We start from the raw sequence: 72,089 nt of genomic DNA on the forward strand, positions 1-72,089 counted from the left end.
CATAATACATGTAGATCCCCGCTCATCAATAATTGTTCGATGAACAGTTTTGTTGAGGGCTTTCACTTGAATAAGGAAAGCTAGTTGAGTTGGTAACTGAGGGTCATATACTTTGTGATTAAAGGATACAAGATTGGAATCCATTGGGTCAATCCCAGCTATTACTGATAACAGATCCTGCTTTTGGGAGAGGCAATTTTGCGGTACCTCAAGTGTCGACATAGCAGACGACAATTGAGCCAGGTCCTCTACTATATTATAATTTTGTGCTATTTTGGCACTAGGATTAAATGTCGATTTGTGTACTACTCCCTTTGGCGGCTTTATCATTGGTCCAGGAATGATGGGTGGCACAACTTCGATTAAAGTTGTTGTCGAACTACTAGGTTGCTCATTAGCCTTGTTATTCGACAGCTGTGGATTCTCGTAATCTTTATTCCTTGTCAAAGCATCATTTTGTTGTTTCAAAACTGACAACATAAGAACTTGGGATCGGGAAGCATTTTTATTAGCAACCAGTTTGGTTCCCAGGTTTGGAAACGGATCAGTCAATATCGTTGAGGTTTTTGAACTCTTAAAGAGTTTCTTAACTTCATCTTTATGTGGACAATCTCTCGTCCGATTATCCTCATCGCATATATGACACCCCACAGGGGGTTTCCTTTGCCAAGAAGGGTTTGTAGAAGGGTTTTTAGGAGATGACTCATCCTGCTTCTTTTTTCTCCCTTTCTTTTTCTTCTTGCCCCCTGGTTGCTTCAGTTGTATGCCTTTGTCGGTCGACACGACATTTACTTCCGAGGCAAGAAGTTCCTCATTTGCATTTTGACTAGAAATCGTATGGGCCTTTTTAAATGTAGCCTTTGTTGATTTCATGTCTGTTGTGCCAATCACGCCATCACCGACATGAGAGTCATTGTTTGATTTAGGAGGAGGAGGAACGGAAAATTCTGGTCTGGGAGCATCAGGGATTTTATCGTAGAGCATGCCAGATTGAGTATAAATCAAGTCTAAAAATTGCGCACGAGCAATAACTTGCTCTTCAGTGACAACTCCTCCCTTTGCCACATCTTCTGTAATAGAAGGTAATAATGACTTAATAAACCATTCAGCTAAAAGCTGATCAGGAACATACGTTTTTACCATTCTACGATGACGTCGCCACTCATGAATATGATTAGATATGTGAGTGGCTGTTGTCTGTTTGAAATTGGTAAGAAGCTCTGTTCCCGTTTCGTACCTTATGGGTAACTGAAAATGGGTTAAAAAGGTTGTGGCTAGGGTACTAAAGTTATCAAATGAAGCTCTAGGTAATTCTATATACCATTTTGCTTCCGGACCAGTTAATGTTCGCTGAAAAAAGCGAAGCCTAATCGAATCATCGTTGAGAGTGTTTGATGAACACCACAGATGAAAGGTCATCACATGATTCGACGGATCTTCACCCAGATTTCCATTAAATTTAGGAATATCTGACGAAAGTTTATGCGGAATCGCCGGCCACCAAGGGGCATAAGCAATTGGATCATTCGTCATCTGGTTTAGATCTGGTAATTCTAGAGTTGCTATAAAGGGCAACTGTTGATTCAGGTTAGGCGAAGCATACCCAGGATAAGATGGAATCGCCTGAGCAGTGGATCTTTGCATACCAACATAATGTATTTGATGCTGGAAACTTTGACAAGGTTGATGGGCATAACCATTATAATATGGTTGTTGATAACCGCTTTGGAAATGAGGTTGCCCATTACTTACAAAGACTTGTTGCTCAGGTCCTTGATATGATTGCTGGAATGGCAGTTGTTGAGATTGTATCAGCCATGGTTGTTGGACCATTTGCTGTTGCCTAATACTAGATGATTGACCAAGATGAGGAGTCATAGTACTTGTTTGAGCCTGAGTCGCTCCAGATAAGGAGGCACTAACCTGAGGTTGTGATTGAGTCGTTGAGACAAGAGGTTGTTGTATTGCAACCTCAGAAACTTGGGGTTGACATACAACAGGTAGCACTTGTACTTGCGACGCAGTCACCATAGTAGTTATAGTGGGAATATTCGACACAGGGTGGACTGGTTGCATTGAATATACAACCCTTGGTTGCTGAGGCAGTATTGGTACCCAACTGCTAGATGTAATTCCAGCTTGACCTAAACTTTGTTGTAAACTCCCACATGGTTGTTCTCCGGGAGGGAACAATGAAAAGGCATACTGCCCTCCATATGGTGGCAATCCAGTAGTTAAAGGGTATATTGGCCTTTGAAGACACATTGGATCGATTTGTTGAGTTTCAACATAAGAAATACTAGATGATAATCAGGATGAAGAAATAGGAACTGACCATGTCGTCGAAACAGTCCCTGATTGGACTCTGGCTTGTTGTTGATAACTTGTCGGGACAGATGGTATACCGGCGAACATCGTTGGAGTAGCAGCAGGAGGCTCTGTTGCTACTGCGTCGGATGACACAGTCCTGGATGTCGACGGTTGTTCAGACATATCTAGTCTATCCAAAAGATTTTCAAGCGATTTCAATTGACTTTCTTCCACGATTGTGGATTACTCGATCAACTAAAAATAAAGGGGAAGTATGTTTCCGAATAAGATGAATTTTAGATGCTTTGACACAACTTGTTTATTCAGTTTTTAAGAGTCAAGAAAAAATAAAAGATGACTCTAGTCGCCTTCGATTTTTAATGAGCCTGAAGTGACAACTGCTCAGATGGACCTTTTCCGTTGAGGAGTCTGAAAAGGAACGAAAGGGACTGCTCTGGAAATCTAGGTAGAGGGATTACCAAACCAATCGAAAAACTGCTGAATACGTTTTATGGTACGGCAGTCAATCTTCCCGAATGATGTGTTCAGTGCATTGCGATCGATAGAGCGGCAGACACGGCTTCCTATGCATAAAGGATTAAGCCTATTAGGGTATCCCAACATATACTCGACGGTACGTGGGAGCACAAGTCCGTACGGCAACTTATCATCTCAAAGTGGAGGAATCACCCAACCATTAGTGAGAACAACAGTTACCAGGCTTTACGACGCCGGAATAAGTCTCTAGCCTAGACTTCTAAATGTTGTGCGTTAAGTTCCAAAGCGTTGTTAGATTCATTGAATTTATTTGAAGTTGATCTTGTTTATGAAGTTTGCCTTTCAAGTTCACCGTGAGATTTAGATGTAATTCCTAAAATGCAATCTAAGATGATAAACAAACTTTTTATCCTCTTTGTGCAATGAAAATCCTAGCTACTAAGGAAAAGAAAGACAGAATCTTTTCACAAAGAGCAAAGAGCACACTCTAAATGCACTTTCCTAAATCAAGCCAATCAGACTATCTATATGCAAATGCACATGCATGTATTTGCTTTCGACTTTCTTAGTATATGAATGCTAAAAAGAAAGTTGACGCACAAATCCGAATTTCTTTTCAAGCGACAAATAGCAACAAGTTTCTTTTCGAAATCAAAAGTGGAGACGATCACAACACCTTACGATTTTGAAATGAATACTTGTTCGTGACACTAGAAAATTACAAATTCAGTCCAAAAACAATGGTAACAGGATAATCGACCATCAAAAGCAATCAAACTCTTTCCTATGATTGAAATCGACACTTGTGACAGTTTCAAATCAAAGGACGACAGTACGATTATGCTACTTTTGCAAAGGAGAACAGAAAATGACTTAACAAACACACAAAAACATCTACAGTTCTTTTGTGCAAAGGAGGCGGAATAACAGCAAGGAAAAGTGGTTTCAAACAAACATATACTGATCACAGGCAGCAAAATTCAAGAATAGAACTGGAAAGGATGAATCACAAAAACCAAAACTGCACAGAGCCTAGTCTGATCAGCGCACCTGTAACACAGAGAATTTGAAATGCAGTGCACCTTGCCCACTCGGGAAGTGCGCTGAAGTTCAGATTCTCCGAATAGTAACTGCACTGGGCCAGAAATGAGATTCTGTTTGGGTTCTGGGTCACAGTTTGCAGTTCAGTTCTTGGGTTTTGGCCGAGCAAAAAGCAATCAGTAATGCAACAATCAGGGGTAGATCTAAGCAGGATCTAAGAGCTATCACAAGGGCAATCAGATAGTTTGTCAATCAGTTGTTTAAATCATAAACAGATCCAGTAGATGGATTGAAGTAGCATTTATCTACTTTGCATTTGTTATGGCAAATGCAGTTCGAATGCTACCTGTAAGTTTATGAAACAGACAACAAAGAATGATAAACAAACAAACTAATTCTTCCCCAGTGGAGTCGCCATATTGTTACAAGGAAAAGTGTCTATATAGAACTGCTCTATCCCACTAAGGTGTGACAACTGCCTTAGAAACAAACAGAGAAAAGCTAATTTCGTTTTTACTTTATGAATTATAGATAAAGAGGAACAGAAAGACCAACCTCTGTCTTGCGCTAATCTCCTGATTTGATTCCCCTCTTCTTTGATAGTCTTTAGCTACCTACTCCCTTGCACGCCCAGCTTCACAAAGTACCTGTAAGATCACAGTAGCATATCACTATACAAAGACATGGATCTATAATCATAAACAATCTAGGATCAGATGTAAATTGACCATGCAAATGTAGCAAGCATCAATGACAGAAGAGCATGGAGGAAAACTTGAATAGCTTTTATTGATAAACAAGAAAGAGCCAAGAGGAGTTACAACCAGTTGTTCTGACGCAGCATCAATCTCCCAGCAAAGAAGCCCCTCTTCACCTCAAACAAAGCTTATATCACGCAATAATCTGATGTTTGTCTCAAGAAACCAACAACACTTCCTTACAATATGCAAAATTCCAGCCTTCTGGATCTCTGGGATGAGGGATCCATATATAGATATCTGTAATGGAGATGAGTCAGTTTATGGTTTGATTAGTGTCTTCCCTCTGATATTTCTTGCTTCCACTTGGAGATTGATGATCGCTTACTCATCCTTAGTCGAATTCAGTGAGGCAAGTGTCACAGGAGAAGTTTCTGGAAGCTTCCATTGCCTCTCCACCTCGCGGAATGACACTGCCATTTGTCATTTCTCACCCATCGCACCCCATAGAAGGGATTTTTGAAATGCAACACACCCTCACAATGTATTTAGGTGAGATGCAACGCACTTAGCCAGTGGAGCAGCTGAAATGATCCTGTTTTGACCAATTCTGAGCAATTTTTTTCATGGAGAACTTCTGGGAGAAGCTGTAATCTGTTGACCTTGTTCCTTTAGGGGCTAGAACAACACTTTTAGGGACTTAGGAGCCCTTGGTTTATGGACATTTCATGCTTGGGGTTGTAGTGCCCAAAAATGTCTATAACACTTAGCCTCCAGGGGTACACGGTTTGAATTTATCCAGACTCAAAGATGAAATAGTAACCAAGTTTGTATTAATGCATAAATCAAAATTAAAATATATCGGTTCTTAATGAGACTCGATGATCAAAGTTTTGATCTTAAAGGAAATTACATAAAACATAACCAACTCCCTCGAGCTAACAGTGCTGCCCCTTTTATAAGGGTGAAGGCGAAGATATCTAAGTGCAGAAATAGATAAAACAGTGATCCCTCAGGATTAAGGATCCTGAGGGATTCACCGAACCGTTAGTCCTCAGTCATCTCTTTCCTTTCCTGCACCAAGCTAATATCTCCACTTCCTTTCCACAGCTGATTCACTTTGATTTGCTTTGCCTTGTTTGCATACAGTCTCCCGTCAAAGGGACAACGGTTAACCCGTCCTTGTCCTTTCCTTTGGAACGGAAAATTCTTGTTTTTCCTCCTTCCTGCATAAGGAAATGACAATTGTCAGTGTTTTCGTCTTGCATATTAATCTCACATGTTTTATTACAATTCCTTATCATTTTCTGAGTTCATGATGCAAAAAGGTTTGTAAGTTCTAATGAAAAGATGTTGAAATAATTACCAAAAACATACCTTCTTTAGTACTCCACACACCTCCCTGCATACCCTTTTTCATGCCGTCATGAAAACATTGTAGTTGACGTGTAAGGCAGTGAGTGAGTAGGCTAGAGATGGAATCTCATGTGAAGGCCTACAGCCATGATGCATAACTAGGTGTTCAAAGAAATGGCCTGTCTGACCCTCAAGCATCTCATATAGGGCTTGGTACCCAGGTGCAGGGTACCAAATAATTGGACTCCGGAACCTATATCCTAACCAGGATGGCCCTGCCCTCAAAATGACTTCGCCATAGAGGTGCAAGCGGTTGGCGGCTAATTTAAAATTTTCATACTTAAATGGTTCCCTAAGCTGGATATTTGGATTAGAGATTTGATACCGAAATTTAGCCACATCAATGGCAGGGTCTTTGATAGAGAAAAAGTATTCTAATCCCTGTCGAATGATTGCCTCATGCATGGGTCCTAATGCTTCAATTACACCCGAAGTCTTCATGAGGTTTCTATGTTTTCTCCACAACTGTACTGGATTCCTAGGCTCATCCCTTATCCACAAATCTAACTCGTTTTCTTGCCTTTGGAAAGTGTTATAGGCTTTAAGCCATTTAGTTTGATTAACCCCAAATGAAATAAATGCCTGTAATTGGATATCCCCAACAAAAGGGCCAGGGTTCAGCTCGGTCTCCTGGTCTAATACAAGGTTATGTAAGTAAAACGCATACAATAGTCTCTGAACTTTTACCTCGTAGTGTTTACAGCAGTTTATAAAATCATCGAGGGTTTTAATTTGTATGGGAGCACCTGCTTTAACAGCCTTTATTTTCAATTGCAAATATTGTTCCACTAAAAACAAGGCATAATTCTTAGCAGGGGCTCTACATGCTAGAATGTCATTGTATAAGGAACATAAGGTATCCATCTGTTTGATAACTATATCTAATCTACGAGTTACCTTGGCAACTTTTTCTTCTTCCCTTCGCCACCCTTCAAAGGCTTGGCTTTCGAATAGATTGACGTTCCTAAGCTGTTGCTGTAGCTCTTCATACTTTTCTCGAGGGACCATTTGCTCTCTAAGCTGTTCTGCTGCTTGCTGAGCTTGCTTCAAACCCTTTCGTAGGGTTACCATTTTTGGATCTCTTTTCCATGCGGCAGTGGAGGCCGGGAGTTTTACCTAAATTTTCCTATTACGTTGTTTTGAGTTCATGACTCTGATCACTCCTGAAGGTGGTGTCTCCATCTGAATTTCCTTATCGCGGGTCAACATCTCATCCATTTCTATCTTAACGTGGATATCAGTCCATTGTTGTTCCTTCTCAATTGGAACAGCAGTCTGCTCCCCAGCATCATTTGGAACAGCAACCTGGTTTTCAACAGGGTTTTGAATAGCAGGATGGACTCTGGTCCTCTGCCCCTTTGTCTTGAGGGGTTTTGCTGGAGTGGTTACATTTTTCCTTCCCGAAGTCCTTTTTACCCTTTGCCTTGCTTTTAGAATCCTAATTTTCTGGTGGAGCTGGACTATTATATTCAGTAATCTCTGTTATTCCTTTAGCAATTCTTTAATTTCCAGAATTTCCTTAGAATGAACAGCAGGCTGTTCACTGTGGCCTGGACTGTGACTAACTTCCTGATTTTGTTCTTGGGGTCCTTCTTTGTTGTTCTGCTCTGGATGCTCTGAGGCAAGAACCCTAGCTGGTTCTGTTACTTCTTGGGTGACCTCCTTTTCTGCCCCCCCCCCCCCGCCTCTGGAGTTTCTTCTGGTATCATCTGGCTAGGAACGGGTTGTCCCTGTTCTGCATCTTCTGTCATGTTTTCATCATGAACGGGTAGATACTCTTCTTCGGCCTCCTTTGCATGTGATTCTTTAGGTGCATTCTCCTCTTGAGGTTTCTCTTTAGCATGGAGGTCTGATGGACTGGAAGGTTGGCCATATTCGCCCATATTGGCCAGAAATTTGGCCAATTCATCTTCCCCCAATGGGTCGTGCAATGGGCTACCTTCATGCTGTTCCGTTTCCTCCTCCTGCTCAAATTTCTCAGCTTCTTCTTCTTCTTCTTCTTTTTCCTGCACTCTTTTCTCATCGTCTTCCTCTTCTTCAAATTGCTCGACTTCTTCTTCTTTTTCCTACACTCCTTTCTCATCGTCTTCCTCTTCTGTTCATGGAGGTTTCTCATCTTCTATTTCTACTGGCTGGCTGGTGTTTCCTTGGGGCTTCTCCAACCTCCTTCGTAGCCGTGCTAGCCGGACCGATTTCGTGCGTTTTTCTAGGCGCTCAGGTGTACTGGTGGCATGTTTACGTTATAGGGATGGTGCGGTCAATCTTCCTTCTATTATGGCAATTAGCTCTTCCCAGCTGCTCTACTGCTGGGTAAGGCTACGACTGACTATTAACCGTATCAACCCATGATGACTAACAACTGATTCTACATGCTGTGCCTTTTTTATGCTCCGTGCAACATCATCCAGTAATGAATTCAAGGATGCAGGTAAATTTATAGAGCATTTTTGCTTTAGTACAACTAAGAGTTTGAGATGTCGTGGTCTTACCACATCTTTTCTTCCTTCATAGGTGATGTAGCTTTGAACGGTCTTCACCAATTCCACCCATGGTTCTCCTAATTCTGCTGGCAGAACCCCCTTTTCTCTAATTGTCAGGCTCTGGCCTTCGTCCTAGAAGGTTCCTATCATCTTCTGCAATCTCTCCTTCTTTAGCGTCCATACAGGCCCAGTGGATGGTAGTCCTGAGACCTCTGCAATTATGTCATAGGTGACTGCTATGCGTCTCCCCCTCACTGTGGAATGATCCTCTTGCAAGTTCTGCAAGAATTCAATTGCCACAGTCTCGTTAGACTCCTGCAAGCAGTTGAAATAAGTTAGCCACTCGGCTCTTTCCAGGATTTCCTATGCGGCATCAGAGACTGTTAACACCAATGGTTCTCTCTAAATCGATCTCCCTCGCATGTTTATGGTTTTGCTGTGAAATCTCAGAATTTTGACAAAGGAACAACAGCTGTTCACGTTGTTAGAAACACAGAGAGGGTAACGGACACGAGAATCGCTCAAAATCTAATGCTGCAGGATATACAGTGAAAATGGATTAGGAACAGCAAGTCATGCAAAGAATAAAAAAAATAGTATATCGTTAAGTCGTGCCATTCCCAAGTACGCAGTTTCCCGAATAGCGATCCGACACGTCATCCAAGGAATGATGAGGTTAACCTCCCCCCTCGCAATGTGATAGGCCATCCCGACCGTCAAATAAAGGAGCGGCGTGCCGGTCTGTTCTAAATTGGAGTCATAAAGAAACAGCGTATGGTAATATGCCATGTTTACACAGATAGCAGATAACCGAAATCGAGGCATCAAGTTGGATCACTTAATACGTAAGAGGCTGTTGTGATATGATGCGAGGCCGGGAGGATAGGACATCTACCGTACATTCCGAGTCTCATGCGGTCATTGTCAACTGCTCTGCCATGATTGGTGATAATAGATTTATATGTGTTGTATGGTTTGGAAAATAATATGCATACATCTTATGTTATTGACTACTAAAGCATAAGAAACAGAAGGGTGGTAATAACTACCTATTGGTGTAAAATAATGTGACTTCAATACCATTAACAGTGCTCTGCTGCCGACAGGTGTCCATAACCTTGGCAGAGTTGTTTATTTCACCCATGGAACCATGATCCTTTGTGTATGCTTAGGAAGTGTTGTGTGATGTCAAAATGTAGGCCATTATGCTAGCTTGTTGACCAATTAGCCATAATGCCATTCACGAGGAAGGAGCGAAAGGTGGGCAGGCCGGCTCATGATGAGACCTCCTGTTCCAAGGGTTCTTTATTTGATATACCTTTTGGACCATATCCCTGGTGTGGTGGCCATAGTGGGAATGCCACTTCTCTTTCTCCCTCATGATCATGGTAGGCTGGCTCTTGGTGAGACCCCCTATCCTGCATTTGACAACTTTATATAAACAAGTCAGTTTGCTATTTTTTCTCTCCTTTTTTTCTTTTTCATAAAGTACTATCCCTTTTATACATAAAGGATGGTTCAACACTCCTTAACAGTGGGAATGGTGGAAGAAGTCTTAAGATCTCAATAGGAAGATATAAACCCTTTTCTCTTATTCCTGAATAATAGTCAAAAAGGATTTAAAAAGAACCAACATGATAAAGATAACCAATCAGAGCAGAGTTAGTGAAGAAATGACAGCAAAAGATAAAGGGTAAGTGTGTCCTTCCCTCTGTCCTTTTACCAACTCAGAGCAATCTCTTATAAAAATAACGATTTTATAATTCACCTGATTTCAGTATGTTGTAATTTTGTATCCATTGCATCAGTGCATAGCTGTATTCCAAAAGACTTGAAAGAATAGGAACAGTGAGCATCCTCAATTTAAAACAGTAAGGGGAACAAGCATAAGTAAAAGGAATACGAGGATGTTGCTGCTTCAAATAGGAAGAGCAAAAGAATACAAGTGGTGTTCCTTTTAGAAAAAGGAATAGCAAAACACACAAATGTCGTTCCTTTGGAAAAGGAACAACAAAAATCGAAAATTTTGTTCCTTTGGAAAAGGAACAGCAAAAATAAAAACCGCTATTCCTTTGGAAAAGGAACAACAAAACACACAAATGTCGACTTGGATTTTGGGGTCGAATAACTTCATACCTCTTCGGATCATTGGATGAGGTCGAGCTCAAATGTTTCCCAAGCCACAGATAAGATTGAACCCATATGAGTAACAAAATGAACCTTTCATGGTATTCTTGACTTCTAATTTTGTAAAGGGAGCTTAGCGGATAATGGATTTCATATGTGGGATAAGGATAACCTTCAATGGCAAGCAAATATGTGGTTTACAGAGATTCCATCTGGAAGTTGTTCTTTGGCTTTTGGAATCTAGTGTCATATATATATATATAGACGTCCCATTGGATCATACGTTTTTCATCCCATCTAGAAATCAATCAGAAAAATCTTTTTACGGTATTTCTGGGAATAACATTTCTATATCCGTAAGTTAGATAGTCGGCTTTTGGGATCACGAAATTTGAACCCCATATTTTTGTAAGCCATTGATAAGGTTAAATATATCCTTGCTTCTTCCTTTAGTGGATACGCCCTATCTCAATTTGTAGTCTCAAATATGGGAGCTCCTTAATGAATTATACACAACACACAACTACCTGCATGTTAGGGTACTTCATAGTGGATATCAACTCTGCTATTGGAGATGTTCAATGAAGAAAGAAAATCTGAGAATATAGAAATTTCTCTAGGAAATCTATTAATACCATATATCTCCATGGTTAATGGTATAACAAACTGTAAAACAAGTTCTATGTGTGTTGTGCTATGAGTCAACAAAGATGAACTATATATAAGTTTGTTTGAATCCTCATTGCCAATGTGTATTAATCTGGAAGCTCCTGATCTGGAGTTTTCTTATCCAAAGATAATCTTTATCTTATGCTATGAAAATAAAATAATTTCTTCGATGTAAATAGGTTCTAGAGTTTGATTGGAATTCAGATTAACTCTATGCCGTGGCTATGCTATTGTTCCTTTTAGTGTAACAATTTCACAAAAAATTCACAGGTGAAGATAATTATTACCGCTATCACTGAGTTTAATATTAGTGTTAGTTGAAATGCTCATCAAAGTTTGAAAATTTTCAACTTCGCATTTATTAGACGAAATTCCTCTGATTCCACACACATAACACTTGTTGTAAGTTTAGAAGTGATGTCAAATACGAATGCCCTAAAAATAATTTTTTATGTAGCTTTTGATTTCCATATTTTCAATTTTGATAGTACTTCTTTTTAAAAAAATGTCCACTCAGCGAAAGGAGCACACAAGCTCTGATAAAAACTATTGATAACTTCAATATCATTTAATTCAAGATGATTTAAAGGCACAACTATGATTTTTTTTTATCACTCTATGTACTCACACATATAATTATCTCTCGATTGCAATGATTATACTGAGGCCTTCACCTTATCTTGATAACTAGTAGGGTTGGTTGAAGTCTCTTGCAACTTCTTTTAAGGTTGCCATGATATTACTTGATCTACTTATCATACATGATCCCTCAATAATTCCTCATGTTAATATTTGAATTCAATTTAACGAATCCTAAGTTCCTTTAAATTCAAGAAAATCAATATCATCTTCTCAGTTAAAACTTCACCTTTATCGATTATAAAATTTTTATAATTAAAACCCATCAATGAAAATGTTGCCGAGGTGGATTGGTCCATAGGCCTCAGTGTTTGAGCCTAAGCTCTCATACCAATTGTAATGAACCTGCTTATCTTACCTTGAGAATTAGCTACTAGGCTCCTTATTCCGAAAATTTCTCTTCTTTTGGTTCTTGCTAAGAGTACACTGAGTCTGTCGATATATAATATTTATTACTTATATAAGGTGGATATATGGTGTGGAATTTGTGCATCTTTAAGACATTATGTCAGTCAATCTTTTGTCATAGAGCAATCATTCTTTCATCATAGAGCATGCACTCAACAACACTCTTTGACAACCTCACACAAGCATTAATGAACATTAAATTGAACTTAAGGTAACTAGCATGGCCGCATGAATAGGAATCATGATCCTAATTCCACATGCATAGTCAAATGGTTTAGTGATATATCTGTTTATGTAACACGCAAAATCAGCTAGACTAGCCCCACAGGATACCATTCTTTTCACATCCATGGCTTAGAATACACTGAATCTTTGATTAGAACATTTAGGGTCACTGTCCCCTAATTGGTTTGCATGCACCCACATCTCATGCCATTATTTATATAATACCTTAATATATATATATATGGCCACCTCATGAAGTTAATTCCATAGAATCATTAATGAGATCATTCATATAAAAATCCTTTCATTATCAACTCAAACAAATGCTGCCACATTTCTTATGTACAATAGTCACAAATAAATTCTGGTCATAGGTAAAAATAGCTCCATGGCCAAAGTAATACAATTACCTATTAAGCCTCTTCTTTTGGAGGCAATAAAAGTCTCAAGCATGACTATTTACCTTAACAATGGATTAGATATACCAATACTACATAAGTTCTATACATTGATCCTTTGACAAGCTAAATTATAATTTCATTTTTATGCCAAAATTGTCACTTGCATCCATATAACATTATCTCATAAATGTCGTGACCACAAGTAAATCTACTCATCTATAACAGTCACATCTAATTCCTTCAATCATTCTCATTGCTATAAAATTCATACAATTTCTTTCATAAGCTAAATGAATTTAAAATAGAGAGGGAAGAAATCATCATAAAAAATATTCCACACCATGAATCCCACTAAAACATCTTTTGAAGGGAGGAGAACCACCACCCAGCCATGAATCACAACTGATTCCCCCCAAGCCAAAGATCTTGCCAAGGATCAACTATCCCCAATTGATCGATGCACTGGGTATTTATTACCCTCTTTCATGATTTAGTTACCATTAGCAATGTCCCTCTTTATGGATTTTTCCATTTGCCTAGGTCTTATCCAGAAAAGCTCGTCTCTATTTACCATGACGCTTTACCACATAAAAGCTTGTCTTTACCTCCCCCAAAGCTTTTATGTCCGATGGATATCCAATCCATTCAAGCTTATCTAGAATTCCATCTAGAACATTATCATGAAAGATTCATCTCTATCCCATTCCTCATGGGATCTGGCAAGCATCTCCTCTCTCTCAGTGCTCCACCCTCCAAGTGATTTATTTTTTTAATTTATTTAATAACACATTTTCTTTTCATATTACATTTAACCTATCTTTCCTCAGCTTAGGTTTAGAATAGTTTAACCCACAATGGAGGATATCAAACCTAGCTTTCCTCAGCTTAGGTTTACAAACATTTAACACACACAGGAGCATTTTACACCTAGCTTTAACTTAGCCTAGGTTTATGATAATGTAGTACACAAGGGAGGGGTGTTACAAACCAAAGAGAGAGAAAGAATAAATGAACTGACCATATCTTGTAATGTATTTACGGTAATTACCACTCATCAATCTCTCAAGAGAGAAGGGAATATCAAGAATAAAAAGGTAATAATGTTGATTGATTGGGTTAGTACCCATAATTTTATTCATTGTAGGATAGCCAAGGATTTGAATTGCTTCCTATATCCAGCACTAGAGTGTCAAGTGATGGTTGCAAATGGATGAATCATAAATATCTCTCGAAAGTGCCATAATATCAAGTTATCCATGTGAGAATATGTATTGAATAGTCGAATGACTTCCATAACAATGGGTGGTGTTGATGTTGTACTAGGAGTCCAATGGTTATAATATTTGGGTATGATAACATTTAATTTTCAAGAAATTTTCTTGAATTTTTTTCTGGAAGGAAAGGAAGTTAAATTAATGGGTATTGCAAGGAAGCGAGGAAATATAATCAGCTCTAATGGCATGACAAAGATTCTAAAGAAATAAAAACGAGGTGTAATTCCACGATTATGTTCACTAGAGGTTCAAACAACGAAATCATCTATTTCTATAGATCTCCAAAAAGTCTTGGACAATCATTCTAAGGTTCAAGCAATGGAATATCACATCGAGCATCAACAACAAGTTATCTAACTCTTAAAAGATACCCTCACTTTGACGCAAAATCAAATGAAACAATAGGCATATCAACATCACGGAGAAACAAGTTTTGATCTACGTGACTAGGTATTTTTATGGCTACAACCATACAAACAAATGTACCTAAAGCAAGCTAACAAGGATAAGAAATTATCACCAAAGTATTACGGTCCTTCCAAGCTGTTGAAAAATATAGGTACTATGGCATACAAATAGGAGTTTCCTGAATCTTCTCGAGTGCACCTAGTTCTCCATGTTTCATGCTTAAAGAAGGTTATAGGTGAGAAGCTCCCATTTCAAACAATATTTTTAGAACTTGATGAGGAAGGAAAAATCATAATGGAACCCGAAGATGTCATGGAAACGAGAACCCGACATCTACGAAATCAATTAATTTTAGAGTATCTCATAAAGTGGAAGAACTTACCCGCTAAATATTCCACATGGGAAGAGGATAGTTTTATACAGAAGCATCGAAAACTACTCAAGCATTGAGGAAAAGACTTTTTTTGAGCAAAAGGGCATGTTAAGTCCCTATACTACTAGTGTATCCCCTTATTGTTATTAGTGAAACCCCCTCATTCTATTGTTGTGCCCATGTAGTCCTCATATTGTTATTGATGTGCCCCATAAAAGCCAACTATTGTTATTGTTGTGCCCTTACAATATTATTGTTATGTCGCCTATGATTATATTTTGACCCCTTAGACTCCTATATATACAAAGGAGGTCTTATCTTTTGAATCATCCAAGAATTGTTCATTTTTGTAATGTAAAGGAGGTTTCTCCCTCGAAGAGGCTTATTTTAAAGTCATTGATCTAACTCTTCTTATATTTTGTGATTTGATTTCATAACATTCAAAATATTGCTTCTATGATCAAAAAGAAGGGAAACAAGGGCTCCAGGATCGCTATAGTTTTGTTTCCTTAATAAGTCAAGAAGATTGGAAAGGTGTCATATGTTAAAGAATTTAGAGCGGATGTGAGTAAGAGTCAGGAAGTCTAAAAGGAAGTTTTTTTCATATTCCTCCTTCTCAATACCACAAATCTGATAGATTCTATCGTGTGATGGAATCTTGGGAGTAGCCCATCACCCAGTTTCACTTCGAATCTCATGAGCATTACTTTGTATCCTAGCGATGTTTATTTTTTTCTTAGTGCTAGTCAACACAAAGATATAAATATGGTTATCGAGTGTGGGGTTGATCACCTCCTTATAGTATCTTAGATTCCTTTTAACCTCCACCTCCCTATCATTTGACAACTTGTCTTTAAAATTGGAGGTAACAATATATTTGACATTATCCTTGCTTCCCATGATCATCTCCTCCTTAATCCCCCAAAGGTTGAGCCAAGACCGGGCATCCTTATGTTACCCATGATTAAGGCGAAGGTGGGGGTTTTGAATAAAATTAGAAGCAATCTTTGGGAGCCTCTTAGATTTCATGTTGTAAAGCTTCTTCTTAAACATCATATATCTAAACATAGTCGTACTTTCAACTGGGGAGAGGCCAGATTTGATCAAGAGGATAGGATAGAGGGTATTTCACTTGATCTTGAGGTCGTATGTTATGAATTTCTTTTGAGTCATCTCAATCCTTCTACGCGACTCTTTGGATATATTGTAACCCCAAACTGCACATCTGTATAAGAAAATAGTGGTGATGAGAGTCTCAAAGAGGAACATCTTTTACTCCAAATGAAAATATCGACCAACTTACAATTGTTTTCAAGCTCATAATAAGATTTCCAAACCCTGTTAATCCTTTTCTCGATGTTATAATTCCAGTTGAGCTAACGAGGAATGTCAATACCCAAATATTTATAAGAAGAAATGTACTCTAAGTTATGTTTATCATAGACGAAACTACCATGGGTGATCTTTTTGGATTTGATGATCATGAATTTAGTCTTATCAGTAATGACTACCATACCCATCTTGGAGCAGTAGACATGAAGATTCTTAAGCTACTTTCTAGGTAATCATGGCCATTTTTACGAAGAACGATATCATCAACATCAAGAAGAAGAGTAATGATTATACCAGCAAGGATGGCGACCTCACAACCTGCAGTTCTAGACACTCCTCTAGCTTATTGATGTAAATGCCAAAAGGGGTAGCGGTAGGAGAAACCCTTGCTTAACCCTAATATTGCATTTAATATATTTAGACCACCCTTCATTGGTCTTAATCTTGGCAATGATAGTCTAATGGAGGTGGATCATATCAATCCTTAGTTTAGGAGGAGCCATTGTCTCTTCAAGTCACTCTGAGAGCTTATCTCGAGCAACAATGTCAAAATATTTTCTAAAGTCCACAAGACAACAGAAGATATCAGCTTTACTATTGTGATATTCCTCTGCAATGATCCTGAGAGTGATAGTGTGGTCGATAGTCGAGTGATGTATCCTAAAACTAGTTTCCTATTTGGCTCTTTTACCATGGTTTTCAAGCCAAAGGCTAAGGTTCTTTTCCAAAATGAGCCCATATAGATTAGCTAGGATGTGTCTGATCATAATGGTCTTGTAGTTAGAGGGAATATTTTTTCCCCATTTTTAAATATAGGCACAATAAAGTTTTACGCCCAAATATTAGGCAAGCCATGCTTAATCACCAAATTGAGAAGCTTATGGAGAGGAGGAATGAGAATAGATCTTCCCATTTTAAGGATATCATCTTCTTATCCTTCAATATCTTTATCTTACATATTATAAAGCTTATTAATCCTAGACTCAACATCTTCTAGAGAAAATATATCTTCCTTGATAGGATTGTTTAAGATGGTGCCCATGTTGTCCTTAAAATCATATAACTTCTTAAGATAGTTGTCCCAATTTTCTAAGGGGATAGAATGATTATCTTTAGTTTTATGAACATTCCACCAAAACATTTTGCGCACAAATTTAGAAAGGCCAAGAATATGCTCTTGTCTCTTATTGATATATTACTTATTCATCCTCTTGATGATAGCTTTTTATATACTTATATTCTAGAGCCCAATTATTTCATTAAGAGTGTCTCTAATAGCTTTCCTGGCAATTTTACAATCTTTTTCATACCAAGGGTTGGAAGTTCTATCATTTTTCTTATACAAAGTCTCATTAGGGAACTTTCTAATGCTAGTCAAAAGGGTAGTAGTAAAATGGTAATAAATTTGATCAATGTTATTATTACAAGTTAGGGAGCCTAAATCCCTTTCTAACTCCCTTAAGAAAAGGTCGACATTATTATTATCAAAGAAAATGTGTCATTTTCCTTCACTGATCTTCTGCATGTGGGTGGTACGCATAACAAGATTGAGCAATAAAGACAAAGGTGTGTGGTCAGATTCAGTATCATACCCGTTAAGTAGCTCAAATTTTGCAATATAGTTGAGGACATGGATATCAGAAATCGCATAATCCATGACGCTGCTACCCAAACCATGGAAACACATCATGTGACTAGAGAGCGGCCACTTGCTAATACCTTTATACATGATTAGGTCATGTGAACTAAAAATATTGAGGAGCTTGGTGCCGAATAAGTTTTCGATTATGTCTACGAAGTTTCTATTGAATCTACTAGCTAAGTTATCATCTTCATCAAATCACAAGGGGTCGGGATTGGAGTTTTTACTTAACATAATAGCTTGGTTAGTAGCAGTTCTAGCATTAAGGTCCTCAAGAAAAGGGATATTACCTTCATTAATTAGGTTTTAGATATCTTTTTCTAAGTTATTGAAAGGGAAATTATTATCCAAGTTATTTTTGTTATAGGATGTAGAGTTGATAGAATTCAAATTGTAGATTGCAAGAAATATCCTATTAGTGTTAAAATTAGAGATCTTGGTCTAAATGTACTGATTGAAGGGGTCAATTTTATGAAGTTAGATGTGAGAGGAAAAAATGTTCCTTATATAATAGACTATACCTCCAAAACTCCTCTGGTAGGATTTTTTATTCAAAGCTGACCAAAGAGTTAATCCATCAAGGTGAGGGACCCTAGATTCATCATGTTCCCAAGTCTCAACTAAAAGAATAAGATCAATATCACTCATGATCCAAGTTAGCATAGGACCTTTACACCACGGAAAGCCACGACAGTTCCAGAAGAGGATATGGAGTAATGTTAATCCCTATTTATCACTCTATATCACACCAAACCTCTATATCACACACTCTTATTTGTTCATTTCCATGCATTTTAAACTAGTTTTCCCTTGTGTTTCCATCTTTCTCCCTAACACGCATTGACAAAACTTAACAGTTGGCACATCTTGGCATGTCTCCGTGACACTTTAGCATTACTTAGCACTACCTAACATACCTTGTCACTACCTTGTTACCACACCTAGAACTCACTTACACTCCTTGTCACACACTTTTATTCATTCATTTCCATGCATTTGAAATTAGTGCTCTGTTATGTTTCCCCTACACTCCCAAACACTCCATGTCATGCATTGGCACACCCTGGAACCTGACACATCTTGGAATGTATCCCTCACCTCTAGCATGCCTTGGCACTCCCTCCTTAGCACACCTGGAACTCAATGACACTTCATGTCACAAACTCTTATTTATTCATTTCCATGCATTAATTTGACCTATTTCTCCTTTTTTTTTCATTCACAGTCCCTAACACTTCCTAGCATGTGTTGGCACACGTTGGAACTTCTCACATCTTGGTCATGCTTTTCCCTGACACTCTAACATGCCTCAGCACTACCTAGCATACTAGGTCACTCCCTCCTTAGCACACCTGGAAATCATTGGCACTCCTCATCACACACTCTTATTCATTCATTTCCATCCATTTTGACCTAGTTCTCCCTTGAGTTTCCCTAACAGTCACTAATTTTTTTAACATGCATTGGCACACCATGGAATTTGGTACACCTTGGCATGCTTCTCTAGGACTCTAGCATGCCTTGGCACTACCTATAATACCTTGTCACTGCCTCCTTAGTAAACCTATAACCCATTAACACTCCCTATCACACACTCTTATTCATTCATTTCCATGCATTTGAAAATAACACTCCCTTATGTTTCTGTGACACTCCATAGCACTCCCTGGAATGCATTGGCACACCCTAGCACCTAGCACATCTTGGCAAGTTTCTTTAGCCTCTAACATGCCCTAGTATTGCTAGCATACCTTGTCCCTCCCTCCTCATCACACATGGAAGTCATTGACACTTTGTGTCACAAACACTTATTCACTCATTTGCATCTCAAATCATCCCACTTAAAAAGTTACCAAGATGAGGCTCACATCCAACCATGGACATAAAACAACTAAGCAACATAGTTTACATCTTAACATGCCATAACATCTAACACATCTTAGAATCCTTTGGCACTATGTGGCACATGTACATAGCATGCCCTGCATTCCTTGCCATGCTTTGAAACTCCCTAGCAAACACTAGCACGCCTTGACATGACTTAGCACTCTAGCATTCCCTATCATTGCCTAGCATATAACCTTGTCACTCGCTCTTTAACACACCTAGAACTCACTAACACTCCCTATCACACACTCTTATTCATTCATTTCCATTCATTTTGAGCTTGTGCTCCCTTGATTTTTTGTGACACTTTCTAACACTCCCTAGCACACATTGGCACACCATGGCACCTCGTACATATTGGCATGTCACTGTCGCACTCTACCATTCCTTGGCACTACCTAACATAGCTTGTGACTCTCTCCTTAGCACACCTAGAACTCACTGAAACTCCCTATCACACACTCTTATTTGTCCATTTCCATGCATTTTGACATAGTGCTCCATTATGTTTCCCTAGCACTCCCTGGCACGTGTTGGCGACCCTAGCACCTAGCACATCTTGGCATGCCACCCTCGCCTCTAGCATTCCTTAGCACTACCTAGCATACCCATTCACTCACTCCTTAGCACACGTAGAACTCACTAACACTTCCTTTCATAAACTCTTATTCATTCATTTCCATGCATTTTCAATTAGTGCTCCCTTTTGTTTCCTTGGCACTCACAGCTAACACATCCTAGCAAGTGATGGCACACGCTGGCTCCTCACACATCTTGGTTTCATGTTTCCTTAACAATCTAGCATGCCTTAGCACTGCCTAACAGACCTTTTCACTCCCTCCTCAACACACCTAGAACTCATGCACACTCCATGTCACACTCTTATTCATTCATTTCCATGTTTTCTTACCTAGTGCTTGGTTTTGTTTCCATGGCACTCCCTAACACTCCTTAGCACACATTGGCACACCCTAGCACTTGGTGTGTCTAGGCACATTTCCCTACCACTCTAGCATGCCTTGAAACTGCCTAGCATTCCTTGCAACTCCCCACTTAACACACCTAGAGCTTGTTAAAACTCCCTATCAAACACTCTTATTCATTCATTTCTATGCATTTAAAACTCGTGATCCCTTGTGTTTCCTTGGAACTCCCTACTATGTGTTGGCACCACACCCTAACTCCTGGCATATCTTGGCATGCCTAACACATTTTTAAACTATCTAGAATGAGTTAGAACTTTTTGGCATTCCCTCACAGACCTTAGCACTCCCTATTTCTCATGCCCTCGTAGATAGACTTTCTTTTTTTACAACTTGGGAACCCAACCAAGTCATTGGAAAAATAGTGTTGTGCCCAGCCCAAAGTCTCCCTTTTCCTGAAACTACTTTGTTCATCCCTTTATCACAACTGTAGGCTTACCTCCTACAAGTTTTATTCTAAACTTCTCCTAACACACTTCATCCTTGGGACACCTGGAATTCAATGACATTCCCTTGTGCACACTCTTATTTGTCCATTTCCATGCATTTTGATCTAGTTCTCCTTGTGATACCTTTGAACTACTTAACTCTCCTTGGCATGCATTGACATTGTCTGGAATATGTTAGCACACCTTTTCATTCCTTGGAAAACCATGACACTCCTTTGCTATCACGCCCTCACAACCACCCTTACTTTTTTTGGGACTTAGTAACCCAATCAAGTCCTACCTCAACTACAAAAACTTAACCAAGTTATGGTTACTACAACTAGACTATGCCTTTTCCACCTATGAACTCCCTATAACTCATCTTAGGCTACTCATTTCTTACCTCAACTTATCCCACTTAACAAGTTACAAAGACAAGGCTCATGTCTAATTATGGTCGTAAAACAACTAAGAGACATAGTTTACATGATGACATGCGATAGCACATGGCATGCTTAACAATCCCTTGGCATTATGTGGCATGTGTTAGAATCATCTTCCTTCCTTGGTAGGCTTTAGCACCTCCTAGCACACCCTAGCACTCCCTCACATGATGTTGAACTCTAGTATGCCTGGACCTAGTGCTCCCTTGTATTTCCCTAGAACTCTGTGACATTGGTTGGCACACCCTAGAACCAAACACATATTGACATGCCATCTTGGCCTCTAGCATAACTTAGAACGTCCTAGCATACCTCATCACTTCCTCCTTAGCACAATTCGAACTCATTGACACTCCCTATCACACACTCTTATTCATTCATTTCCATGCATTTTGACCTAGTGCTCCCTTGTCTTTCCATAGCACTCCCTAACACTCCCTAGAAATTGAGACATCTTGGCACACCTTAGTAGTTGGAATGTCTAAGCAAGCCTAACATGCCTTTAAACGAGGGTATTTTTAAGGATTTAAATATTTTCCTATATTAAGTATTGTAGGTGACTATTTTGTTTTGAAATCTCATATGTATAGAATGTAGCCGAATATTCAATAAAAATATTTAATTTACTATTAAAATTGGTAATTTTTGGTGAATAGTATTCATTTAATCATATATATGTAAAAAGTAGGCAATTTTTTAACGAAATTGGTGAATATTTTTTTGACAAAATGTGCAAAAAATAGCCCATTTGAAAAATTTCACCCCTAAAATATTCCCTACTTTGAACTATCTAGCATGTGTTTGTACTACGTAACATTCCCTAGCACATCTTCGTACTCCCTACTTATCATACCCTCATAGATAGCCTTGTTTTTTCTATGACTTAGGAACCCAACCAATTCATTGTCAAAACATTATTGTGCGGAGCCCAAAGTCTCCCTTTCTCTCAAATTGCTCTACCTAGCTCGCTATTGCAACCACAGAATAACCTCTTGACATTTCTATTTTGAACTTGATGGAGTTCACATAAGCACTAATAGAAATTCTAGAAAAGGAAATTGATAGAGCTTTAAAAAAATTCCATGAAAAATCTAAAATATATTCATGAAATGGTCTCTACACTTGTCGACATATTGAAGTGCAACCATTCATTGGCTTGACATTGATCATGAAAACCTAGACTAAATAAAATCTATTATGTTGGAAAGGACATTTGTTTTAGCATGGAGGAAATGCATTTACTTTTTAAACATTTTTTTTAAAGCAAATTTCATATTTACATAACAAGTGGTCATTTATTTCCTCTAATTTCTAGGTTTGGGATGCAATAGTAATTGAACATTGAGGTCCTTGTGGGTCTCTTATTGAAGAATTTGCTCTAGCTATAACAAAAATTATAAGATGGTGCTTGGACTCTTTCAATGGTTATTTTGAGGGCATTTGTATCATAAAATTGGTTTTATTTGGTAGTCATCTAAGAAGTAAAAATAATATTTTGTATGCTTGAAATAATGAAGTCAAATGGTTATGGGTATTCTCTAGAAAAAGATAGTTGATATTAGTAGAAACCAGTAGTATTTTCTAGATTATTTCTTGTCACACAACTTGTCTTATCAAAACTACACAAAATCCTAGAACCATACATTTTAACATCCCTTTGTGCCATAGGGGAAAATTGGTAGCATATTCGTTTTCCAACTATTGTTAGGATGGCTCTAGTTGCCACCACCATCTCCTAATATAATGATCAATGTAGCACTAGGGTAGATTAATTTTTTTTTTGTATGAATGATATATTGTGGGGGGAAATCACACACAAGGTTTTATTTTCATTCCTATCATGGACACCTTCAAATATGCATTTCCATCCAAGAAAGGATTTATCTCAATTAGAACATCACCTTCAAGATGCACTCAAGAAATATACTTTACCCAACAATGTTATTAATTTTCTAATATCAAAATTGGTCTAGTCCTTCTATAATTGTAAGGTCTTTGGCTTGCAACACCACCTCCATCCCAAAATGAAATGTCAAGATTAGTATTGAGAGCTTAGTACCCCACTATGGCTAAGTATACCATATCCTCCTCTATACACTTAGGAATTAATTTAGTAGTATTTAACTACTTAAATTACTATCATGACTTACTCACAAATCCATCTCTTATGAGGTTGGAATTGTACATTAACATAGCCAAAAAAATTCCTAAAAGTAACATTTCTTTTCCATTTTTCCCAAGAGCCAATAAAATAAGTTTTTTTCCTCAAGCACCTCTTCCTAGTGCCACCTTCTACCTTTACCAACCCATTTCCAATAATATTTAGCATCCCTAAATAAGATTAGGTAAAACTTAGGGTGAGGGTTAAAAGAATTCAAGTCACTTTAAGGCATTTTGTAAGTTAAACCCTACCCCCTCAGTCATTAAACCCTAAATAACTCATCTACTATATTTCAAAGATTTTAGACAATTATTTCCCATTGTTGTATGTTGGATCTGTGATAGACTCAAGGTTAATGAAATGTTTCTAAATATGGCCTGTTGGTGTCAAATGTCCTAATGTATTCCATATTATAGGGGAAAGAATGTCTCACTTAAGACACACAATAATTCCCATTAATAAAGCACAACATTTAAAAAATTTAGTGGGGATCACATTCGTTATGATATTATTAGCATCCATTTAAAGTCTAATAGAAGCACTTTGGGCCTCATGAAGCTACATGGGAGATGTGAGATCAAATGTAGGTTATGTATCATTCCTTATTTGCTAGTTGAGTGAATGTTTTGGTATATGTCTTTGGTATATGTTTTTGGTACATGCTTTCGTGATGGTCGGTATATGTACCTATGTATATGGATGTAAATACCACCATAAGCTATGTTATATAGATCTAATAAGTTGTATGGGTGTCATGTCATTATGATGTTATACTTATTATGTTGTCATGTTGGTTTGGTTCTTAGCACAACAATCATTATAAATACTGCAACAAGCTAAGTTCTAAAGATCCATGGGCAGTATGTTTTTCTTACAATAGCCTTGTTGGTTGTAGGTGTTGTTGAACACCGAGGACAGTGTTCCCCCAAGGAGGAGGGCTTTGTAACAACCCTCATGAAAATTCCATGTAATAAAAGTTAATAAAGGAAAAATAATCATGGTTGATGGAAGACTTATTCCAAGTTTAATGTTGGGAAAAAGCATTGTGATGGGGAGGAGTGGTGATTAATTAATGGCTAAGGAAATTGGAAAAGGTAATGGCAAATGCTTTGGGAAGGAAAAGTGGAATTTTGGCACATTTATTTATAAAAAATAGTCGAAATTAGGAGAATAGGGAGGTGAAAGGTCACATGTTGCATGTGAGGAGGAAAATGAATGATAATAATGGAAAATGAAGAAAATAGAGGCCTCATTAATAAAAATTCTTTTGAGGAACAATTGACAGACTTTTGTGAGTTAAATTTTCGAGCTTTCTCTCTATTTTCTCTTCTCATACGCTTGGACACTTAGAGTTTTCTTGGAGAAATCTTGTAGGTGTGTGGCATACTTGGAATTGGTGCAAGAAGGCAAACGAAGAGTAGGAAATCATAAGATTCCATCGCGATCAGTAGCTACAATGAATTTTTCTTGCATGTACCCATTTTTATGTATCTTTTCCTCACTAGTTTTGGCATGCATGGCATATGCATGTGGTTTATAGGTCATTATTTGTCACGGTCATGGACAATTCCTTGGATTGACAGTGGATTTTCTGAGCCTTTCCATCTCCTAGATATCCATGGTTTTGTGGGCTCATTTCCTTATTTTTTGCGTTGGTTCTCATGTTTCCTTTAGCTTGGGTTGATTTACTAGTTCCTCGAAGCCCTAGTTGGACAAATTCTTTCAAAGTGTTGTAACATGTTGGGTTGAGTTACTAGCCGTGGAAGCCTTGCTTGGAAAAATGATCTAGAACTCCTTTGCGGGTTGAGTTACTAGTACTAGAAGCCTTGGTTGGACAAACACTCTCGAAGCTAAGAGTAAGTTGTGGATTGAGCTACTAGTTTTGGAAGCATGGGTTAGAACAAACACTCTCGAGCCCTAGAAGGCTTGGGTAGAGACCAATCTCGTGATGGTTTTTTGATGTTTGATCGTGAGGTGGAATCACTATTTGATGGGTTGAGGTGGTTTGGCCTTTGTAAGCCTCAATGTTTTTGATCGATTTATTTCATAATATCCCACATGCATGCTTGGAATTGGAATGGGGGTGACTCGGTGAAGAGAGATTTTGTGCACCCATGTCTACGGTGAGGTGGTTCGTGGAAGTCCCGAACCTTGTTAGCACATTAACATGAGGTTATTTCTTGTTGTTAATTCATGAGTTTATAATGGTTCATATCTAGATTATATGGTTGTTGTTTCCTTGGTATTTTTGTTGTTATTATCTTGGTTATGGACATGTATTATGGCAATGGCTATGTATGGATCCCATTATGTTTTTACTTATAAATGAATGAAAAATGTATCTATTGCCTAATGGATGAATGTCTAGCTAATGTGTTGAGGCATAAATGTTTTTTAGTGATTTTGAGATGAGTATGAGACCCCTATGCCATTTGTGTTGTTTAAACCTCTAGATTTCATAATTGTGACATGTTTGACGAAATTCCTTTCATGAAAACTAGGGATCGAGTCAATTCCATCCTCAAGTAATTGACTTTATATCATTGTTTTGTTGTTATCTTGCATTCCTATATGTGTCATTGAATTTTGGGCAGTGAACTCAGCTCTCAGCGTGAAAAATTGGCTCAAATATCGGCGACACATGCACAACAATGGGTAGAAAACTCCATAGATGCATTCATACCCATTTTCTCCAAGTGTCCAGAGTCTTGTAGGCACATGTTCTACCATATCAAGGGAGATTCAAATGGTTTAATGGTAAAAAACTCATTGGAATACAAGGTCTAGTTACTTGAGAGGTTGGGATAGTTCCTAGGGGTACTATTGTTGATGTTGAATGTGTGTATGGTGTCATTTCATCCGTTCGAGTTCCTTAAGCTGTCTTAGGAGTTCGAATTAAATTATAGTAAGATGTGGGAGGGGGGTGTTATAGGTTGTTTTTAAATTTAACTTTACGAGTTTAACCACTCACTCCCTATCCCTTAAGAGATCACTTTCTAAAAACAATCTTTACTCTCGATGACTCTAGCTGAAGGGAATATATCACTTCCATCCATAAACTAGTTTGAAAGAAATCATATTTAGAGATGCTTGATAACTTTTATTATATGTAAACTTTACCAATCATGCCATCTAGTGGGTAGGTACATTGCATACATACAAATCATATCTCTAAGGATTTGATTAGTTCTTTCAATCTATCCATCTCTTTGAGGATGTGAGGAAATACTAAAATTTAATTGAGTTTGTGTCCCTGTAAAAAGTTCCTTCTAAAAATTTGATGTGAAATTTGTATCTTTGTGAGAAATGATTACTTTTAGTACTCCATAGAGTTTGAATATTTCCCTCATGAATAATTTAGCTAAATTTCCATCTTTAACATACTTGGACAAGAATAAAATGGGTTTCTTTACTTATTTTGTGAACCCCAACCACGATAGAATCATGTTTCCTTATGGTTCTAGGTAACCCTATTATCAAATCTAAGGAAATAGCATCCCATTTTCATTCAAGGATAGGCAAATAATTTAATAGTATCTCATGGTGTTGTTGTTTTACCTTAACTTTTTGACACTCAAAACATTTAGTAAAGTACCTTGCTACATATGCCTTCATCCTTGGCCAATAAAATTCCTTTCTAAGTGTTGTTATAAGATTTTGGTAACCTGTGTAAGTGAAAAAGCCCTCTTATGATTCTCATCTAGAATCACTTGCTTCAGCCTCTACACATTTGAAATATAAAGTATACATTTAAATGTGAGCAAACCATAGTCATTTGGAGGATAGTCTGATTCTCCTTTTGGAGAATTTTCATTCAACAATTTTTTTTATATCTCTCTATATTCTGGATATTCTTAGGTTTTTGCATTAACATATTTAATGATATCCATTTTGATACTACTAGTATTAATTCTACAAATATAATTCATACTTCCACTAAGTGCATTTGATATTTTGTATGATATCCATTTTATATGTTTTATCTCAAAATAAAATTCATTAAAGAATGACATCTTCCTTTCTTGTCTTGCATTTAAATTTGGTTGACTAAAAAAATATTTCAGACTAATATTATTAGTTATTAACATGAATTTCTTAACTAAAAATAATGTCTTCACATTTTTGAAAGCATGAATTAATGTAGCTAACTCTAAGTCACAAGGGACATAGTTCTTTTCATGCTCCTTCAATTTTCTAGACTCAAAGGGAATAACATAATTGTTTTGCATTAACACTCCTAACCTCTCTAAATAAGCATTTGTACACACTACTTAGTCTTTATTGGGATCAAAAGTTTTAATTATGGGACCAACAATCAGCAAATATTTTAGTCAATCAAAACTCTCTTGAGTACATATAAATTTAACTTCGTTCTTTTGTGGGGATGTTACTCGATAAGCCAACTTATAAAAACCATTTATGAACCTATGATAATAACATGTGTTTTCCATAAATGATTGATTATTTTCCAAGTCCCTAGTAGCTAACCAATCAAGGACTTATTTGACCTTTTCAAGGACTTATTTGACTTTTTCAAGGTCTACTACAATTCTTTCTTTAGATATTACATGACCCAAAAAATGAATCTAATTTTGATAAAACTCACATTTATTAAATATTACATACAAATGATGCTCTCTAAGTGTATTTAGCACTATTCTTAATAATTGTTGATGTTGCCAGTGTTTTTGAATAAATTATAATATCATCAACTAAGATCTTTACAAATTGATCTAAGTACTTTGTTGAAAATACTATTCATTAAAGAAATAAATGTGGTTGGGGCATGTTGATGATGGAACTTTTAAGACTTCACCTTCAAAGCATAGAATCTCATTGGGTGAGTGAGATAATGGGATAATGCTCATTGTTTTATGTCTTGTTTCTAGTGGTTGTTTTACTATTTACAAATTTATTTATAGCAAATAAAATAAATAAACTAAAATCTAATGAATTAAAGGACATAATAGAAATGCAATATTTAAATTTTTTTGCAACAACAAAAAGAAAACATGTACATATGTACATTATATCATATAAAAATGTCACTAAAAATATGACATTGAAGGAAAGCAAATCTTGGACAATAGTAAAAAAGACAGTGTTTTGTAAGCCATAGGGTTACACAAACACATCAAATTTCTGTTGTAATAATTTATAAAAAGTTAATTTATTTAAAATAAGTACAAATTCTAAAAATATTCACACATATGGATAGCTTAGTAATGATTTATTTTTTTATTAAAAATATGATTACAACCTTTTGTCTAGCCAGTTCTTGGAGGTACCATTGGCTACAATTAGATTCTAAGTGTTTATGATGTTAAGGAATGTTACGGAAAAACACTTAGAAATCAATAATAAGATCAAACAAGAGCCATCATTGAGTACCAATAGTACAAGTCAATTGCAACTATGCCTACAAGGAGTTACAACTATAGCTCCATAGTCTCAACACACAAACTCCCTATTTACTATTCACATTTACACCTCATTCACAATTACAACTTGCTATGAGTAGCAGCTTTGAACAAAGTTGTATGAACATGACTTTGTGAGGTCTCCAAGAGGAGTAAGTTGGAAAGATGAAAGAGAAAGAAACTCCTAAACTCATTGAAACTCTTAGAAGTATAAGAGATTAGATAAGAAGTTGTAAAGGCAAAAAATGATAAGATTTTCATGGAACAAACAAGTAAATGCTATATTGTGGAAAATCCTATTAGAATTACAAGGACAAAGACAACATAAGGTTGGTGCTATCCATCCCTGCAAGAACAAGCCTAATAAAAACCCATGAGATATCCAAAATTGTAAATTGGATGATAAGAAATGAGAGGGAAGTTATGGAGGAGAATACATGCAAACTGAGGAATAAGATTGCTCATCTCTCCAGAAAGAATATAAAGTAGTCTTAGCCAATCATTGGACAGTGCAAAGAACAGGAGAAAGACTTACATGCAATAATAATTTAAGAAAGCAAGAGCCCCAACCTTTCATCTAGAGGTAAAGAAAGCATAAGATGTATAGGCTTGGATTTTGGGAACTAAAAATTACTTCAAGCTACATCTGTATGTCAAGAGAATGTGAGGGTGGTTTTTTTTAGTCTAAAAAGAAAGGATGATATATGGTGGGAGGATTTCAAGAATATAAAATGAATGAATGAGAGAGAGAGCTAGCATGGAGAATGTTTGAAAAGTACTTTCAAGGGAAGTACTTGTGTGAAAAATATTATGACACTAGAGGGAAGGAATTCTATAAACACAAACTTTGGTAGATGACACCTGAAGAGTACACCAACAAATTCTTGGAGCTGCTAAGGTATGTACCTTACATTAAGGATCAGAATACCAAGATCTAGAGGTATGTCTCCCCTTCACAACAAGGATATTGAGACAAAATAGAATAAGATGAATCCAATAGGGGGAGGTTGTTCTAAATACTAAACACTTTTATGAATAGTCTAAGCATAATATCTAAGTCTTGGCTAACTTAAATAAGAAAGGAAAAAGAGGAAGGTAGAGAACCTAACCATATAAGAAAGGAATAGAGGGCCGAAGGTTTAATAACTTCACCAAAAGTAAACAACATCAAAAATTCATAGTTAGTAGAAAGGAGCCTATTGGTGTTGGAGTGTGGAGAAAACCATTTGAGGAAAGATTTCCCCAAGCTACAGAAATTTGGTGCAAAGTTTCACAACATACAAGAGGCATCAACAATGAATTAGGTGGAAGTATTAATGATTGATCAAGGTTGGTCTTACCTCACACTAGAGTGAACTTTCTCCTCTAACATCTAGGAGACGATTAAAGAGAGGCTTACAGAAGATAAACATGACCAACATGTGAATAAGTGTTGGAAGGAAGAACCAGATGGGTATGTAAGTAGCGTTTGAGAAGTGAGAGAAAGGAGTATAATGAATAATGTGGTAACATAGAATCAAGCTGATGAAAGGAAACAATTGTAAATATATGAGCACATGTCTTTCTCAATTCTAGGGAGATGTCATTAGAGTTGTTAACATAAGTTTAGAAACATAGCTATAACAAAACTTAATAGTAAATGGTGTGATCTTTAGGTTTTTTTTTCATGAAAAGGGGGGTTTAAGATCATAAAGCAAAACAATGAGTGAAGACAAGCAATAATCCCATGAACACATGGATTAATAGTCAAAATGAGGGTTTGAGAATGAAGCCATTATTTATACCAGGGATTTCATAATTGCTGGGGAACCAAGAATATTTTGTGAAATTTATTTACATAATGCTCATAACCAGAATTTTTCATAAAATCCTAAGTAGAAATAGGGATTTGAGCTATTGAGAGCTAGGCAACTAATTTCATTTAGTTTCCAGTAAACTTGAAGAGCCATAAATGAGTACCAAAAATAAAATTCTACTATAACAAAGCTTGCAAGGAGGTACAACAATAGCTCCATTGTCCCAAAACACAAACTCACTATTTACCATTCACAATTATAGCTAACTTAGAATTACAACTTGTTATGATAGGAGGGCTGGGTAATGTAGTACTTTTATTAAATAAAAGCTTCCAAAATGAATCCAAATCCCAATATCTCCATAGTCCCGACACATAAACTCACTATTTATCATTAACAATTACAACAACTCACGATTTACCATTGACAATTAAAAATAATTCACAATTACAACTTGTTATGGTAGCAGACCCGGTAATGTAGTATTTTTACTATATAAAAGCTTCCAAAATAAACCCAAATCACAATTTTGAAATGCACAATTGCCATGCAAAAACCTTTAAAATGGCCTTTGATTTCTCAACCCAAACAACAATTTCCAACCCTCCATCATCAGCATTCATTACCTTTGGCTAAATTCCTTACTTCACTATTTTGCATTTAGAACTGAGAGTGAGGCCAAGCCACACCATACTCAACAAATTCAAAAATAACATGCCAGCATCAGATTAATCAAGTTTAAAAGGATAATTTATCATTATTATGGAGTGACTCTGAGTCATCCTGGCACCCATAAAAACAACTACTATTCAGACTTCAAAACTAATTAATTGTATTGAAAACTCACAACAAGTCTGCAGCAACAGATCCTGAATACCAGTCGTCACGGAATGGGTAATTTCTTCCAACAGACCAGATCCTGAATAATATGCGACACTGTCACTCACCCCAAGTGCTGCTGCTGGAACTTTCGAATACCTCGGTTTCTTTCTGCTTCCTCATAAGCAAAGGCGACTACCATTTGAACCACTCCAGAGAGTGGCAACGTAGGTGCCACATTTACGTCTTTCCACGCCTCTAAACTTCCCTTCCTTTTTAAGCTGCTTCCACTCCTCTGCCGACATCTTGACGCGGCTGCTCTTGGTAGACCTATTTTCTTGGTTTCACTCCTCTGCCGACATCTTGACGCGGCTGCTCTTGGTAGACCTATTTTCTTGCTTTCACTCCTCTGCCGACATCTTGACGCGGCTGCTCTTGGTAGACCTATTTTCTTGCTTTCACTCCTCTGCCGACATCTTGACGCGGCTGCTCTTGGTAGACCTATTTTCTTGCTTTCCTCTTAGCATAGTGGTAAAGCAACTTTGAACTTTTGATGCCAATTACACATACAGATACACATACAGATTTAGTTGATGAGTGAATTTTACACAATAAAAGTGTCTCAAAAAAAATATTTGAGGGTGCTGAAACTATATATGTAATAAAATAAAAAAATGTAAAAAGAGAAATTTAAACAACCCAAATCAAAATTTCACCACGTTTTTTTTTAGGGAATTATAGCTAAAAAAAATATTTACACTGAAATACAACTCCTAAGTTAAAGTTAATTATAATTATAGCTATCTTTTATAGTTAAGTGCTCATTCCATTCTATTTATCTTTATAGTTTATTGTCAGAATTATAACTTGTGGACAAAAAATATATTTTAAATAATTATTATTTATAATTTAATTGATAAAAATTATAAAATTTAATTATTAAAAAAATAATGTTTAATTCACCAAAATTTCTGAATGGGGTTTTTATGAGTAGAAATATTATAACCATGATCCACCACATTTTTTCAATTATGTGTTGTATAGTCAAAATGGTTATAATGATCCAATTTTATGTGAATTAAAGTTAGTAATCATACCTATTAAAATTTGATAATTTAACTTTTATATTATAAATTTGTTATTATTCATATATCAATAATAAAATCTATGGTCCTTTTAGGATAAGTTTTCTCCAAATATATGGTTAAATTCATGCAATTCTTTTTGTCTTTGAAAAAACAATAGTTTATAATTGACAATTTTTATTTTTTTTTCTTATGAATTACATCATTAGATAAATATTAACTATACTCTATTTTTATTTATACTAATGATTTTTTATGAAATATAATTATTTATTTTTAACCACTCTTGCTCTAACCACTTTAATAGGTTTCACTAACCACTCCACTATTTTGATGACAGTTTCAAAGGTACTTAAAAACCTTTATCACAATTACTTACTAACTTAAAGGTTTTACTAAACCTTTCTAGCAACTTTTTACTAACTATCCTTGTTTTGTTTCTTTCCAAATGTCATTTCTCCTTACTTAAAATCATGTTGTTTTATTGCATCTTTTTAATCTTGATTAATAAAATATGGGGTCTAAAAAGGAAAATTTAAATATTATGGTATATTAAAATCACAGAATTATTTCAAAAAAGACAACCTTAAAATCAAATATATCTATACAAGTACATAATTGTGGTTAGTTTTCATTAATCAACTTACTTAAGAACATGTATAACTTCCAAAAATTTAATTTAAATATAAAATAATCAAATATATCTATACAAATGCATAAATGTTATTAGTTTCCATTAATCAACTTAGAAACATGTACAATTTCTTAAATTTTATTTAAATGTAAAATGACAGAGTTTCATAAGTCAAACCATCCTTAAATTTTGATTTCATTTATTCTCATATTTCCAATAAAAATGTCCAGGTAAATGAAAGTTTTGATTTGTTTCCTAGACAAATTTTAAATTTCAATTTTGTTTCTTTCATATTTCCAATAAAAATCTCCAGATAAATGAGCCTGTGTTTTGTTAAAATAACTAAAATCAAATTTTAATTATTTCCTAAAAAGTTGGAACAATATTTTTTGTAGAAAAACCAGAAACAATAAACACTCTGAACATGGAGAATATTGACAAACATGAAGAATATTATATAAACTGCATACGAAAAAATATATAAAACTAAAAACAGTGGACAGCATAAACAACCTCTTAAATTTTATTTACCTCTGTAATCCCAATGAAATTTCAACCTAAATAAAATTGTGTTTAAATTTTATTTAAATCTCAAAGGAAATGAAATTGAGTTTTCTAAGTCAAAGCAGTTCCAATGACAATGAAAATTTCCACGTTGACCTCAAGTTTCAAGGCAGTTCCAATGACCTCTAATTTTAATTATTTTCATGACAGGCTGTAAACATTAATTTCTTAAAATTTCAATACTAAAGAGAATCTAACCGTAAATCTAAATTTTATATATTTCATATTTCATTTTAATTTTAATTTTCATGCCAGACGTTGGAACACTGATTTCTTTGAGAAATGTGACCCACTTGAACCTAGCACATTTTTTATTAAACTTAGCCTATTTTTGGTCAAATATGGTCTTTCCTGGTCCAATATAGTGGTTTGCCTCTTTATCTAATTTCTTCAGCTTATCTTGACCATGAACCACACCTGGTTCAAAACAAGTAGACAAATATATCATAATGTGATTTACCTGAAAATTTTTCTCAACATATATAAATATAATTCTCTATCACATTCCAATATATTATAACCTTTACATAATTAAAAAATCATATATATATATATATATATATATATATATATATATATATATATATATAATTCTTTATCACATTCCAAATATAGTATAACCTTTACACAATTAAAAATCTAAAAAGACGATCCCTAACATTGCATCTAATGTGTAACTATTCTATATCCTATAAACAAAATTTTAAAAATATTAAATTTCGAACTTTAAATTAAAATAATTTAAAAAAAAAAATCAAAATCAAAACTTCACTTAATGGCAAAAAATATCAACCATAAAATTTGTCTTGGGAGTACTTCTCCCTTCTCCCTTCTCTTTTCTCTTCTCAGAAATCCCACAACCGCCACCGAGGAATCCACATGAACAAAAACAATTGAAAAGGGCCTCACATTATATCAGTATGTGGTGATTACGACAGTTAGGTTTTTGTATTTTCATTATATATGGTTATTACTCTTATATTTTTATATATATATATATAATCAACCATGCATGTTAATATATTGTTTTCGTCCAGGCAAAATCAATAAATGATATTTTTTTATATATTTAAATTTTCATATTTACTCAATATACCGGTCAAAATTAATAAATAATATATATATATATATATATATATTTTATATTTAAGTTTTTATATTTACTAAATATTTTTGTCAAAATTAATAAATAATGTTATTTTTTTATATATTTAAATTTTCATATTTATTAAATATATTGTATATTTATAATGGTATTGGTTGATAGCCACATATACAAGAATTAATAAGATGTGAAATCTTATTATAACTATAAAGAATTTAAATTTATGAAACCTTCCCTATAACAGTGAAGATTGTGATCAAAACATTTTGCAAAATATACTTGTCAATGTTTATTAAAATTCATATGTCATTCAATTTATTATAAAGATTGTGATCAAAACTTTTTGCAAAATATACTTGTCAATGTTTATTAAAATTCATATGTCATTCAATTTATATAGCTGAACAATTTATTTTTAATTATGTTTAAAATTTATATAAATTAATCTCTATATATATATATAGATATCAAATTTTTATTTTAAATAAAATATGTTATATATATTCTCATAAATATGCTATACTTAATTTTAGTGATTAATATTTATATTTTAAATCTCATTTATTTTTTATCTATAAATAATTTTTATTTATATATGTATTTTAATAGATTTAGTTATAAATTTAATTAATGTGATTGAAGATTAATAATTATAATATATATTAAATTAAATAGATATAATTTCAAAAATATATTATATATAACTTTTAGTGATTAATGTTTATGTTTTTAATTTTATTAGCTCTTGTTCTATAAAAATATATCACCATTCAAATGTTTTTCTCAATCCTTTCAATCCTCTGGTGTTTGGGATCCCATTCTATAGTTTGTGTCTGGGATCTCATTTTATAGTTTAGACTCTTGTAAAGTTAGGGATAGTTTTAAACCTGCATTATAGTTTAGGAACACAAATACAGAAGCTATAAATTTTCATTTTTTTTAACACATATAACTAATTTTTATAAAATAGTTTCCAAAACAAATAATGTTTTTACACATTGATTATAAATATCACATTATCTTTTATAAAGTAGCTTTCATTAAAAAAAACAGCTCTAAACTCCTTGTTTTTATACATTTATACTGATGCATGATTGTACTTAGTTTTCAATGGAAAACATGCGCAACCTTTTAAATTTTATTTAAATATATAATCTAGCTGTTTCTTAAGTCAAGCCCACCAAAGATTCTACATATTTCCCATAAAAGCTAACCTTCATTTATTTTCATATTCCAATGAAAGTTGTGATTTGATGGCCACACAGGCCTTAATTCCTTGGGAAAGCTTGAAACGATAGACACCGTGATCGGTAGACTTAAACGAAACTTGTGTTTTGGTTTCCACCCAAACCCTAAATTTTAATTTCCTTGGGACGTATCTCGAAGTTTGATTACCAGAGTTACATTTACGTAGCTTATATTTTCATTTTTATATTTTACTAGACCAAAAAAATAGTTCACAACTTCAATAATAATATACATGGCTTATATTTGTAATTACATTTTGAATTTAAGTCAATATCTTCAATATTTATTATAATTTATTTATACATTAAATTGCAATTTTCAATGTTAAATTAAGATAAACAATAAAAATTTTGTCTTCCAATTTAAAGGGTGAAGATTTTAATAATAATTTTATGTCATTAAAATTTTGTTTTGGTGTTGGTTAATTTATTTTTCTGTTTGTTGAATTGTGTGTTTTTCTAGACTTCATGGGATAGCATTAGTCCTAAGCTCACTTGATTTTACCATGTCTCCTCCCCATAGCACATGAGATCTCCTTGCAACTCTCTCTTTGAGGTTTGACCCTAGGTCTGATTGCTAAAGAGGCACATCCTCAAAGGGTTGTGCTAGTGGAACTTGTCTCGTGTTGTTTAATTTATATAACTAAACAATTTATAGTTAATTAATTATTATTTATATTTATATTTATAATTTAATTCATCAAAATTTATTCCCTTGCCAACTAATCTAGACCCTTAATTAACAAATCGAAAAAATAATACTAGATCCTCATCCACCTTAAGTTCAAATAAGAAGCCTTAGGAAATTAAGTTTGATAGTCACTCTTGTATTTTAGAAATTCCTTGTCCTCATTTGTGTAGTGTATAGATTCATATATAATGGAATTTTAGTGAGTAATTCACATGTACACTAAATAGTCACTAGGGGCTTGGACAAATTGTGATGGGTGCATTGTTAAGGCACTTCTTGATGTTAGGTCACTAGTTCAATTCCCTCCCTTATTCATGTGTTATTCTATGACATGACCATGATGTAGCCTCACTAATACTACTTTTAATGCTTTTTTAACTTTTGATTGGTGATGTTGGTGTTATTAAATTTTATTATAAGAAATTTGACCAATTTTAGCTTACAAAATACAAAATTAAGTTATTTAAATATTTATAATATTGATGATGATGACGATTAACTTCCACTAAGACCAATTCTCTCTATTGGACCTCAAAAAAAATAATCTTATTGTGATTCTTCAATGTTATGTCCCTATACTACTAGTGTATTAGTGCAACCCAATTATTGTATTGTTGTTCCCATGTAGTCCCCATATTTTAATTATTGTGCCCCATAGAAGCTCAATATTATTATTTTTGTGCCCTTACAATATTATTGTTATATCCACTCTCATTATATTGTGACCCCTTAGAATCCTATATGAAGAAAGGAGGTCTTGTCATTTGTATCATCCAAGAATTGTTCATTTGTGTAATGTAAATGAGGTCTCCCCCTCGAGGAGGCATATTTTGAAGTCTTTGATCTATCTCTTCTTCTATTTTGTGAGCTTGTTGCTTAATATTTGGTATCAAAGCTTTTCATTCTAAGGTTTCGCCACTTCAAAGTGGTCATCGTGGAATTTTCACTATAATTTTTTTTTCTACGAAGCTTCAAAAGTTGAAATTAAAACCCATTTGAGTTGAAATCTCGATGAACATTGTGTCCTAATTTTATATCTTGTCTCGTTATATTTTCAGACATATGAACTCAGGAAGTTAGGGTTTTTGCAGGCTTCTCAATTCCATCTCAAAGAGGTGACCTTAGGAAAATCATCATAACTTCCTCTCTCATCATCAGATTCAAATTTCATAAAGGCTGAAAGAAAGAGGAGAGACTGTAGTTTTTTCGGTAGCTTTTTCCATGTCAAAGGTCGAAACAATGACACGTGGAACTTTGTACAAGTTCGATCTACGTAACGATTCTATAATAAGGCCATCGTGGAAGATTGGACATAACTTTTTCTTGAAGAATCCAATATCAATGAGACTTGTGGGGTTGGAAAGAAGACTCATAAGGCTACCATGGGAAAAGTTGTGACACCTTGGGAATTTGAAATTACCGAGATACAACAGATTCAATGTTGAGCTCCTAAAAGCAAGAAAAAATAATGACTCGAATCAAGAAAATAGAAATACCTAGTAAGAAAAATTGGAGGGATGATTTGAAGAATGTGATCGAAGCTATGATCAATAAGATAAATGATATAGAAGAAAAATTGAATGGAAACATGGAATATTTGAAGGAAGGTAGGACAAATTCGCTACAAGAAAGGTTTCCTAATGGCGAAAAGGTAGTAGAGGAAACTCATGATGAGAACAAAAGAAATGTTAATCATGATTTCATAGAACCTAATGTTAGATTGAAGACCCACCATATTCCAAATATCGATATGAGGAAGTTTGATGGCAATGATCCCATAGCATGTATACTACATATGGAGCAATATTTTGATCTACATAATGTGCAATTGTTACAAAAGTTACATATTACATCTTTATATTTAGAACCGAATCAATTTGTATGGTATAGAGGGATTTGTTCTCATAAACCACTTGTTACTTAGTCAATTTTGATGGAGGAAATGATAGCACATTATGAGGATATAAAGAGAAACACCTTCTTTAGCCAATTAATAAATATCAAACAAAAGGGTTGAATGGAAGAGCACATTGAGGAATTCCAAAAATTGAATATAAGGGTAAATGATATTCTAGAGAGTCATATGATTGAAGTCTTCATAGGGACTTTAAAGGATAACATCCACTATGAGGTTCACCTTTGGGAACGTGATTCATTGGAGAAGGCATTCAAGGTGGTGAGAAAAGTGGAAAGAAAAATTATGGCAACAAAGAAGTCTACCACTCATAACTCTAAACAAAGAATTGTTGTTTCTCCTAGACTTCCACAACCCACAAGGTTTACACCACAACAGTTGGAGGAAAAAAGAGCAAAATGACTTTGTTACAGTTGTGATAGAAAATACACTAAAGGTCATAAGTGCGGTCAGAAGAAAACATTTTACATAGATTATTAAGAGGAGGAAGAAAAGGAACAAGAAACATCAAAATAAGAGGATATACACCAAGAACCAACACCAGGGAAAGAAGAAATGAAGTTGACCATATCTTGTAATGTATTGATGGGAATTACCACTCCTCAAACTCTCAAGATAAAAGGGAATATCAAGAAGAAAAAGGTAATAGTGTTGATTAATTCGGGTAGTACCCATAATTTTATTCATTGTAAGAAAGCCAAGGAATTGAATTGCTTCCTATATCGAGCACTAGAGTGTCAAGTGACGGTTGCAAATGGATGAATCATAAATTTCCCTCGAAAGTGCCATAATATCAAGTTATCCATGGGAGAATATGTATTAAATAGTCCAATGCTTTCCATTCCAAAGGGTGGTGTTGATGTTGTACTAGGAGTCCAATGGTTATAATATTTGGGTATGATAGCATTTAATTTTCAAGAACTTTTATTGATTTTTTTTTGAAAGGAAAGGAAGTTGAATTAAGTGGTATTGGAGGGAAGACAGGAAAGATAATGGGCTTTAATGGCATGACAAATCTTCTAAAAAATAAAAACAGGGCGTAATAGCACAATTATGTTCATTAGAGGTTCAAACAATGAAATCATCTATTTCTACAGAACTCCAAAAATCTTGGAAAATCATTCTAAGGTTCAAGAAGTGGAATATCACATCGGGCATGAACAACAAGTTCTCTAACTCTTAAAGGATAACCTCACTTTGACACAGAATCGAATGAAACAATAAGAAGGTCAACATTGCAAAGAAACAAGTTTTGATCTATGCGACTAGGTATTTTTATGGCTACAACCATATAAACAAATGTTCCTAAAGCAAGATAAGAAGGATAATAAATTATCACCAAAGTATTATGGTCCTTGCAAGGTGTTCAAAAATCTAGGTACTATGGCATACAAATTGGAGTTTCGTGCATCTTCCCGAGTGCACCTAGTTCTCCATGTTTCATGCTTAAAGAAGGTTATAGGTGAGAAGGTCTGAGTTCAAACAATATTGTTGGAACTTGATGAGGAAGGAAAATTCATAATGGAACCTGAAGCGGTCATGGAAACGAGAACTCGACAACTATGAAATCAATAAATTTCAGAGTATCTCATCAAGTGGAATAACTTAATCACTAAATATTCCACATGGGAAGATGATAATTTTATACATAAGCATCCAGAACTACTCAAGCATTGAGGAAAAGACTTTTTTGGAGGAGAATCGCATGTCAGGTCCTTGTACTACTAGTGTAGCCCCTTATTGTTATTAGTGAAGCCCCCTTATTGTATTGTTGTGCCCATGTAGTCCTCATATTGTTATTATTGTGCCCAATAGAAGCCCACTATTGTTATTGTTGTGCCCTTACAATATTATTGTTATGTCAGCTTTGATTATATTGTGACCCCTTAGACTCCTATATATACAAAGGAGGTCTTCTCTTTTGAATCAGCCATGAATTGTTCATTTTTGTAATGTAAAGGAGGTTCCCCTTCGAAGAGACTTATTTTAAAGTCATTGATCTATCTCTTCTTATATTTTGTGAGTTGGTTTCATAACATTCAAAAATTATTTCTATGATCAAAAAGAAGGGAAATAAGGACTCCAATATCGCTATAGTTGGGTTGCCTTAATAAGTCAAGAATATTGGAAATGTGGCATACGTTAGGGAATTTAGAGCGTATGTGAGAGATGGGAAGTCTAAAATGAATTGTTTTTTATCTTCCACCTTCTTAGTATCACAAATCTAATGGATTCTATCGTTCGATGAAATCTTGAGAGTAGCCCATTTCTCGGCTTCACTTTGAATATCATGAGCATTACTTTGTATCCTAGCAATGTTCATTTTTTTCTTAGTGCTAGTCAACACATAGAGATAATTATGGTTATCAAGGGTGGGGTTGATCACCTCCTTATAGTATATTAGCTTCCTTTTAACCTTCACCTCCTTATCATTCGACAACTTGTCTTTAAAACTGGAGGTAATAGTATCTTTGACATTATCCTTGCTTCCCATGATGATCTCCTCCCTAATCCCCCAAAGGTTGAGCCAAGACTCAGCATCCTTATGTCACCCACACTTAAGGTGAAGGTGGGGGTTTTGACGAAAGTTAGAAGCAATTTTTGGGAACCACTTAGATTCCATGATGTAAAGCTTCTTCTTAAACATCACATATTTAAACATAGTCATACTTTCAATGGGAGAGAGGCTAGCTTTGATCAAGAGGATAAGATAAGGGGTATTTCCTTTTATCTTGAGGTTGTATGTTATAAATTTCTTTTGAGTCACTTTCTACGTGACCCTCTCGATATACTTCAGCCCCAAACTGCACATCTATAAAGAGAATAGGGGTGATGAGAGTCTCAAAGAGGAACCTTTTTTACTCCAAATGAAAATATCGACCAACTTACAATTGTTTTCAAGATCATAATAAGATTTTCAGCTTTCGATAATCCTTTTCTCAATGTTATAATTCCAGTTGAGTTGATGACGAATGTCAATACCCAAATATTTATAAGAAGAAATGTGCTCTAAGTTATGTTTATCATAGACAAAACTACCATGGGTTATCTTTTTGGATTCGATGATCATGAATTTTCTCTTATCGATATTGACTGCCATACCCATCTTGGAGTAGTAGAGATGAAGAGCCTTAAGATACTTGGCTAGGTAATCATGGATTTTTGCAAGAATAATGATATCATCAACATGAAGAAGAAGAGTAATGATTATACCAGCAAGCACGGTGCCCTTGCAACCTATAGTTTCCAAACACTCCTCTACCTTAACGATGTAATTGCCAAAAGGGGTAGCGGGTAGGGGAAACTATTGCTTAACCCTGATATTGCATTTAATATCTTTAGACCACCCTTCATTTGTCTTAATCTTGGTAATGATAGTCTTGTATAGGTGGATCATGTCAATCCTTAGTTTAGGAGGAGGCATGATCTCTTCAAGTCTCTCCAAGAGCTTATATCGAGGAACAATGTCGAAAGCTTTTCTAAAGTCCACAAAGAAACATAAGAGATCAGCTTTACTATTGCAATATTCCTCTGCAATGATCCTAAGAGTGATAGCGTGGTCAATAGTCGAGTGATGTCTCCTAAAAATAGTCTCCTCTTTAGCTCTTTTACCATGGTTTTCAAGCTAAAGGTTAAGCTTCCTTTCCAAAATGATCCCATATAGATTGGCTAGGATGTGTCTAATCATAATGGTCTTGTAGTTAGAGGGAATGTTTTTTTCCCCATTTTTAAAGATAGGCACAATATAGGTTTACATCCAAATACTAGGGAATTCATGCTTCATCGCCAAATTGAGAAGCTTATGGAGAGGAGTAATGAGGATAAATCTTCCCATTTTAAGGATCTCAGCTTGGAATCCTTCAATATTTTTAGCTTTCACATTAGAAATCTTATTAATCCTAGACTTAGCGTCTTCGAGAGAAAATATATCTTCCTTAATAGGAGTGTTTAAGATGGTGCCCATGTTGTCCGGAAATTCATACAACTTCTCAAGATTGTTGTCCCAATTTTCTAAGGGGATATAATGATTATCTTTAGTTTTATGAACAAGCACATTTGACGAAAAAAATTTGCGCACAAATCTAGAAAGGTCTAGAAGATGCTCTTGACTCTTATTGATATATTACTTATTCTTCCTCTTGATGATATATTTTTATATACTTATATTATGGAACTTAATAATTTCATTAAGAGCTTCTCTAATCACTTTCCTCGCAATTTTACAGTCTTTTTTCCTACCAAGGATTGGAAGTTCTATCATTTTTCTTATACGAAGTCTCATTAGAGAACATTTTAATGCTAGTGGAAAGGGTAGTAGTAAAATGGTAATATATTTGAACAATGTTATTATTACAAGTTAGGGAGCCTAAATCCCTTTCTAACTCCCTTAAGAAAAGGTCGAAATTATTCCTATAGAAGAAAATGTGTCTTCTTCTTTCACTGATCTTCTGCATGTGTGTGGTATGCATAACAAGATTGAGGGATAAATACAAAGGTATGTGGTGAGAGTCAGTATCATACCATGAAGTAGCTCAAATTTTGCAATGCGATTGAGGAAATGTGTATAAAAAATCGCATAATCCATGATACTACTACCCAAACCATGCAAACACATCAAGTGACTTGAGAGAGGCCGCTTGTTAATACCATTACACATGATTAGGTCATGGGAACTACAAAGTTTGAGGAGCTTGCTGCCGGATAAGTTTTTGATTATGTCTTCAGAGTTTCTGTTGAATCTATTAGCTAAGTTACCATATTCATCAAACCACAAGGGGTCGGGGTTAGAGTTTTTAATTAACATAATAGCTTGGTTAATAGTAGTTCTAGCATTAAATTCCTTAATAATAAGGATATTACCTTCATTCATTAGGTTTTAGATATCTTTTTCTAATGTATTGAAAGGGAAATTATTATCCATGTTATTTTTTTATAGGATGTAGATTTGATAGAACTCAAATAGTAGATTGCAAGAAAGATCATATTAGTGGGAAAATCAGAGATATGAGTCCAAATGTACTAATTGAAGGGGTCGATTTTATGAATTTAGATGTGAGAGGAAACAATGTTCTTTATATAATAGGCTATACAACCAAAACCCCTCCGGTAGGATTTGTTATTCAAAGTTTACCAAAGAGTTTATCCATGAAGGTGAGGGACCCTAGATTCATCATGTTCCCAAGTCTCAACTAAAAGAATAAGATCAATATCACTCAGGACCCAACTTAGCATAGGACATTTACACCACAGAAAGCCACGAAAATTCTAGAAGAGGATATGGAATAATGTTAATCCCTTTTTATCACTCATGTTTGGAAATTTATCTCTAATTATAACTTTTCTATTCCTAATGATTTCCCATTTCTCATCCTTCCTTACTTCCTTAAAATTTTGGACTTCCTTCCTTAGTTCAACTTGTTCATCTGGAATGATATCTTAATTTATAAAGATTCTTTTTCCTTTTAGGCTTAGGGATTTCCTGAGTATATCTAATTTTTGGTCATTACAATTGACCTTAACATGGATTAGTCTATGTTTATGCTCAAGTATTTTTCCTACCCTTATTACTTTTGTGGGATAACCTGTTTGAATTGAGATTTTGTTTTTAATTGTTCTTTAACTATTTATAATGTGTCTTCATTGTTTTTTTCTTCTAGACCAACAATTATAAGGTGTAAGGATCTTTTTTGGCACTCATGGTCAATTATAATGAGTTTATTAATTTCCTCTTTGATGGGCTTAATATATAATTTATTTTATGTGTTATTTAGGGTTGATTTATTATGTAGTTGTTCTTTTAGATTTTAAATCTCTCTTTTCAAAGTGTCATTACTTAAACCCTTGTTTTTTTTGTTATGTTCTATTTCCTAAATTCTACTTTTTATTCCTTAGAGTTTAGTATCGATTGTGATTATTTTATTTTCTAACAATTTTTTGTTATTGTCAAGCATTGTAGTTAATTATAGTTTAAAATGGTTTTCTCTTTCTTCTCTTCATCTTTCTCAAGATTCAATGTACTCATAAAGACTCTTAATGGTAATTTTACTTGGTCTCCCTTTTTTAGAGGGGGACTTAGAAATATTAGGGGAATTAACCTTAGTGTAAGTAGGAAAAGCTTAACAAGAGGAGGGCAAGTGGGAACGCATGAATCTATCAAAGTTGTATTGAGTGTGGCAGACCCCATGTGAGGTTGCTAGAGTTGTACCATATATGTCTATGATTATTCGATGAGCCAAAGTATATTTAACAAACCATCGAGACCACAAATTATTCAACGAACCACTGAGACCCCATATTATTCAACGAACCCCCAAACAATGAGTGTATCACTACAACAAAAAAGGTCATTGGTCAAGGTCATGCTTGTGATATACCTTTAAGGTTTTTCACCAATGTCGCATATGGTGACGGTCCTTAAAAAATAATTATCGTAAGTGTATGTAGTGATGGTCCTTTCAGGTTTGTCACCAAATATATTTTCAATGAAACTTTTGATCTCCCTACTCTAGAGGGAGCCTTAGAAATATGAGGGGAAGTACTCATAGTGTAAGTAGGAAAACCTTAACAAGAGGAGGGCAACTCGGAACGTATGGATCTGTTAGAGTTGTATTGATTACGACAGACTCAATGTGAGGTTGTTAGAGTTGTACCATATATGTCTATGATTATTCGATGAGCAAAAGTATATTTAACAAACTATCGAGACCGCAGATTATTCAACGAACCACTAAGGCCCCATATTATTTGATGAACCACTGAACAATGAGTGTATCACTACAACAAAAAAGGTCATTGGTGAGAGTCATGCTTGTGATGGACCTTTAAAGTTTGTCACCAATGTCACATATGGGGACAATTCTTAAAGAAGCATTATTGTAAGTGTATATAGTGATGGTCCTTTCAAGTTTGTCAGAAAATCCATTTTCAATGAAACTTTTGGTGAGGGACAATAAAGTCTCAACACTAATTCTATCTTTTGTGACACTTCTAGTAATGGTCTTTTATTGACCATCACCAATGCTCTTTTTGGTTTCTTTTGGTGATGGTCAAAATATGTTCATCATCATCAATCATTCCAATGAGTTTTTGATGACGCTATGTTTCTCTTACTATATTTTTTGTCAAAAAACAACGATTTAAGACCATTGTTGTGGAGTCCTTTTCATTATGTTTCCAAGGCCATAGTGGTTCGAGTCAATCAATTTGTTAAGAAGTAATTAGTGTGTATCATTTTCCTCAAGTAATAAGAATATAGTTTTCCTGTGAGTCCACACATGATTCATCTCTATTAGGTTTATTATCTATCAAATCCCCTTTAGATAAAGTTACACTAGTGTGTGTAGGAACTATATTTTTTAAAACATAATAAATCTCTATCAAATTTACTAATGAGAGATACCTAACACTCATCAACAATCCTCATACACCTTAACATGTTTTGGCACAAAATCACATTCCTTGGCACCACACATGTATTGGAACATATTTGTACCTAGAACATATTGCCATGACAAGGACACTGAAGAACATGCTTGCATTCCCTAGCATAGTATAGCACACTCCTAACATATGTTTCATGCCATGTAGTTCCTAGCATTCCCTGGAACGCCTTGGCATGCATTGACATACATTAGAAATTGACACACATTGGAACTTGGCATCTATTGGAACCTATTTTTGTTGTGCCTACCATTCCCCTTTTGAGAAAGATAAAGTCTCAACTTATTAACCCACTTATGTGTTCATTTCCTTGCATTTTTGCTTGTTTCTCCCTTTTCTTCCTTAACACTCCTTGACACATATTGGCATACCCTCAAACCCTGCACAACCTAGCATGCCTTAGTAGTTGCAATGTCTTGCCATCCCTTCGAACTATTTGGCACATGTTAGCACACCGTAGAACTCCCTAGCACACTTTGGCACTTCTTGACATGCCCTTCTATTCCCTAGCATGCCTTACAAGTGCTTAGCATACATTGTCACTCCCTCCTTTGCATGATAGCTAGCACTCATTAACACTCCCTCACACACCCCCAAATTCATTCAATTCCATGCATTTTGACCTAGTGCTCCATTATTCCTTCCTACTACTCACTAAAACTCATCAGCATGCATTGGAACTCTCTAGCACACCTTAAAACCCTTCGACATGCCCTGCCACTTCATAACATGCATAACACTCTGTGACACACATTGGCACTTAGCATGTGTTGATTCTTGGAAAGTATTAGCATGATTAGCATGAGTTGAGATGCCTTGGTATGCTTTGGCATGGTTTATTATTAAATTTTTTTAAGATCAATTATTGGAAAGTAGATGAGAAACAACAAAGGAAGCACTTAGAATGAGCTAAGACTTGGCACCTATTGGAGCTTAGTATTGGTGTTCCTAGAATTCCCCTCTTGGAAAAGGTAGATTGGTGACTTATTAACCTTCTTATGTGTTCATTTGCTTGTAGTTTAACTTGTTTCTCCCTTTTGTTTCCTTGATAGTCCCTGGCACGCATTGTCACAACCTTTCACATCTTGGAATGCCTTAGTACTTGGCACATCTTAGCGTGTTTGACATGCCTTTGCACTATATAGCACATGTTAGCATGCCCTAGAATTCCCTAGCAGGCCTTGGAACTCATACCCTCACATCTAGCCTTACATGTTTTCATGACTTGGGAACCCAATCAACTCCTTCGCTACTACATTTTATGTGACATTGGCCTACTTCAGCCACAAAAACTTGACCAATTGCACCTACTATAAGTAGAATGTGTATTTTTCACCTAATAACTACCTGTAACACATCTAAGGAGACTCATGTCCAAGCTCAACTTATCCCACTTAAATAATAACCAGGACAAGGATCACATCTAGCCATGGCCATAAAACGACTAAGCAATATAGCTTACATAGGAAATATTTCACATGTATGTGTAGTTCATATAAATAGTACAGAATTAACTAAAAGTTTTCAAGAACCACAAGATGCACAAGACACAAAAGATAGAAGTTGACACAATCCGAGTGCCCCGAAACATATACACAATAATGTACAATATGAAATTATCTAGAATAGTTTAAAACATGATGATGCAACCAAAGTGTGCCACATCTCATATAAAAATAATAGCTAAAGGAAAAACAATGTTATTCCCATCACAAAGTCTCCCTTTGTCTAAAACTACTATGTCGATCCTATTATTGCAACTATAGCTTGCCTCCTTCAAATCTTATTATGAACTTATCCTAACACACTTCATCCTTGGCACACTTAAATTCGCTGAAACTCCCTTGCGCAAACTCTTATTCATTCCTTTTCATGCACTTTGACCTAATTCTCTCTTGTGATGCCCCAACACTCCCTAACACTCGTAAGTATGCATTGACATTGATCCGAATTTGTTAGCACACCTTTTCATTCCTTGGCATGCCCTCAGCCTCCCTAGCTATCATGTTCTCACAACTACCCTTAATTTGTAACTTGTGAACCCAACCAAGTCCTCGCTTGACTACAAGAGCTTGACCAAGTTACAATTACTACAACTAGACTATGTTGATGAATTGTGTATTGTGGGAGGTACTCCACAACCCTATTGAAATGGGTTTGTGTGCCTTTGGTCGCAAAAGGATTTGTGGGAAAAGAACCCAAGAAAATGGGTTTGGACCCATGATGGGGTTTAAAATCTAAAAGAAAATTAAAAAGGAAAATTAATATTTGCTAAGGCCTAAGTGGATAAAACCCATAAGTTCTTGAGGGTTCCTAAGAGGACTAGTAAAATCTATTTAAGGAGGCCTTAGGATGATGGAAAGAACATAAAGTGAGATAAATCTCATTTGATCAAGGAGCCCAGGAGAGATATATTCCTAAGGTAGGATGAGTTAGAGGGCCAAGTAAGGGCTACTAAAGGGAGGCCATGATCATCCACCAAGAGCAAGATCATCACGTGAGGGTTCACAAGAATACCACATACCTTAATGGGTTTGATGTAGGAAGTAGGATGGCATATTGTTGGTTCTCTTCTGACAGATCGAGCTTTAGATAGGTTTCTCATGAGAATTTGGGCATGTGATTTCAGTGGTCTCTCAGTGTGAAAGACGCATCAAATTGTGAAATAGGAGAGAGTGTTGAGACCCTATCTTGTGGTGGTTAGTAGGCCACAAGGTCTGTAATAAATATTGACAAAATTGGAGGAGGGCATGCACTAGAATTTAGGTCCAAAATAGAAGTAGTTTCATTCGTAATATTGACTAAGGTAATGCTAGTTTGAGGGTCAGAGAAATATGAATTTAATGTCAATATTTAGTCAAAGAAATGTCAATAATTTATGGATCCATATGAGCTAGGTCAAGTCTCTTATGCATGCAAGAGTTGTTGTTTTTTCTATGGGTGGTGTTGGTGCATAGCTTGTATTTGTAATTGAGGACAACCTAAGATCACATCACTGAGGACTTGATAGCTCTCTTGCTCTAGTTGTAACTGCAGGTCCTCAGCAGACCAAAGGAGGTAACCCTGTAATATAATTATTATATTTTCAATATGCAAATAGAATAATACCATGTGTGAATATTTTTCGTGGTAGTAAATAGTTGTGACATTCACAAGAAGAAGGAAAAATTTTGATGATATACAATTCTAAAGTTAGATTCCAAGTGAGCAAGACAACAATAACAAGATACGACAATAATAAAAAGTGAATAAAAGGATGGTAGAAGTATTGTATAAAATAAAATAAAGACATTGGTTTTAAAACAAAACTGCGCTCAGATTAGATGAAATAATGTGCAGGAGGAGGAGGCATGTTGGTTCCCCTCTATGCTGAAAAACAGTTAATATTGTACATCCAGACTGAAATTCACGTAAGAATAAAACATTTGGATTTAGAGAACATCATACACTGTTAGGAAGGCACAAATGCATTAACATAGTAGGATTAAAATCTACATTCTGTTTAGATAAAAACATGTAAAGAAGTTGCAGGCATGTTCATTCCACTCTATGCTAAAAAATAGTTAATATTATATATCGTGAGAGAAATTCACACAAGAGTAAAATGTAAGGATTTTAGAAAACAACATACATTGTTGAGAGGCACAAATGTATCAACATAATAACATTAAAAAGTGTGCTCTAGTTAGACTAAAACATGTGCAGTAGGTGAAGGAATGTTCATTCCACTCTATGCTGAAAAAATAGTAAATATTATATATCAGGACTGAGATTCACGCAAGATTAAAGTGTGAGCATGTTAGAGAACAACATACACTTTTAGGAATACAAGAATGTTTTAACATAGAAACATAACACCTAAATTTATAATCAATGTAAAATATGAATTGTATTAATGAAGGATAAATCTTCAATCGTAAATAACTTAGGATAACTCATTCAATAATTGTGTTGATAATATCGATATCAGAACACAACACCAACTGATTTTAAAGTCTAAATGAGATAAAGCCTCACATTTAATTGACTATAATTCCACTTCAAAATAATAGACAAAACAAAATAAACGAACGAGAATCACGAGGAATAGTCTTCAAAATTAGTAATGAAAGTTGTGTATCATGTACAAGCAGTTTCAGTATCTGCAAAGGTTCTTCCACACTGCCAACCACCCACTCTCGAATGAGAAAATAAGGTTTTTATAGAAATGTATTGATAATTATTTTAAGTAAATGTCTATTAAACGAATACATATTTCAGAAATATTTACAAATAGTTTCACCTCTTTCATAAATGCTTTAAAATAGTAATTTTCCCCCTAAACATAGGACCTCCATGCACATGGGCTTGAATGGATGTAACTTTATGCTGATATAGTTTTCCATAATCATATTTTATCTGAAATACAATCCTCCCCTAATGAATAAACTGTGTGACATGAAACTAGGAGTTAGTTTCTTAAGTAATTAAATAACAAATTGTAAATGAGAGAAACATATTTCTCTTATCTTATTCCCAAAATTTGTTTGCATAATAATGGAGGAAAAAAAAATATAAAATATAATTAAACTCTATTTAAATTCTCATCAATCTTGTGAAATATATTTGGAACCATTTCCAACTAAAAGGAATCTATTAATATGTGTGCATCCAAATTTATGAAATTAATTTACTCGTGGCTTTCACAGTAAACCACCGAAATCCTTATCAACCTGTAAATAAAGCTCTAGTTTCTAAAATATATTTTGTTAGCATTATGAGACAAGTGTTGTCCTTGATGGCAAATCACACTGATGACAAATCATAGTGCAGAAGGATAGCAGCAAGGAATTGATGATCAGACTACAAGTATGAAGAGAAAATATATATACGCAGGTTCACTATATACCAAGTAGGGTATACACGCAGGTTCACTATATACCAAGTCGCGTATACGCAGGTTTGCTATATACCAAGTAGGGTATACAAGCAGGTTCACTATATGCCAAGTCGCGTATACGCAGGTTCGCTATATACCAAGTAGGGTATACACGTAGTTTCATGCACGGAAAAGCACGTACATGTCGGAAAGCTTACTTTTGGTTCGTGGTAGTTGGTCCTCGGTATTTGAACCTATGGTTTCGGACCATGGTATCTCGACAAGTGTGTTGATCCCAAGTATTGGGCTCTTGGTATTGATTTATTATGGTTTTGGACCGTGGTATTGAGCAAGGCCTAAGACTATAAAAGGAGAAGAAGATCATTAGGCAAGGGTATCCGAAAAGTCTTGAATATCTGAAGAAGTATGAGATCCAGGATGCAGGTTATGGGTTGATGGTGCATTGCTTGATCTGAGCTAAGGAGGGATCTCAACGGTTGATGGAGAACAAGATCTAAGGAGAGATCGGGATCAAATGGTTTGAAATGAACTATCTTTATGATGCTTATTCTAGAGCTACATACTGACGCATGTATTGTTCTATAAGTGTTATGAGTATGACTGATGTCTGGTACAGCTGCAAGTTATGAGAAATTATTTTTAGATTTATACACGGGTTATCTTTGGCAAAAGCGCGTATGTACGCGGGTTTGATTCATTATAGTAGCGTATACATTATGAAGGATAATATTTGAAGTTGCAGATGGATTTGATGGTTATGGCAGAGTTCTATTATCTGCTCTGTGTTCTGGTGACTGTGTTATTGACAGGGTTTCAGTGTTTCAATGATTCAGAAATTGATGATGCTAGTATTGACTGTTTTGTGCTTCAGTGATATTTATGGGTCCAGTATGAAAATTTGATGAAACGTGGCCTTTAGATTATGTGTTGTGCTTCAGGAGTATCCAGTCTGAAATTGTATGAAACGTGGTACCTAGAGGAGAGAAGATTGTAGGTCGGCACCTACGTACTAGTATCTTAGCTAGTACAAGAGAAAAGGGGGTTGGAGCTCCCTTCCAGGAGAGTCTGGAGAACAAGAGAAGGTTGTAGCCTTCTGCAGGTTGTAGCCTGCGTGCTGGTAAAGGACTACACCAGTACATTGTAAAAGAAGTTTCTTAATAAAGGAAGATAGAAACGAATTGCAGCAGGTGGTTTTCACCCACATTGGGTTTCCACCTTATATCATGGTGTTCATGTCTGCTTCTTGTGGTTTATGATCTGTTCTGTTTTTACTGCACCTTCTTACTGTTCATATGGTTAATGAAGTTCTGATGCACTAACTAAAGATCAACATTTAATGGATTAACTGAATCATAAGTATTTTGGATATACGCTAGTTGCTTTAGACATAGCTGCGTATACACGCGGGTGCCCTTAAATGAAGTAGCGTATATGTATCTAAGTATAGAAATGAAAAAGTTTTATTGATCTGATAATACTGATTCACCCCCCCCCTCTCAGTATTATTTCCAACAATTGGTATCAGAGCAGGTCTTTTGGTAGAAGCTTGATCGCTTGAAGGAGATCCATGGAACTATGGGAAAGAAGCTTAAGAAGAAAGCGCCTAATAAGAAGAAGACATCTCAGAAGAACTATGACAGTGGGAGAATTGATTGGGGATTAGGTATAACAAGCTCTTCAGATTCAGAATCAGATTCAGAATCATTTCAGAATGAAGATGAACTATCAGGTATGAATTTGCTATCCTCTGATGTTCTAGCTATCTATCCATTTGGAAAAGATGAAAGTGATAATGAAGCAACTGAATTTGCTTTTATGGGTGAGCAAGAAAAGTATCAAATAGAGGCAGTATTTAAACGGCTTACAGACAAAATTAAAGATCAACAAGATCTATTGAACAAAAGGGAATGTGCTTTCAAAGAAGAAGTTACCAAACTAAAAGCTCAATCAGAGGAAGGAAACAAGGTAAGAAAGTTACTCAAGGACAAGGAAAATCAATGTCAAAAGTTGCAGGGTGAAGTGACATCATTAAGAGATGAAGTCAATGAAAGAAGCACAACCATCAAGAAACTCAGAGATAGATCCAGTTACTATGAAAGTATTGAAGCCATGATCCGCTCGCTAAAGGAAGATCTTGAAGAATCAAAGAATCAGAATAAAGATCTACTCCAAGCTATTGAAAAATAGGTAAACAAAGATATCAACTTAAAATCTGAACTGGAATGTGCCTTCAGAATTCGTCAAATGCAGCAGGATCTGAATGAAGAACAAGAAAAGGAGATTCTCAAACTAAGGCATCAGTTGGAAGAAGAAAGGAAAGTTGAAGAAGACATGAAGAAGCAATGTCTAGAAAAGGAGGAACAAGTTCAAGTTGAGGTAAATATCTTGAAAGGTAAATTAGAAGAAAAGGATAAACTATTGAGATTTCAAGATAGTACTAAAGCCTTGGATGATATTCTTAGTAGTCAAAGGTCTCCTACTATCAAGACTGGTCTTGGTTTTCAAGGTGAATCTAGTTCACAAGGTGAGGCAAGGAACTCTAAAGAGAAATCTAAAATGATCAACAAAGAGATGAAAGGTCAACCCCATCAACAATCAAGGAAAGAGACTCCTCAAAGAAAATATTTTACTCCTCTAATGAATAATGTTGAATGTTATGTATGTCATAATCTTGGACATGTTGCAGCTAGATGTAGAAGAAGAAGAGTTCAAGACCATCATGCAGAAAGATCATCACATTCAAGGTACTTTAATGGATATTGCTTTGCTTGCAATATGTTTGGTCACAAAGCTGCTGATTGCTACAGGAGGAATATGAAACATGTAAGATGTTATGCATGTAACAAACTTGGACATATAGCAAAGGAATGCAGGAACAAAGGATGGACATCACACCAAAAGGAGAAAACATCATCACGCTTGAAGATATGGAAGAAGAAGGAAGTACAGTCAGAAAGATGTGGCACAGCACAATGTACTCAGATACAGCACAACACAGACATAACAGACTCAGAGGGAGCTGAAAGTGTAAAACTTCAGTATCCTGAATCTCATACGCAAGTTCCATAAAGGAAAGTCACGTATATACGCGAGTTAGACACTGCAAAGTCGCGTATATGTCAGTCTCAGGAAAAGCAGTGGGGACAGGCTCAGAAAAAGGACCTGATATGATTCAGTCTATTATCTGCTCTATTGATTAATAGTTACAGTCTGCTGAGGATGTGTGGAAACGTTTTGATACTTGTAATATGTCTAGAAGCATTTTGATCCTGACTTGATGATGTCTTGATGCTTATTGTTGATATATGCATGATCAGATCTAACAGATGGCACAGGTTGAGGGGGAGCATACGCCTTTAATAATTCATTGTTTGCATTATGGTTAATAGTCCTTGGTGATGATGCTTATATGGCTAAATGATATATCTTGCTATGATGTGGTTATGAGTTGTCCATGATAAAATCTCATATGATTCTTGGGGATACATAGTTGATGTTCAGATCAGATTTATGGTTGATTCTTTGATGATGCATATATGGTGCTTACATGGTGATCTTCATAAGGATAAGGAGAAGTACAAAGCTTGAATACACATCTTCCTCACTTGATGATGAGTCACTCATATGCTGTTGTCATATGCATACAGTTATGATGCAGGTACTCTTGTGGATAAGGATTGTTGTTGTTGATGATATCAAGAAGTTTTGTCAAATGAGCTTGAGCTCAAGATACATAGTGCTGATACATGGATGACTACTCAAAGTTTCTCTGTTGGAGACATGGTGATGAGTTCTTATCTATATGATGATAGGTTGATACTTACATATGTTGATTGATGCAGATGTTCCCAAGTAATGATACTTGGATCATGTAGATCTTGACGTTGATGTAATGGCTATGGTGGTTTCACATATAATGTGAATGATTTCATGATGATGTTTAAAAGGAGGAGTTGACATCTATGTTCAGACATACCTTGTTGCAAGACATTTACAGGTTGCTGATATGGAAATGGTTGTATGCGAGTTTCATAAGGCCTATCCGTGTATATACGCTTGTTTATGTGGATGCAGACGCGTATATGGAGTTTTGAAGGAAATCAGCAGGGACAGATGTTGGCTGCAAAGAGCCTGATATGGGTCTGACAGAGACCATCTGGCACAGGTTCAGGGGGAGCATATAATCTTCCAATGATGCATTGTTGGCATTATCTTAGAAGCTTTTGGTTCTAGTTCACGGTTGTTGTTGGTTTCAGGTGAAACAAAGGCAGAAGGATCTCTTGGTTGCTGATCTGAATCGACAGATGCTGGCGATATCAGTTATTGGTGACTTTCATAAAGTCTTGCTCTAGATATTTCGGTCATATATCTCTTTTGTGATATCTCTTTCATGATGTCAAGGTCATGTAACGACCTATATTGGTTTCCCCACTATGCCTGGGATGAAAATGTAATGCTCTTGCTTTATCATGTGTAAACTTTTGATGTATCCCCACTTGGTTGGGTGGATGAGTCAATTCTAGTATATCCCCGCTTGGTTGGGAAATGGATGTATATATTGAGTCTTTTGGTGATACGAAGGTCTCTTATGATGTATAAGTCATGGTTCTTCTTGAAGAACATCTTTTTGTAGATCTTGCCTTCAGCCAGGAAGAGCATGAACAACACACTTCAGCAGTACAGAGACTTGGCATGTACTCAGGGGGAGCATGGACAAATTGGTACACTTTGGCATATACAAAGGGGGAGCACATTTGGAGATTTCAGCAGGTACTCAGGGGGAGTATGGACAGCCGAATGTTTATCAAGGAAAGAGAATATGTTGGTCCACCCTTTTCCCTTGATGTCAAAGGGGGAGAGTGATTTGGTGTTGTTGCCATCAAGTCCAAAGGGGGAGATTGTTGGCATTATGATGCATGTGTTGTACTTGATGGCAACCCTCAACCCTCTCATAGAAGAACTTACTAGATCAATCTACAGATGTGACTAAATGCATGGGATGCAGGACAGCTCAAAGGAATAAGAAGATCAAGTTGTAAGTGTGACAAGTTAGCTTTGCCATCAAGTCCAAAGGGGGAGATTGTTGGCATTATGAGACAAGTGTTGTCCTTGATGGCAAATCACACTGATGACAAATCATAGTGCAGAAGGATAGCAGCAAGGAATTGATGATCAGACTACAAGTATGAAGAGAAAATATATATACGCAGGTTCACTATATACCAAGTAGGGTATACACGCAAGTTCACTATATACCAAGTCGCGTATACGCAGGTTCGCTATATACCAAGTAGGGTATACAAGCAGGTTCACTATATACCAAGTCGCGTATACGCAGGTTCGCTATATACCAAGTAGGGTATACACGCAGTTTCATGCACGGAAAAGCGCGTACATGTCGTAAAGCTTACTTTTGGTCCATGGTAGTTAGTCCTCGGTATTTGAACCTATGGTTTCGGACCATGGTATCTCGACAAGTGTGTTGATCCCAAGTATTGGGCTCTTGGTATTGATTTATTATGGTTTTGGACCGTGGTATTGAGCAAGGCCTAAGACTATAATGGAGAAGAAGATCATTAGGCAAGGGTATCTGAAAAGTCTTGAATATCTAAAGAAGTATGAGATCCACGATGCAAGTTATGGGTTGATGATGCATTGCTTGGTCTGAGCTAAGGAGGGATCTCAACGGTTGATGGAGAATAAGATCTAAGGAGAGATCGGGATCAAATGGTTTGAAATGAACTATATTTATGATGCTTATTCTAGATCTACATACTGACTCATGTATTGTTCTATAAGTGTTATGAGTATGACTGATGTCTGGTACAGCTGCAAGTTATGAGAAATTATTTTTAGATCTGTACGCGGGTTGTCTTTGGCAAAAGCGCGTATGTACGCGGGTTTGATTCATTATAGTAGCGTATACATTATGAAGGATAATATTTGAAGTTGCAGATGGATTTGATGGTTATGGCAGAGTTCTATTATCTGCTCTGTATTCTGGTGACTGTGTTATTGACAGGGTTTCAGTGTTTCAGTGATTCAGAAATTGATGATGCTAGTATTGACTGTTTTGTGCTTCAGTGATATTTATGGGTCCAGTATGAAAATTTGATGAAACGTGGCCTTTAGATTATGTGTTGTGCTTCAGGAGTATCCAGTCTGAAAATGTATGAAACGTGGTACCTGGAGGAGAGAAGATTGTAGGTCGGCACCTACGTACTAGTATCTTAGCTTGTACAAGAGCAAATGGGGTTGGAGCTCCCTTCCAGGAGAGTCTGGAGAACAAGAGAAGGTTGTAGCCTTCTGCAGGTTGTAGCCTGCGTGTTGGTAAAGGACTGCACCAGTACATTGTAAAAGAAGTTTCTTAATAAAGGAAGATAGAAACGAATTGCAGCAGGTGGTTTTCACCCACATTTGGTTTCCACCTGATATCATGGTGTTCATGTCTGCTTCTTGTGGTTGATGATCTGTTCTGTTTTTACTGCACCTTCTTACTGTTCATATGGTTAATGAAGTTCTCATGCACTAACTAAAGATCAACATTTAATGGATTAACTGAATCATAAGTATTTTGGATATACGCTAGTTGCTTTAGACACAGCTGCGTATACACGCGGGTTCCCTTGAATGAAGTAGCGTATATGTATCTAAGTATAGAAATGAAAAAGTTTTATTGATCTGATAATAGTGATTCACCCCCCCCTCTGAGTATTATTTCCAAAATATTTCACATGTATGAAATGAGGCATGTAAATATAAACCCTTAATTAGAGCATTAACGAAAATATTTTTGAGAAATGAATTTAAGGTGAAGAAAAACCTAGATGTTTTATGTTGCTCTATAAATATTTTTCAGTTAGGAATTAATTTAGTAGTATTTAACTACTTCAATTACCATCATGACTTACTCACAAATTCATCTCTCTTGAGGTAGGAATTGTACATTGACATAGCCAAAAAAATTCCTAAAAGTAACATTTCTTTTCCATTTTTCCCAAGAGCCAATAAAATAACCCTTTTTCCTCAAGCGCCTCTTCCTAATGCCACCTTCTACCTTTCCCAACCCATTTCCAAGAATATTTGGCATTGTTAAATAAGCTTAGGGGAAATTTAGGGTGAGGGTTAAAAGAATTCAAGTCACTTGAATGCATTTTGTAAGTTAAACCCTACCCCCTCACTCATTAAACCCTAATTTAACTCATCTAGTATATTTCAAAGATCTTAGACAATTATTTCCCATTGAGTATGTTGCCTCTATGATAGACTAAAGCTTAATGAAATGTTTCTAAATATGGCCTATTGGTGTCAAATGTCCTGACATATTCCATATTATAGGGGCAAGAATGTTTCACTTAAGACACACAATAATTCCCATTAATAAAGCGTGACATTTAAAAAATTTAGTGGGGATCACATTCATTATGATATTATTAGAATCCATATAAAGTCCAAGAGAAGCACTTTGGGCCTCATGAAGTTACATGGGAGATGTGAGATCATATGTAGGTTGGGTATAATTCCTTATTTGCTAGTTGGACAAATGTTTTGGTCTATGTATTTGGTTTATATTTTTGGTACATGCTTTAGTGATGGTTGGTATATGTACCTATGTATATGGATGTAAATATTGCCATGAGCTATGTTATATAGATCTAATAAGTTGTATGGGTCTCATGTCATTATGATGTTATACTTGTTATGTTGTCATGCTGGTTTGGTTCTTAGCACGACGATCATTATAAATACTACAACAAGCTAAGTTCTAAAGATCCATGCGTAGTATGTTTTTCTTACAATAGCCTTATTGGTTGTAGGTGTTGTTGAACACTGAGGACAGTGTTCCCCCAAGGGGGAGGGTTTTGTAACAACCCTCATGAAAATTCCATGTAATAAAAGTTAATAAAGGAAAAATAATCATGGTTGATGGAAGACTTATTCCAAGTTTAATGTTGGGAAAAAGCATGGTGATGGGGATGAGTGGTGATTAATTAATGGCTAAGGAAATTGGCAAATGCTTCGGGAAGGAAAAATGGAATTTTGGCACATTTATTTATAAAAAATAATTAAAATTAGGAGAATAGCGAGGTGAAAGGTCACATGTTGCATGTGAGGAGGAAAATGAAGGAAAATAATGGAAAATGAAGAAAATAGAGGCCTCATTAATAAAAAGGCTTCTCAGGATCAATTGAGAGATTTTTATGAGTTTAATTTTCGAGCTCTCTCTCTATTTTCTCTTCTCATACTCTTGGACACTTAGATTTTTCTTGGAGAACTCTTGTAGGTGTGTGGCATACTTGGAGTTTTGGTGCAATAAGTCAATGGAATAGTAGGAAAGCACAAGATTCCATCGGGATCAACAGCGACAATGAATTTTTCTTGAAGGTACCAATTTTTATGTATCTTTTCCTCACTAGTTTTGGCATGCATGACATGTGCATGTGGTTTATAGGTCATGATTTGTCATTGTCATGGAGGATTCCTTGGATTGACGGTGGATTTTCCTAGCCTTTCCATTTCCTAGATATCCATGGTGTTGTGGCCTCATTTCCTTATTTTTCGGGTTGGCTCTCATGTTTGCTTTAGCTTGGGTTGAGTTACTAGTTCCTCGAAGCCCTAGTTGGACAAATGCTCTCAAAGAGCTGTAACACCTTGGGTTGAGTTACTAGTCATGGAAGCCTTGCTTGGCGAAATGATCTCGAACCCCTTCATGGGTTGAGTTACTAGTCCTAGAAGCCTTAGTTGGACAAACACTCTCGAAGCCAAGAGTAAGGTGTGGGTTGAACTACTAGTTTTGGAAGCATGGGTTGGAAAAAACACTCTGGATCCCTAGAAGGCTTGGGTAGAGACCAATCTCGTGATGGTTTTGTGATGTTTGATCGTGAGGTGGAATCACTATTTGATGGGTTGAGGTGGTTTGGCCTTTGTCAGCCCTCGATGTTTTTGATCGATTTATTTCATAATATTCCACATGCATGCTTGGAATATGTAATGGGGATGACTCGCTGAAGAGACATTTTGTGCACCCATGTCTACGGTCGGGTGGTTCGTGGAAGTCCCGAACCTCTTTAGTTTTTGCATCATTAATATGAGGTTATTTCTCCTTGTTAATTCATGAGTATTATAATGGTTCATATGTGGATTATATGGTTGTTGTTTCCTTGGTATTTTTGTTGTTATTATCTTGGTTATGGACATGTATATGGTAATGGCTATGTATGGATACCATTATGTTTTTACTTATAAATGAATTAACAATGTATCTATGGCCTAATGGATGAAATTCTAGCTAATGTGTTGAGGCATAAATGTTTCTTAAGGATTTTGAGATGAGTATGTGACCCCTATGCCATATGTGTTGTTTAAACCTCTAGATTTCATAATTGTGATGTGTTTGATGAAATTCCTATCATGAAATCTAAGGGTTGGGTCAAATCCTTCCTCACGTAATTGACTTTATATCTTTTTTTTGTTGTTATATTGCATTCCTAAATGTGTCATTGAGTTTTGGGCAATGAACTGGGCTCTCAGCCTGAAAAATTCGCTCAAATATCGGTGACGCACGCACAACAATGGGAAAAAACTCCCTAGATGCATTCATACCCATGTTCTCCAAGTGTCGAGAGTCTCGTGGGCACATGCTTGTCCATATCAAGGGAGCTTCAAGGGGTTTAATGGTAAAAAAACTCGTTCGAATATAAGGTCTAGCTACATGAGAGGTTGGGATGGTTCCTTGGAGTACTATTGTTGATGCGGAATGTGGGTATGGTGTCATTTCATCGGTTTGAGTTCCTTAAGCTGTCTTAGGATTTCGAATTAAATCATAGAAAGATGTGGGATGAGGGTGTTATAGGTTGTTTTTAAACTTAGCTTTCCGAGTTTAACCACCCACTCCCTATCTCTTAAGAGATCAGGTTCTAAAAACAATCTTTACTCTCGATGACTCTAGGTGAAGGGAATATATCACTTCCATCCATAAACTAGTTTGAAAAAAATCATATTTAGAGGTGCTTGATAACTTTTATTATATGTAAACTTTACCAAAGGTAAGTAATCATGCCATTTAGTGGGTAGGTACCTTGCATACATACAAATCATATCTCTAAGGATTTGATTATTTCTTTCAATCTATCCATCTCTTTGCGGATGTTAGGAAATACTAAAATTTAATTGAGTGTGTGACACTGTAAAAACTTCTAAAAATTTGATGTGAAATTTGGATCTTCGTGAGAAATTATTATTTTTAGTACTCCATAGAGTTTGAATATTTCGTTCATGAATACTTTAGATAAATTTCCATCTTCAACATTCTTGGAGAGGAATAAAATGGGTTTCTTTACTTATTTTATCAACCCCAACCACGATAGAATCATGTTTCCTTATGGTTCTAGGTAACCCTATTATTAAATCTAAGGAAATAACATCCCATTTTCGTTCAAGGATAGGCAACGAATTTAATAGTCTCTTAGGGTGTTGTTGTTTTACCTTAACTTTTTGACACTCAAAACATTTAGTTAAATACCTTGCTACATATGCCTTCATGCTTGGCCAATAAAATTCCTTTCTAAGTGTTGTTATAAGATTTTGGTAACCTATGTAAGTGAAAATGACCTCTTATGATTCTCATCTAGAATCACTTGCGTGAGTGTCTACACATTTGAAATATAAAGTCCACATTTAAATGTGAGCAGACCATAGCCATTTGGAGGATAGTATGATTCTCCTTTTGGAGAATTTTCATTCAACAATTTTTCTTATATCTCTCTATATTCTGGATATTCTTAGGTTGTTACATTAACATGTTTAATGATATCCATTTTGATTCTACTAGTATTAATTCTACAAATATAATTCATACCTCCACTAAGTGCATTTGATATTTTGTTTTCCTTCCACTATGTACGGTTTATCTCAAAATAAAATTCATTAAGGAATGACATCCAACTTTCATGTCTTGCTTTTAAATTTAGTTGACTAAAAAAATATTTCAGACTAATATTATTAGTTATTAACATGAATTTCTTAACTAAAAATAATGCCAAAGCATGAATTAATGTAGCTAACTCTAAGTCATAAGGGACATAGTTCTTTTCCTGCTCCTTCAATTTTCTAGACTCATAGGCAATAACATAATTGTCTTGCATTAACACTCCTAACCTCTCTAAATAAGCATTTGTACAGGTTACTTAGTCTTTATTGGGATCAAAAGTTTTAATTATGGGATCAACAAGCAGCAAATAGTTTAATCAACTAAAAGTCTCTTGAGTACATAAAAATTTAACTCCATTCTCTTATAGGGATGTTATTGGATACACCAACTTAGAAAAACCATTTATGAACCTATGATAATAACATGTGTTTCCCATAAATGATTGAGTATTTTCCAAGTCCTTAGTAACTAACCAATCAAGGACTTATTTGACCTTTTCAAGGTCTACGGCAACTCATTCATTAGATATTACATGACCTAAAAACTGAATGTAATTTTGATAAAACTCACATTTACTAAATTTTACATACAAATGATGCTCTCTAAGTGTCTTTAGAACTATTCTTAATAATTGTTGATGTTTCTAGTGTTTTTGAATAAATTAGAATATCAATGAAGATCTATACAAATTGGTCTAAGTACTTTGTTGAAAATACTATTCATTAAAGAAATAAATGTGGTTGGGGCATGTTGATGATGGAACTTTTTAGACTTCACCTTCAAACCATAGAATCTCCTTGGGTGAGTTAGATAATGGGATAATGTTCATTGTTTTATGTCTTGTTTCTAGTGGTTGTTTTACTATTTACAAATTTATTTATAGCAAATAAAATAAATAAACTAAAATCCAATGAATTAAAGGACAGAATAGAAATGCAATATTTCAATTTTTGTTCAACAACAGAAAGAAAACATGTACATATGTACATTATAGCATATAAAAATGTCACTAAAAATATGACATTGAAGGAATGAAAATTTTGGAGAGTAGTAAAATAGGGTTACACAAACACATCAAATTTTTGTTGTAAATAATTTATAAAAAAAAGTTAATTTATTCAAGAAGTTCTCATATAATAATTACAAATTCAAAAAATATTCACACATATGGATAACTTAGTAATGATTTATTTTTTATTAAAAATATGATTACAACCTTTTGTCTAGCTAGTTCTTTTTGGTACCATTGGCTAGAATTAGATTCTAAGTGGTTATGATGTTAAGGAATATTACAAAAAACACTTAGAAATCAATAAAAACAAGAGCCATCATTTAGTACCAATAATACAAGTCAATTGTAACCATGCCTACAAGGAGTTACAATTATAGCTCCATAGTCTCATCACACAAACTCACTATTTACTATTCACAATTACACCTCATTCACGATTACAACTTACTATGAGTAGCAGATTTGAACAACGTTGTATGAACATGACCTTGTGAGGTCTCCAAGAGGAGTGAATTGGAAAGATGAAAGAGAAAGACACTCCTAAATTCAACCAAACTCTTAGAAGTATAAGAGCTTAGATAAGAAGTTGCAAAGGAAGACAATGATAAGATTTTCATGGAACAAGCAAGTAAATGCTATATTGTGGAAAATCCTATTAGAAATACAAGGACAAAGACAACATAAGGTTGGTGCTATCCATCACTGTAAGAACAAGCCTAATGAAAACCCATGAGAGATCCAAAATTGTAAATTGGACGATAAGAAATGAGAGGGAAGCTAATCTAGATAGAGGAGGATACATGGAAAGGGAGGAATAAAATTGCTCATCTCTCTAGAAAGAATATAAAGTAGTCTTAGCCAATCATTCGACAGTGCAAGGAAGAGGAGAAAGACTCCCATGCAATAATAATTCAAGAAAGCAAGTGCCCCAACCTTTCATGGAGAGGTAAATAAAGCATAAGATGTATAGGATTGGATTTTGGGAACTAAAAATTACTTCAAGCTACATGTGTATGTGAAGAGAATGCGAGGGTGGTTTCTTTAGTCTAAAAGGAAAGGATAATATATGGTGGGAGGATTTCAAGGATATGAAATGAATCAACGAAAGAAAGCTAGCATGGAGAATGTTTGAAAAGTACTTTCAAGGGAAGTACTTGTGTGAAAAATATTATGACACTAAAGGGAAGGAGTTCTATGAACACAAACTTTGGTAGATGACACCTGAAGAGTACACCAACAAATTCTTGGAGTTGCTAAGGTATGTACAGTACATTAACAATCGGAAGACCAAGATCTAGAGCTATGTCACCCCTTCACAACAAGGATATTGAGACAAAATAGAATAAGATGAATCCAATAGGGGGAGATTGTTCTAAATACTAAACACTTTTATGAATATTCTTAGCATAAGGCCTAAGTCTTGGCTAACTTCAATAAGAAAGGAAAAATAGGAAGGTATATAACTTGACCATATGAGAAAGGAATATAGGGTGGAAGGTTTAATAACTTCACCAAAAGTGAACAACATCAAAAATCCATAGTTAGTAGAAAGGAGCCTATTGGTGTTGGAGCCTGGAGAAAAGCATTTGAGGAGAGATTTGCCCAAGCTACAGAAATTTGGTGCAAAGTTGCACAGCATACAAGATGCATCAACAATGAATGAGGTGGAAGTTAGTATTAACGATTAATCACCTTTGGACTTACCTCACACCAAAGTGAACTTTCTCCTCTAACATCTAGGAGAGGATTAAAGAGAGGCTTATAGAAGATAAACATAACCAACATGTGAAGAAGTGTTGGAAGGAACAACTAGATGGGTAAGTAAGTAGAGTTTGAGAAGTGAGAGAAAGGAGTATAATGAATAATGGAGTAACATAGAATCAAGTTGAGGAAAGGAAACAACTATAAATATATGAGAACATGTCTTTCTCAATTCTAGAGAGATGTCATTAGAGTTGTTATAAAATTGATAGGAATTGAATACAAGTTTCAAAACATAGCTATAACAAACAGTAATAGTAAATGGTGTGATGTTTAGGTTTTTTTCCTAAAAAAGGGGGTTTAAGATCATAAAGTAGAACAATGAGTGAAGATAAGCAAGAATCCCATGAACACATGGTTTAATAGTCAAAATGAGGGTTTGAGAATGAACTGAGCCATTATCTATATTGATTTCATAATTGCAGGGAACCAAGAATATTTTGTAAAATTTCTTTACATAATGCTCATAACCAGAAATTTTCATAAAATCCTAAGTAGAAATAGGGATTTGAGCTATTGAGAGCTAGGCAACTAATTTCATTTAGTTTCCAGTAGACTTGAAGAGCCATAAATGAGTACCAAAAATAAAAGTCTACTATAACCAAGCTTACAAGGAGGTACAAAAATAGCTCCATAGTCCCAAAACACAAACTCACTATTTACCATTCACAATTATAGCTAATTTAGAATTACAACTTGCTATGATAGTAGGGTTGGGTAATGTAGTACTTTTATTAGATAAAAGCTTCCAAAATGAATCCAAATCCCAATATCTCCATTGTCCCAACACACAAACTCACTATTTACCATTAACAATTACAACTACTCACTATTTACCATTCACAATTAAAAATAATTCACAATTACAACTTGTTATGGTGGTAGACTAGGTAATGTAGTACTTTTATTATATAAAAGCTTACAAAATAAACACAAATCACAATTTTGAAATGCACAATTGCTATGCCAAAATCTTTACAATGGCCTTTGATTTCTCACCCCAAACAACAATTTTCAACCCAACTAAGGTGCCACATTTATGTCTTTCCATGCTCTAAACTTCCCTTCCTTTTTATGTTGCTTCCACTCCTCTACCAACATCTTAGAGGCCGCTGATCTTGATAGACCTATTTCTTGCTTTCCTCTCAGCATAGTGGTAAAGAAACTCTTATCCTCTCATGCCAGTTACACACAAATCCAAAGACCAAAATGATAATGGATAGTTTTAATCAATCAACTTACAAATAAAAATTTCTAAACCCTTTTACGATGGAGAAGACTATGTATAATCCGTACCAGGAAAAACAGAGGAGAACATGTGCAACCTCTTAAATTTCATTTAAAGGTATAATCCCACTGTTTTTTAGTCAAACCAACCTTTTATTTTAATTTCATTTACCTTCCTAATTCTTAGTATGTTTTGTTAATATCGATTATTTTATCTTCTTAGATTGGAACAATAATTTTTCCGGGAAACCTTGGAACAATAAACACGGTGAAAATGGAAAATAAAAATTATGAAAGAAATTTTGTTCTTTATATCAATCCAACACTAAATTTTGATTTCATTTACTTTTATATTTGGATGAATTTATATTTAAATGAAAGTTGAGTTTAGCCTTAAACTTTAAATTTTAATGTTTTATGTGAGGTTGGAAGACTAGTATAACATTGGAACAATAGATCTGTGTGGATAGAGACTTGTTTCTTATTTGAACATTTTTCAGAAATTGGTGAACTTTTAGAAGTCTCATTTAACATCTTATTTTGGTGGTGATTACTATATGGTTATACTAGTTTTGTTTGTTTTTGAAATAAGATAAAATAATTTAATTCAAAATTTCATTAATAATATAAGATGATAGATTTGTTCATTTTTGAAAAGAAATCTAGTTGATGAGTGAACTCTACACAATAGAAGTGTCTCTAAAGTCTTTGAGGGTGGTGAATCCATGTATATAATAAAAAAAAGAGTAAAAAAAAACAATTTAAACAACACAGATCAAAATTTCACCACAATCTTTTTAGGGTATCCTAGCCAAAAATCTAAAAATTCACACTTAAACAAAACACCTAAGTTAATTATAACTATAGCTATATTTTATACTTAAGTGCTCATTCCATTCTATTTATCTTTATAGTTTATTGTGAGAATTATAACTAGTGGACAAAAAATATATTTTAAGTAATTATTATTTATAATTTAATTGATAAAAATTATAAAATTTAATTAATAAAAAATTAAAGTTTAATTGACCAAAATTTCTGAATATCTGTTTCTATGGGTAGAAATAGTATAACCACGATCCACCAAATTTTTTCAATTATGTGTTGGATAGTCAAAATGGTTTTAATGATCCAATTTTATGTGAATTAAAGTTAGTAATCATCCATATTAAAATTTGATAATTTAACTTTTATATTACAAATTTGTTATTATTCATATAACAATAATAAAATCTAACTTCCTTTTAGGATATGTTTTCTCCAAATATATAGCTAAATTCATGCAATTCTTTTTGTTTTTGAAAAAAGAAATAGTTTATAATTGACATTTTTTTTCTTATCAATTACATGATTAGATAAATATTAACTATACTCTATTTTTATATATACTAATGATTTTTTATTAAATATAATTCTTTATTTTTAAGCACTCTTGCTCTAACCACTTCAATAGGTTTCACTACGCACTCCACTATTTTGATGATAATTTTGAAGGTAAATAAGAACCTTTATCACAATTATTTACTAACTTAAAGGTTTTACTAAAAAAATTTAGCAACCTTTTACTAACTATCCTTGTTTTGTTTCATTCCAAATGTCATTTCTCCTTACTTAAAATCATGTTGTTTTATCGCATCTTTTTAGTCTTGATTAATAAAATATGCCAGACTAAAAAAGAAAATTTAAATATTATGATATATTAAAATCACAAGATTATTTTGAAAAAGACAATCTTAAAAATCAAATATATCTATACAAATACACAATTGCCTTTAGTTTTCATTAATCAACTTACTTAAAAACATGTATAACTTCTTAAATTTTATTTAAATATAAAGTAATCAAATATATCTATATAAATGCATAACTGTTATTAGTTTTCATTAATCAACTTACTTACAAACATGTACAATTTCCTAAATTTTATTTAAATGTAACATGACCAAGTTTCATAAGTCAAACCATCCTTAAGTTTTGATTTCATTTACTCTCATATTTCCAATCAAAATGTGGAGGTAAATGAGAGTTTTGATTTGTTTGCCAGACAGACTTTAAATTTCAATTTCTTTTCTTTCATATTTCCAACTAAATGAACCTGTGTTTTGTTTGAATAGCTAACCTCAAATTTTAATTATTTCCTGAAAAATTGGAACAATAAATTTTTTGGAAAAGCTAAAAACAATAAACACTCTAAACATGGAAAATATTCTTTGGAAAAGCTAAAAACAGTAGACAGCATGTGCAACCTCTTAAATTTTATTTACCCCTATAATCCCCATGAAAATTTCCACCTAAATAAAATTGTGTTTAATTGCGTTTTATAAGTCAAGGCAGTTCCAGTGTCAATAAAATTTTCCAAAGTAAATGAAAGTTGTGTTCTGTTTACTAGGCAAACCTTAAATTTAATTTTTTTGATTTAATTTCTTAAAATTTCAATGAAAATGAAACTGTGCTTTGCCAGTCTTAACCTAACGATAAATTTAAATTTAAATTTCATTTACTTTCATATTTCCAATGAAATTTCAACGGAAACGAAAGAGAAGCTAACAATAAATCTAAATTTTATATATCTAAATCTTCAAGGCAAACGAAAATTGTGTTTTGCTTGCGGTGAAACCCTAAATTTTAATTTTCATCCCACACGTTGGAACACTGATTTCTTTGAGAAATGTGACCGATGTGAACCGTCCTGAGAGGTCCCTGGGAGCCTCACATTATATCAGTATGTGGTGATTACGACAGTTACGTTTATGTATTTTTTTTCATATTTTATATACACGTTGCCTATATTTGTAATTACATTTTATATTTTATATATATATGGTTATTATCTATATATATATATATAATCAACCATGAATGTTAATATATTGTTTTAGTGCCGTCAAAATCAATAAATGATATTTTTATATATATTTAATTTTTTATATTTATATAAATATATCTGTCAAAATGAATAAATAATATATGTATATTTTTTTATATTTACATTTTCATATTTACTAAATATATTGTAAATTTATAATGATATTTGTTGATAGCCACATATATAAGAATTAATAAGATGTGAAATCTTATTATAACTATAAAAAAATTAAATTTATGGAACCTTCTCTGTAACCATGAAGATTGTCATTTAAACTTTTTACAAAATATACTTGTGAATGTTTATTTTTTAAAATCTAATTTTTCATATTTACTAAATATATCCATAAAAATGAATAAATAATATATATATATATATATATATATATATATATATATATATATATTTATATTTACATTTTCATACTAAATATATTGTAAATTTATAATAATATTTGTGGATAGCCACATATACAAGAATTAATAAGATGTGAAATCTTATCATAACTATAGAATATTTAAATTTATCAAGCTTTCTCTGTAACCATAAAGATTGTGATTAAAACTTTTTGCAAAATATACTTGTCAATGTTTATTAAGGTTCATATGTCATTCACTTTATATAGAACTGTTTATTTTTAATTTTATATATATACCAAACTTTTATTTTAAATAAAATATGTTATATATAATTTCATAAATATGGTATATTTAATTTTAGTGATTAATATTTATATTTTAAGTCTTATTTATTTTTTATTTAAAAATAATTATTATTTATATATGTAATTTAATAGATTTAATTATAAAATTAATTCACAAAATTGATCAACTTAATTAATGTGATTGAAGATTAATAATTATAATATTTATTAAATTAAATAAACATAATTTCAAAAGTATATTATATATCATTTTAATGATTAATGTTTATGTTTTTAATCGTATTCACTCTTGGTTTATAAAGACATATGGCCATTTAAATGTTTTTTTCAATCTTTTCAATTCTCTCGTGTTTGGGATCTCATTTATAGTTTGTGTCTAGGACCTCATTCTATAGTTTAGACTCTTGTAAACCTAGGGGTAGTTTAATCTATACTATAAGTTAAAGAAATATAAGAAGGATAAGAAATTATCACCGAAGTATTATGGTCCTTGTAAGGTGTTGAAAAATATTGGTACTATGGCATATAAATTGGAGCTTCCTACGTCTTCCCGAGTGCACCCAATTTTCCATGTTTCATGCTTAAAGAAGGTTATAGGCGAGAAGCTTCCACATCAAACAATATTGTTGGAACTTGATGAGGAAGGAAAAATCATAATGGAACCTGAAGCAATCATGGAAACGAGAACCCGATAGCTACGCAATCAATCAATTTCAGAGTATCTCATCAAGTGGAAGAACTTAACCACTAAATATTCCAAATGTGAATAGGATAATTTTATACAAAAGCATCCAAAACTACTCAAGCATTGATGACGAGAATTTTTTGGAGAAGAAGGGCGTGTTAGGTCGCTATACTACTAGTGTAGCCCCTTATTGTTATTAGTGCAACCCCCTTATTGTATTTTTGTGCCCATGTAGTCCTCATATTGTTATTATTGTGCCCCATAGAAGCCCACTATTGTTATTTTTGTGCCTTTACAATATTATTGTTATGTCGCCTCTAATTATATTGTGACCGCTTAGACTCCTATATATACAAAGGAGGTCTTATCTTTTGAATCATCTCAGAATTTTTCATTTGTGTAATGTAAAGGAGATTTCCCCCTCAAAGAGGCTTATTTTAAAGTCATTGATCTATCTCTCTTGATATTTTGTGATTTTGTTTCATAACATTCAAAATATTGTTTCTATGACCAAAAACAAGGGAAATAAGGGCTCTAAGATCACTATAGTTTGGTTGCCTTAATAATTCAAGAATATTGGAAATGTGGCATATGTTAAGGAATTTAGAGTGGATGTGAGTTAGAGACGGGAAGTCTAAAAGGAAGTGTTTTTCATCTTCCACCTTCTTAATATCACGAATCTGACAGATTCTATCATCCGATGGAATCTTCGGAGTAGCCCATTGCCCGATTTCACTTCGAATCTCATGAGCATTACTTTGTATCCTAGTGATGTTCATCTTTTTCTTAGTTCTAGTCAACACACATAGATAATTATGGTTATCGAGGGTGGGGTTGATCACCTCCTTATAGTATCTTAGCTTCCTTTTAACCTGCACCTCATTATCATCCGACAACTTGTCTTTAAAATTGGAGGTAACAATATCTTTGACATTATCCTTGCTTCCCATGATGATCTCCTCCTTCATCCCCCAAAGGTTGACCCAACACTCGACATCCTTATGTCACCCGCGCTTAAGGCAAAGGTGGGGGTTTTCACTTAAGTTAGAAGAAATTTTTGGGAGCCTCTTCGAGTCCATGTTGTAAAGCTTCTTCTTAAACATCACATATCTAAACATAGTCATAATTTCAACCCGGGAGAGGATAGCTTCGGTCAAGAGGATAGGATAGTGGGTATTTCCCTTGATCTTAAGGTTGTATGTTATGAATTTCTTTTTAGTCATCTCAATCTTTCTACGCAACTCTCTCGATATACTGCAACCCCAAAATGCATATCTGTATAAGAGAATAGGGGTGATGAGAGTCTAAAAGACGAAGCTTTTTTACTCCAAATGAAAATATCGACCAACTTACAATTATTTTCAAGCTCATAATAAGGTTTTTAGACTGAGATAATCCTTTCCTCGATGTTATAATTCCATTTGAGCTGATGAGGAATGTCAATACCCAAATATTTATAAGAAGAAATGTGCTCTAACTTATGTTTATCATAGATGAAACTACCAT

This window comes from Pinus tabuliformis, chromosome 4_2, assembly GCF_031772625.1.
Source record: "Pinus tabuliformis cultivar Carrire ecotype Pingquan chromosome 4_2, CPIR1, whole genome shotgun sequence".
NCBI classification, from domain to species: Eukaryota; Viridiplantae; Streptophyta; class Pinopsida; order Pinales; family Pinaceae; genus Pinus; species Pinus tabuliformis.